Source organism: Phycodurus eques, chromosome 12 (assembly GCF_024500275.1).
Source record: "Phycodurus eques isolate BA_2022a chromosome 12, UOR_Pequ_1.1, whole genome shotgun sequence".
NCBI lineage: Eukaryota > Metazoa > Chordata > Actinopteri > Syngnathiformes > Syngnathidae > Phycodurus > Phycodurus eques.
The window spans coordinates 15,467,656-15,528,603 of NC_084536.1; the positions used below are offsets into that span (position 1 = coordinate 15,467,656).

At 39.2% G+C, this 60,948-nt stretch overlaps 1 protein-coding gene across 1 annotated transcript; it reads right to left on the minus strand.

Annotated features, from left to right (window-relative positions):
• Window positions 1–7,348: 7,348 nt before the first annotated feature.
• fign (fidgetin) lies at window positions 7,349–43,785 on the minus strand. Its single transcript, XM_061692819.1, has 3 exons — window positions 43,624–43,785; window positions 42,808–42,942; window positions 7,349–14,915 (listed from the first exon to the last, which is right to left on the minus strand). The coding sequence occupies exons 2-3, from the start codon at window positions 42,830–42,832 to the stop codon at window positions 12,670–12,672; spliced, it is 2,271 nt and encodes a 756-aa protein (XP_061548803.1). The 5' UTR covers window positions 42,833–42,942; window positions 43,624–43,785; the 3' UTR covers window positions 7,349–12,669.
• Between the last annotated feature and the right edge of the window lie 17,163 nt (window positions 43,786–60,948).

Below are 60,948 nucleotides of genomic sequence, written 5' to 3' on the forward strand. Positions count from 1 at the left end.
AAGCCAGTCCTCGTTGGGTTCATGATTTAGCTTGCCATTGATCAGTCTCTCATTATTTTGTTCTCAACACAATTACATCATGTAATCAGTAACGATTTTCAACTGGAAATTTAAAGTCACAGAGAACCCTGATGTGTGATTTTAGTCCCCGTCAATTTTTGGGAGAAGTGTTGTGTTTACATTTTGTTTCTCACTGGGTCAAACGTTCTTGTGGAAGTTAATGGCGGTGGAGCATGTTGGTGCGGGAATTTTAGTCATGATTTGTACAAAAACGCTTCATAAAATTTAACATAAAAGTTTTTGTTTTAGATACAAGCAGTCATCTGGCTGATTTTTTTGCTTTGACTTAAGAGCAAACATTTGAGACAAGCGCTACAGCATAGGTGTCAAACTCAAGGCCCGGGGGCCAGATGCGGCCCGCCACATCATTTTATGTGGCCCGCGAAAGCAAATCATGCTCGTCAACTTCCGTGATTTTTGCTCAAATCTGTACTCAAATTCCAAATTGTCATAATAATAAATAATAATGTTGAGATATTGCATTTTTCTGTTACCAAACCCTTCTTCGACAGTAACTTAAGCAATACTTGAACAACCTATTATCCTTGTCTTCTGATTTCAAAACTAGTTATCCCTCAATTTGTTGTGTAATGGTAATAATATGATTTGGTGATTAAACATTTATATGGTTTCACTGTTCTAACGGCCCTCTGAGGGGAAACATAACTACAATGCGGCCCAAGACAAAAATGAGTTTGACACCTCTGCGCTATATGTTGGCAGTGAAATTAACTCACTTCACAACAAACAGTAGTTTGGCATAGAGTGAACGAGTCTTCAAAAAACAGGATTTAAACTGTTTAATGCCACTCCGAGTGGAAGAGAATTACATGCTGTGTATTCTAAAAAAAAACAAAAAAAAACACAACTCTGCCTTCTGCTAGCTCAATGTTAATGCACAATACAAAATGCCATAGATGGGCTAACAAATAGCATTGATGTTGAGGTTTTAAAACACTATTAGCAATAGATATTTGAACACCAACAGTGCAGCAACACATTTGAAGACAATATAACAATACTCACAAGCATGTATTCTTTATCCTCTGTAAAAAAATAAAAATAAATAAAAAATAAAAAAAAAGAAGAAAAAAAGATTAATATTCCTGCAGGTTACTGAGTCACTTACATTAGTTGTGAAACTCTTTTGTGTCTTCATGACTATTACACTGCCCCCAAGTTGCACACACCAGATGGCGCCGCAATGATTTAATCATGATGCATAAACAGTTTGATTCTTTATATTCTATTTCATTATTTTATTACAATGTGTTTATTTAAAATACAATATCATATAGTGTTATTTTCCTTATTACATTTCTGTTGTGTTTAGGGAGAGGCTGTAATGGTATGCATTGTGTGTTAGCATTAGTCTAGCAAAAGGCAAAGCTGTGTGGTTGTTTTGAATACACAACATGTAATTCTCTTTTTTTGATGTTTAGTTTGAGAGTAACCTTCCACTCTGGGTGGCATTAAACAGCTTGAATCCTCTTTTTTGAAGAATTATTCACTTCTGCCAAAATGCTGTTTATTGTGAAGTGAGTTAAATTGAGGTTGCCACAATACAGCGCTTGTATCATTCATTTTTGCTAGCAAGTCAAAGCAAAAACAATCGGCCGAACGACTGCTCGTATCTCTACAAATGCGTAAGTTGGGTCACACGTATCACAAGGCACCATCAAATTAGGTAAAGTCGTGAAACGTAAAAGGAGGGTTAAACCTTAGCTAAATAATGTAAAATAATGCATTTTTAGTGCAAAATCTGTGTTGTGTTACAACAGGACTCGCAATTGTGTTGTTTTGGGTGTTGCGATGATGAAAATGCGCAGCGCTTAACATTCTCGCACGATTTCCTACTAAATTCTCCTGAGAACAGGTTGAACAGTGCATTAGGACGAGCCAGTCATGTATATTACAGGGTCACACTTAGAATATATGAAGGAGACAAGCAGATAATGAGATTTCTCGGATCTAATCAACCTTTTAAATACCTGAAGAGGCACAGCGATGTGTCGATGGCCTCAATAACAAGTCTCAATTTGTCCAAAACATCATTTGATCCAGTCTCGTCGGCTTCCCCCAACCCTCGCGCGTGCTGTGAACGAGCCTGTGTTTTTCCGCAATCGTACTCGTACACACACACACGCACGGAATTCCGCTTGTCTGTACGGTTTGTTAGCACTCGAGAGATAAAACTTTACATGTTGCTCCCAATTAGCACAGCAGTGACCATGCGCCGTCTCCCGTGCGCAGCTTTTTCTTCTGAAGAGGGCCAATTTATGTGAAGACTCATGAGAATGTGAGAAGGGAGGGAGATATGGACTTGAGAGATAGTGTGTGTGAGGCGAGAAGGGTGAGAGCGGGGGAGTGAACGGAGGCGATAGAGAGAGAGAGGCAGAATGGGAATGGCTTAAGCCTCCATTCTGAGTGGAGAGACAGGTCCTATTAACATTTAACAGCATTTGTGCAACTTGGTGCCGAGGTTATGATGCAAATGAGGAGAAATTAAAAGTGGCCAGAGGTTTGTCATTGATGGATTGCAGGCTGGCAGCGCTGGCACTTCCTAGTGTCCATCAGAAGAGATTACTGTGTAATTAAACCTTATTTCTGGACTCTCCGGCGCATAATTACTTTGTGAATGTAACCATCATCTAAAAGCGGCGAAAATGCTTTAGCATTTAGCGGAGCAGTTACTCGCGCGGCTTGTGTCAGATATAGCCATCAGACGGAGCAAAAGAACTGTCACTTTTAATAAGAAGAAAAACATTAAATGAAACAGTATGCTTATTATGGGGAAAAATTAGGCTTTAAAAGTCCTTTCTGCTATTTGCATAATTTATGCCCCCGCCACCCCGTCATTCACACACGAGCTGCGAGCTTTGGACAATTTCCCCCTCGCATTTAAATAGATTGCACATTTAAGGCTACTTAAGGAAAATTATCACTTTGCATATTTTAATTGTTACGAAGGAAGTGATTTGAGAGAGGTCTGTGGCTCATCCTCTTGAGCCATGCGGTTTGCGAAGCTGTCTGATTTGGCTGCTCGGCGCTGCAGCTCGCCAGATAACCTCCGAGTTCACGCGCATCCACTCCAGTTTCATCAGAATGCAAATGAAGCATAGACCGCTGTGCCGTGCGGATCTTTGATATTTACAAAATAGCCACTAATAACTCGAGTGTAATTTGTTTGACTCAACTTTACTTTTCTCTTATCGCTCCTGATTCCCTTTTCAAGTCCAATAGCTCTCGTTTAAAGGGCACGTTCGCTGCTAGCCTTTCAAGAGAAGCATGTGTACTGTCTGGATGCGCAGATATGCGGGATGTGGTCGATAAAAACAATTGGAGTCAACGAAGGACTGTTGAATTCCCATATTCAGCCAAGTTTTTTTGTTTTGTTTGTAAAGATGTCATTCTGAAAACATATTAGCAATAACACAAGCCTCGACATCAAAATTCAACAGTATTTGTTAGTATCTCTGTTCCGTGATGCTGGTGGTCTGGTTTGTTCAAAATCATTTTCCGTCGCAGGAAATAATGAAAGTGAAATACAGCGAACCCCCACTACAGCGCAATTCGTCATTTGTGCTAGTAATGTGCGGATCGATATTGAAAGAGTGATACTTCTGATACCCGATCTTTATGCTCTAAATCGATTTTCAAATGAAAATATTGATACTTGTAAAAACTTCATTCATGAACAGGAACTCAAAGTAAGATCTGGTCGAACTGATATGCAGTTGGAGGGAACTACTTTTTCTACCGCCTGAGTAAGTACATAATTCGTAAGCGGAAAGTCACTCTGCTCACTAAGTCAATCGCTCAGCAGACAATGGCAGAGCGTACACGGAGTCATGTGTGGAGCTATTTCAACTCTTTAGATTTACCAGACACATTTGATGTATTTGCATAAAGTATCGGTATCGCAACGATATCGCCGATACCAGCATGAATTTGACTCGGATGGGAAAGGAAATCAGTGGAAAACAAACAGCACTAATTTGTGCCCCAACTATATTGTGGATTGGTTTTATGGGTTTTTACAGTGCAGGCTAGTCTGAATTTAGAGTTGCACACCTTCAGTGGAGTACCAATACCGGGCAGTGCTGAGGTCTACTGGAAGAGATGGAGCGTAGTTAAGAGTAAGAAGAAGAGCCAGAGGAGGCCCCAAACCAGCCAACTGCCTGGGCCCTCAAATGTTTTCGGCTACTTAAAGCAATTATTATTGTTTTAGTCTGAATCTACGTGGATTATTTCCAGTGCTCCCCCCTCCCTTCTCATGCAACGGACTATTCTATCTTCTGACCGCGCGGAACATTTTTAAATTTTAACCTTTTTCACAGTGCCACCAAATGTGCGTAACTGACAGCGACACCACCAAGAGTCAGACGCACTTGCCACTAGTAGCAGCACAGTTGTCGTTGTCAGGAGAATGCAGTAGAGAGTGACACGAGTGACATCAGGAAGATGTGAGTATTAAAGTGGTGGAAATTATTAACTATATTAAATGTTGATTAGCGTTCCTATCAATTACAGTAAAAGCATTGAGATGAGTCACGTTTTAGATAATAATCCTCAACAAGAATTTTAAGGACTTAATCCAGACCAGGAATAAAGATAATCTTCTGAAATTCACAATTTTCAGTTGATGACAAACATTAACATTACAAATATTTGCATACATTAATGTGAAGATCCCAATGACTGGGTTTGCCTTGGGCCCCCAAACGACTTAATACGCCAGTCCAAAAAATTATCTCCAGTAATAGTCAAACCCTACCGAGCAGAGAGAATATATATATATATATATATATATATATATATCATAAACAGCATATATATATAAACATAACCACATAAACAGCATATATAGCATAAACAGCATATATATATATATATATATATATATATATATGCTTGTGAGTAATATCATATGTTCAGTTTGCATGCATTCATACTCTATGTGCATTAAGTAGCAGTTGGTTAAGGGTTTATAGTTACTGTAACCTCGACGATAATTTCCCTTAGCCTGTCTATGGCGTATCCATTACATGTTAGCATTAGGCTAGCGGACTTTCATTCAATGAATTTTTATGGCTTGGTTGAACATTTTGGTGTTTAAATATACAATGTTCACCATAAAACGTTAAACAACCACTACAAAGGCAATGCTTAAATCAACCTTTTAACAATCTTTAACTGTCTAACCATTGCATAATAAAACTATATGAAAAAGCAATAAATTGTGTACTTACCCTTAACTTTAACAGATGCAGAAGTCCAAGGATGAGTGTCTTAATTTTTCTCCTTTTACTATCGAGATTGACTTATTGTCCAGGTAGCCATATTGTACTGAGCAGCCAGGAAAGAGAGGCGTGGACCACTTTCCTACGTCGTAACAAATTCAGTTTCGGTTTGATGGTCATCATCACACTTTTCTGATACCTTTCTGTGGTGGGGTCACAAAAATAAAAATGCTGAAACAAACTTGTGGGGTGTATCATTTATGATCACTGAGTTAAATGCCATGAATGATGTCAGTCTAACATTTTTACTGAACATGTGGGCTGAACTCTTTTTTTAGAACCCCATAGTTTCCACTGTATTTCAAACTTTTATCGGAAAGTACAAACGTAAAAAAAAATATTTTTGGCTAAAAATATTATAAACTTCATATTAGGGGAGCTTTTCATGAGACAACAATGATTTCAATATTGTCATGGTTTTTGTTTTTATTATTGTACAGTAAGTAATTTTTTTATTTTTGTTTTAAATCTCAAGAACAATCAACTCACATACAGTATAAGGATTTTGTCGAGAAAAACGTAAGCACTACATAACATGAATGAGATTTATTTTATTTTTTTTGGGGGGGGGGAGCACCTCGCAGATATAAAATCTCCCAAAAAAAGAAAAAGTCCTGCCCCATACCCTCCAAAAGATTTTAGAGATGCTGTGTTGGGGGGGAAATGGCAAAGAAAAGCTATATGTTATCTATATTGAAACAAACTATTTCCACTTTCTTTTGTTTTTGCAAGATTATAATACATTTCTCATATGAGCTGGCTCCCTTTCAAGGAAGGTGATTTTTAGGGTTGCTTGCATAAAATATTTACCCAGATACTTCCCTCTTTGTTCAGTGTAAATGCCACCCTGTAGCATTGTGCATTAGATCAGTTAACACACAAAGAGAACAGAACCTCAACTCATTATTATGTCTTAATTAACATGACATAACATTTAAAGAGCCGCAACATTTTTATGTCTTAGACTGAAATATCATTATTGACTCGCCTCTTTCAGGCCATACTGACACTGTGTTTTTCATTGAAAGGATAAAGTCATAAAACCATAATTGGGAAATCTATTAAGTGGCTTTAAACAACATTTATGGGCGATGTGGTTATGGTGGTTAAAGTATAAAATTGCAATTAGTCTTCTACATTAGCTGCATTTATTCCATAGCCATACTTTATTTGGTAATAATAATACTAACAATAATGAGCAAGCTGTACATATATCACATTAGATTTTTTTTTTTAGATTTATAAAGTTACATCATGTGGGTTATTTGATGATACAATAACAAGGACAGTGGTGCTTTGAGATGAGAGTTTAATTCATTCCATGCTTAAAACTCAAAACAATTGTACCTCAAATCATCTTTTACGATTGAAATGAATGGAAATGTCATTAATCCATTACAACCCCCCCCCCCCAAAAAAAAACAAAAAACAAAAAATTGTAATGTGTTTTAATGATGAAAATCGTACTCCATGATTTTCTATGCAATAAACCAAAGTAATACCATATTTAAATGGAATGTAAGAATTAAACAATTGTGCATGATGATTCATTCTTTGCGACTTCTTCTGGTGTGTGTTACTTGCCACCAGGTGGCAGTATAATGCTGTCATGGAGACAAATTAAGAGGACTTTCACAACTCCTGGTAGTGACTCAGTAAACAATAATATGCTGTAGTGATGTTAGTTGTTTCACGCAGACGATAAAAAATATATGCCTGTGAGTATTGCTTTCAAACATCAATTTCTTGAAGGGTTATAATGCAGCGAATATCTATACTATTTATTTAACTGTCTATTTTTGCATGCAAGTCCAAGCCAAAAAGTCAGCTCACTCTTATGTCAAGGCCCCACTGTATAACTTATTTTTGAATGCAATGCAAAGTTGACTCCTTAATATTTTAATTATATTTAAAAAAAAAAAAAAAAAAACATCAGATGTTCAGGAAAAAATGAGACATTTTTATTTAGTATTTCAAAAGCCTCAATAAAATTAAAATACATTTAAAGTCACTGTACTATGGCAATACATACACACGTATAAACATGTATGTGGTGCTTTTTATGTACTGTATGCTGTAGGCTATAAGCAAATGTACAATAGGTACAGCTATGTGCAAGTTCACTGTCTGTACATGGATAAGTCCAAATGTGTCCCCACCCTTGTACACTTGGAAATTGGCACATCCATATACACTGACATGACAATAGTTCACATTGGATTGGATTTTCTCAGGTGGGGGGAATTCACATCTTGCAGTCCGTAACACTTTTTAGTGGGGAATGAATCCAATTATACTTTCTTTACCCCACCAACTTTCCCCCCCTGTGTGATTTGCAGTAGCCAGTGTAAATAAAGACAGTCTTTACGAGGTAGACTGTTCAGTTTCAAGGGCACATTTTTTATTCGTTTTTTTGTGTTGCTGACTTTCCATCTTTTTTATTCCACAAATGATTGACAATAATAATAAAAACAAAAGACATACAAACTACATCTACATTATGCAGTGATTATGAGGTAGAAATGCATACAAAGAAAGATTACCAGCTCAAACTACATACCGTAACGGATGGAAGCAAAAGTATGAAGTGAGCGAAAAAGACAAACAAACAAAAAGAAAACGTATCACCGTGAGGATTGATGTGCTTATCAAAGATTCTGCTCAAGTATCGTCGGTGACCACGGCCCTTCTCGGCGCGTCACCCTTAATAATGAATGACAAATTATAATTCTAACATTGACAGCAGGTGAAACACACACACCCCGTTTGAATAAATATGTGACTGATGTGACTGTCCTCATTTGAGATGTGATAACAATTAAACCCACACTAATGCGACTCCTTAGCCTTGTGCCATACTTAGGAATGATTTGCCTTTTCCAAAAACCTGTTTTGAGATCATCGCGATTTACATGTTCTCTTTGTAAGCGTACATCACTCTGTATGTTCTTGAACCTCTATATCGCTTAAACACATGAATTCTGTGCTTTCTAATGGCACTTAGGGCTTCTTGTCACCGTCTTGTCAAATAAAAGCTTGCAATAATATATTCAAATTGCCAGCCAATAATACAGCTTGGTAAAGCATGCTTTGAACAAGATTGGACTGTGTTTGTTCAATAATAAAAACAAAAAAAGAGTCAAGCCTGTTAAACTATTTCCCATACCATGACACAATACTAAACAATGCCAGATGAGAGTGTAAATATAATAAGTGTCAATTTCAAAATATCTACATGTACCACAGCTGTTTTGAGCTCTAACATAGTCAAAAGAAAGCTGTTTTACTTTGGCCTCAATCAAGAAAAGTGCAATTATTCATAACATTGTACTTTTTTCTTCGTTTTTTTTTTTTTTTAAACTAGTGGGTGACCCCCAATTACTTGTTTTCTACAAAGTAGGATTAAAGTCGCATTGAAAAGACAAAAAAATACATACTATGAGAATAATGAAGAAAAAGTCAAAATATTACAAGTGTGAACATGCAGTATGCCTGTGTTAAAATGACGACTGCTTAAGATGTTTTCAAATTCAACATGTCACACAACAGCAAATGTAATATTGTGACTTCTTGCAATTTTACCACTTTGTCAAAAGTCCTGCTTTAGCTTTTCAAACGTTTTTTTCTTTTCAATGCATCACTAACAACCCTTAGCGGTTACTACACTATGTCGCAGTAGTAGTACTCAGACACATTTTCTATTCATGATTGTAAGTGTGTTTATGAAAAATCTACACATATTTCGACATTACGCAAATGAACACCCAATCAGCTTTGGAAAGATTGTGGATTCGTGTTAAATTATCAATCATGAAGAAATAACAGCAGTGAAACACACATACTAATATACATTCTACTTAGGTGAATCAAAAATAAAAATACAATAATAATGAGCAATGCCCATGATTCCCAAGTTGATCTCACAGCGCATAAAAAAAATGAAATGGCATCTGGATTATTGTGTTTAGTTCATGAAAATGTATTTTAAGACCAGAATGCACAGTAAAACTACACATAGGCATCACAAGCTTTGTAGCTTCTTATGTTGTTATGTAGCCACACATACAATGAAATCCAATATATAGTCCTGTAAAAACCTCTCTAGGATTGAATGCAATTGTACACAAAAAACTCTAAATCTTTTTCCGACAGTCTCCATCAAACTAAATTCTTGGATTGAATCTCATTAGTGCATAATGACGCGACGTGAGTGGAGCTATATAATGATAATCATCTGCTAATTGTCAATAGTAAGAAAAAAACACAACAGGACCTCTTTGAAACCAAGTTTAGTGCAACAGAACAACAGTGCTATCTACTTCAGTGCCATTTTTTTTTTTTTTTTTTTTTTTTTTTTCAATCACTGTGCGAGTACTTCGTGTTGTTTCAGGCCAGAGGACATCATACATTCAAATGTGCCAAACTCACTTGTCAGACGTGCTCTTTCTTTTATCGCCAAAAACGTTGTTTGGATTATGTACCGCTTAATAACAACAAACAGGTATAAATAAATGTCTAAAAATAACACTTTGTCACATCTTGCCACTCGCCCTCAAGTCAAAGGAGTGCCACTCAACTCATGGATGTTACAATTATAGACTGAGACAGTGTCACAGCGTGTCTTCCATAAACATTCTGCTTTTTTGTTTCTTTCAAAGTAACTAAGCTGTTAAATGTGGAAATAGATCTACATTGTGTGATATCGTTGTGATAAGTGATCATATATTAGAGCAAACACCATCAGTGGTATTCCCCTTTTAGAGGATCATGTGTTATCAAATTGTAAAGCACATATAGAGTGGATATAAAAAGTCTTCACACCTATGGTCAAATGCTAGTTTTTTTGCGTGATATGAAATATGAGACCATGATAAATCATTGCAAAATGTTTCTTCCATTCTTCATAAAGGCATTAAACGTGCACACACAATTAAAAGAAAACAATCTTTTAGGGAGAGTGAAAAAAAATAATAAAATTGGGAAAAGCCTACGAGAAGATCTGAAATTGATTTGGGGTTAATCAAAACCACATCCAAAGAGGGTGTGCACAGTTGTGCAACCACATGATCCGAGTTTGTTTTTCCTTCCCACTTGAAAAGATTAAAATAAATTAGTTGACTTTTACAAGTTATAGGGCACATTAATGGTCCAAAAATGTTTTGAAATGATTCATCCTGGTCTAATTGTCTTATATCACAAAATAATGGCATATCAACAGGGGTGTGCAGACTTTTTAGATTGACTGTATTTTGCACTTACTGAAAAATAAAATAAAGTTAAATAATAATAATAATAATACTGGCATTCTTTTAAAACAGCTGCTGTCACATATTTGTCTTTCAGAGATAACTAACAAACTGAGGTAGAAAAGCAACTTAGGTGATACATAATCCTTCGGTTTCATTAATGATAAAACAGCAGCAGGATGGAATGAAATGGCTCCGGGCAGTTTTTCTCGCTCAACCCCAAGATGTTTGTCTGCACCTTTTTCAAATTCTACACGGCTCTCATTGCGAGATGTACAGCTGAGCCTCCAAACGGGGGAACTCAAAGACCAGAATCACTGTGTATGATTTTCTGTGTGATAGCGCCTTGAAAATAACTACAGAATCAGCCGCAGGCAACAATTCAAGATAAATAACAGTACCATTCTCTTCAAAGGCAAATCTCTAATCATAATACAATGTTCCATTTCAAGGAAACACCACAAAGCAGATTACTATTGGCCTCGGAAATAAATCAAAATTAAATATATACATTCATTGTAGAAACCATCTCATTTCTCACTTGCTGAGGTATTACAGCCGTATATGGTTGTTTGATACAATTTCAGATGTAAGTCTTCTTGTGGTGTGTAGTGTTGGAAATGTACAATTAAGCCCAAAATGATTCGTACCCTTGCAAAATGTGGTGTTAAACTGTTGAGTGGGTATCTTTTAGCTGGAAATTACACAAGAAATTTGTGAAAGATGAAGAATCTGGGTTAGAGATAATTATTTTACAGTTTATAAATGAACCATACCAGTGATCTGATCGACACACTTTAGAGGAAATGCAATCTTATGCACAATTCTAAAGAATTCGGTGACTTCTACTATAACCTACACTTCGACAGCATTCTAATCTACTAGATGTTTCTGTGAATTATAATATATAATAACTTAATGTCGCTTAACATCGTCTTTCTCAATGTCCTCGCATCATTTCCAGAGATCAGCATTTTTGTCCAGCGCTGAAACGATTAATCGAATAACTCGAATAACTCCATTAAGTCAAAGCCAAATCTCTGCCTCGAAGCCCGGCAGTAATGATTTTCCCACACGAACAAACGTTACTGCACTTGCACGCACCACTCTGTATAGAAACAAGTGACAGGGCTGAGCCAGGAGGAAAGTGCGTAAATGTCTGCGATCATTTCACACTTGAGAAGGAAGAGGAAATGCAAAAGGTGTGAATAATATTGGGCTTAGCTGTATTTGGTGACTCTACCTTAATCACTTTCCTGAGTTTTCAAAATAAAGAACATTGGATGGTCTCATTTTACATGTAGGTCAAACACTGAATTACTAACTAACAACGATTACATAGTAATTTATTGGTTAAAGTGAAACCACATTGTAAAATAATATTGACTCTATGTTGTATCTACATTGGAGGAGCGAAAAAATACCAACTTGCTCGACTCTTACTGGACCAAAGTGTGTATGCAAAGTATGAGTACGTAAATGTTTTTGTTTTTTTCCCCCGTAATTAAATCATTTATACATACAGTACAAAATATGCCAGAAGATGAAGCTGAAATTATGCCCATAAAATTTAATTTAGCTCAAAATAACTGTTCACAAAGAGCACACAACAGACACAGCTGTTCTAATGGAAAAGAGAAAGCAGGTTTTTTTGTCTCATTTTAAAGCTTTTTTTTGTTGTTGTTTTTTTTGTTTTTTAATTGCACTATTAGCACATGTCACCAATGAAGATAGTGAGGCAAAAAAAAAGAAAATTGAAACAGCACCACCTCAGGCACTTGATAGCAACTAAATCTCAAAATCCGCAGTATAGTATCGTCATATATATGTATGTATATACAAAAACAAGAAGTGGGGAGTGGGTATCCTTTACAAGTCTTTTAGTGAACAAGTAACTCCAGCCATGTACCAATTTATCAAATTACGGGTTGCTCATTTTACATCTAAAGCACTCAATGCCAAACCCTCGACCATATCAAGTGTGTTCATGTTAGTGATTCTTCCAGCCCAGTGCATGATAACCACCCAAAACTCTTTTATGAAATCACGGTAGAAGCATCTCATTGATTTCCTTGACTGCAACCAAACATTTTATTCCATTCAGTGTATGTGTCAAGTTCTTTTTGTGATATGCTAGGCTGGAATTTACAAAACACATTGTCGAAGTCTTGAAAAGAGACTGGTCTCATTTGTCTTGGGTGGATACTCGACAGGTCGGAACCAGGAACGCCGTGGAGAGTGCCCACCACGGCCTCTTGACAAAGCTGAACCACGTCCAGTCCTGAAAAACCTTCTGTCCTCTGAACCAGTAATGACATCTCTTTGTCACTAAGACAGTAGTTGGGTTGTGAGAGCACTTGGCTGATTATCTGGTGTCGTGCCGTCCCGTCGGGTAAGGGGATGAGCAATCGCTTGGTAAAGTACCTCCTTAGGGACTCCGGAATCTCTTCGGGTTTACTGGTGGAGCAGACCACAAGAACGTGGTCCTCAGCGGAGGACAAAATACTATCGAGCTGCATGAGGAGTTCAGCTTTCAGTCGACTCACTGGGCTGTCCTCGCTGAGCTGGGCCGACAGGAGGAGGTCCACTTCGCTGATGAAAACCACTGCCGGTTGGCGACACCGAGCCACCAGGAAAGAAGCCTGAATGACTTTGTCCCCCTCCACCAACCACTTGGTCACCAGTGTGGAGCTGCTAAGTCGCAAGAAGGCGGCCCCCAGCTGGCTGGCCATGCAGCGAGCCATCAGCGTTCTGCCCGTTCCCTGAGGTCCAAATAAAAGAAGGTTACGAGGTAATGCGTGAAGTCCATTGAACATATCTGGCCTTAAAATGGGCCATAGTATCTCCTCCTTAATGGCCGCTTTGGCCATTTCGAGTCCGGCGATGTCACTCCAATCAACCTGAGGGCACTGCTGAAGGATTTCTGCCGTCACCATGTCCACCAGGTTGGGATCGCTGTTCTTCAGTTGTTCCTCTGCAGCAAGGATGGACGAGGTAGGCGTACCGACATCGGGCCCCGATAGTGAGTGAGGCAGGTGTTGTCTGTGCTCTTCGCTTTGTTCGCTCAATATCGGGGATCCAAACTTGCTGTAGGGCTCGCCAGCTCGGAGGTCATCCACAGAGCTTTTAGACGATCCGAAGGATGGAGGAGTCAGAGCCCTGCTAGAGTGTATACTAAATTTTCTTTGCTGATCAGAAGATATTGTCTGTTTGGTTGTCTTGAATGCCAAAGAGGAGGCCTCAGCATTTCTGTCAAAGCCATTGCCCCGGTTGGAGTCTGAGACACTGCTGTCCGCTAGTCTATACATGGGACTCTGAGAAGAGCGCTGTTGGTTGTAGTTGAAGTCACCATAGCTAGAGTCCACTTCTCCATGTCCACTCATGTAGAAAGCCTTTCTTTTTAATGAGTTGGATGTGCTGCCATTTAGAGGTGCCGGGGCAATCGGCGTATGATTGTGGGACTGGTAGGTGTAGCCAGGCAGAGTGGAGGAAGGAATCGGCGTGGGCGCCGCGATGCCGGATGGCAGATAAGCAGAAGGAGGGGGCACTCCCCCGGGGCTATAACCGGGGCCGACAGCCGTTTGAGAGGGATACCCTGTTGGCGGATAATTGTAGTTGGGAAGGTTTGGAGACGCGCCATTGTAGCTCGGTACTAAGGTGGGGGGAGGAGGCGGCGGCGGGGGCTGTAAGAGCCCGGCGCTGTGCAAAGGAGAGGGATGTGGAGAAGGGAGGGCCGGGGTTGTCTGGCCACTGTAGCTAGAATGCAGGTAGGGGCCGTTGTAGCCGGCGCTGTATTCCTGAGAGGAAAGGCTCGAGTGGAGAGTCGTGGCCGTGTGGCTCCCGCAGTTACTGCTGGAATAGCTCGGCTCAGACAAGCTGCTCGCCACCCCCGGGGAGCTGCCTATGCTAGCTGACGCATCTGTAGGGGGTAGGGCAGCTGTCATTCCAGCTTTGCTCACAGATATAACATCTGGAGCACAGTTCATCGGGTAAATCCCCTCCTGCCAGGGCTCATTCTCCGACTTTCGTCCATTCAAGAGTCCAGTGGTGCCGTCAGAGTAGGAACAGAGAAGAGCTCTTTCATTCGGGCCTTCGAGGATCCCAGAGTACTTCTCTGCGTACTTCTTAAGCAGGTTGGAGGCAGTCAGTGCGGAGATATCATCGTTTGCCCACGCATACTGGTACGTTCGCTGTAAGTGTCCCCGGTAGGCCTCTACCTTGTGCGCTGGAGAGCGGGTAGTGGATGAGATGTCAAAGTGTTGTTCTGCCCATTGTGTGTGCTCTGGGGTCCACTGCATCTTTAGACCTGGGTGTCATGCATAAGGGAAACAGATGTCAAAATAAGCATTCACTATGATAAGTGATCAGCTGTGAAAAGAATGGTGTAGTTTTAAATTTTACACGACTTGAAAATGTTCAACATATCCAACTACTGTATGCTCGAGCCAGTGCGTTCGCGCAACATGTTTTAACACATTAGAGGGCATCTATTGAAATATAAAATTTGTAAATTCATGTTTTTCAATTATTTCTTGTTCTTGTTGTTTTGTCTGAGAGAGTTATGCTTTCTTTTTTTTTTTTTTTTTTTTTGATAAATAGAAACAAATTGAGAGTTTTTCATTGAACAGCAACTGTAATCATAAGTTTTTCAATGTTACAATTGTTTTCGAGTACAATTTGCTCTAAGAAATCAGGGGGTTTCACTGCCCAATTTAAGTTACAAATACGGTTCCTTGCCCACTAAAGGGTTAAATACTGGCAGCGCGGCATTCACACGTGTCCCATGCGGCCAACAAACAACACAGCAGTCACGTAACATGCATTGATGAGGATGTGAAACACAGCGCTGTGCTGTAATCCACCCAACACGGAGCAGAATGACACAGACGGACAACGTGGGTCAGTCCATAATCCAACTCTCATCTGAAGCATTCTGAGACAGTTTCAAATCTGCTTGGAGGAGCGCAGCAAAGCAATCTTCCTTGGCAGCGCTCCGTTGCTTTCATCACACAAACCCCTCAGCCCAGCAGGAATTACATCCACATCAAGTCTGCCCACTGCTTCCCATCCCGAACGAGAGGGGGGTGGGGGCGGTGGGGGGTAACACATGCTTGACTGCGAGCGTCTCTCGGCCTATTCAGCCTTGAGATGTGAATGACATCAAGGATCAAGTTAAACCCCGACGTCAATGCGCAAATAAATGTTTTCATGCATGTGGTAATTTTTTATATTGTCGGGGAGTGGGGGGATTATCTGATGATTTACACCCTCAAAGAATGTTTAATAGACAGCTGCTCAAAACAGGCTCACATATCATGTGGAGGACGCATCCAAGCACATGTTTTATTTCCAAATGCAATTATTGCGCCTTGGCCCAGCAGGTATTGCAGTGCTGGATTCCAGTATTGCAGTATTTGCAGCTCGTCCTTTCACGCGATTTAAGAAGCACCAGGCAGCTGCGGCTCGAGGCGCATGACAAGCGCAGTTATTGTCTGGAAAGAATAACGGATGATTCCCTTCCTCGTCTGACTCCATCTCCATCATTGGCCCACCCACCACACCAGGAGCTAATTAGCAGGATTACGCTGCACTAATTGTGTTAATTTACAAGGTTTTAGTCAAAGAGATCCATGCTATGCCTTACATGCTTGTCAACCATCCAAGCTAATGATGAAAGGAGGGAAAGCTCAAGGCAAAAAAACAAACAAAACAAAAAAAAAAAACTGGCAGACAAATATAAGCACAAGCTACTGAGGAGGACAAATGTTCAAATATATATAATACAAAAGAATATAGAAACAAATGTGGGTGATGTAAATAGCTCTAATACAAAATAATGTAGTTTGGATAAGTGAGATAACACAATTGATAAAAAAAAAAAAAAAAACAAGCCGTGTGTGTGTCGATTTTTGCAGAAAATATCAGGTTAAAAAAATTACCATATGCAGGAAATGGAATAAAAATCATTGACTGATAGAGATTTTTATAAACACAATATAATGAAATAAAATCGGTACAGGACACTTCAAAAAACATTCAAATTCGAAAAATCAGATACAAATATTTTTTCCTGATTACTGTTTACTAACTGATTATTGTTTCTTATTTAGAATTGTTTAATGAGTGATAAGAGGGAATGATGAACTCGCCAACCTTTTTTTTTTTAAAAACTTGCGAAGGGATACTAGTTTGATATAAACTTCTGAAGTTGCTTCTGTTTCCACTACATGTCAATTACCGGTTATTCATACCATGGCCGAAAATAAAGATTGTTTTTTTTTGGGGGGGGGGGGGGGGGGGGTAATTAATTAAACTGACTAATTATTTTAGCCATGAATTGATTATGGTTCAGTTCATGGTTTGTCCCGTAACGTGTCAGAGAATAGGCAACAATTTTATCGGTTTTCAAAGTAAAAGCAGATGTTTGCAAATGTCTTATTTAAATTCAAGACAAAGATAATCCATCCATCCATTGAGAGAATATTTACAGTAGAGAGGCTGCAATCTGAGGATTAGGACAATTTTAAATTAAACAATGGGATCATTGATCATCAAAAAAGTTATTTAAATAATTTGATAATCGAGTAACTGTTGGACCTCTAAACAAGGTCATAAATTAAACAAAGTCCCTGAATGGTTAATCTATTACCAAAATTGTTGTTGATTAATTTCATAATCGATTATTTGTCAATTAATTGTTGCACCGCTACTGAAAATGATATACTTTGCCAAAATGTTATATTCTTCCACAATTTCTTTCTGGTAATGGCTTGTTATATTTGACTTTGTTCTTAAAATAAGACATGTTCACGCACCTAAAGTCAAAGTCTGTTGGAAATATAACAAAAAAGTTCTATTACATTCTTCTATCTCAAATTACAATTATTTCAAATAGCAGAAACAAGTAATTTCATCTATAAGTATTGTTGATTACAAAACCCTCCAGTTTTGAACATTTCTGCCATCATCCACTCAAAGTAAATGTCTGTCTCAATGGAACCAAGCACATGCATCTGCATTGGTGTGAATATTATGCTCTCCGCTGTCTTGACAGGTTTTGAGTGTTTATCTCAACACAGGTTGTCACAGCGTTAACTCCTGCCAACACTAGAACACGTCAAAGCAATTATGGCATTATTTCTGATATGTTCAAATATTCTCCCACCGATGAATCTGGCCCGTGGCATGCGGCACTCGGTGAACCGAGAGTATCAGCAACGGACTTGGTCAAAATCGTTCATTAACACTCAAGCAACATTTCGTCAATAGCAAAATTGCACGGGGGCTTATTGAGTGCGTTTCCTCTGTTATTGTTAATGGCCTCTGAACAATGTGCCACTTAAGGCAATCAAAGAAGTGCTACTTGCAAAGTGTACTTGTCCTCCATGAGCATCCAGTTTTTCACGTAATGAACCATCCATGATGATTACCTGAAGCCATCACGCTGCTAACACTTTCCGTGTAGGACATAAGCACAACACAAAGGATTTTGATTTGTGGAGCAAGATTAGATTTTAGATTGAATGAAATGAAGGTAGATTTAATGTCTGGGTGCGATGGGTGAAATGACTTAATTAACTAATTTCCTGTTATTCATCAAGTCTACTATTTTAAAGACAATGCGAATAACTTCTCTTTCCTAGAAGTCTCTGGATAGCAGATATATACAGTATGCGTACTTAAAATACAGTATAACTATGCACACATGCCTGTGCAGACGCTTCCATTTTTATGTCAATGGTTCTCTCAAATTCAACAGCCACAGGTTCCTTTGTTTTATGTGAGGAGCTATAATTAGATTCAACTTGTGGAATTATTACACAGGGTTGAAGATCACATTCCACTGATCAGCCTGCATCAAATACAGGCTTTGTTAGCCCATCCTGCTTGACAATTTTGAGTTTTAAAATTAAATGTTTTCAAGAATGTGTGAAATCCAAAACTGTATATACTGATTTAAATGCATTTTGCCTCATCTCAGAACTAAAACTTAACCACCTTTATTGCAAAAAAAAAAAAAAAAAAAGGTGAAGGTATTTCATACCAAAACACAAACCGGTGGGTCAAAACACGCATTTGACACTGTGATGACACGGTGATATGCGACGCTACGGTGTTTAATTTCAGGTTCAGTGATCAGCATCGATGAAACAGAAATGTTGACCTTTTTGGGAACTATTAATCTGGTAGCCAGGACCGTTTTTTAAGCAAACAAGAGTGGGCCTCCACTCTGTCCATCCAATTTCCCAGTGTGTAAATTGGACCGCCGCTTGGACAATTCTCTATTCATTACAGTGCGGCTGAAAGGAAGCACCGAGGTGGCAGAGCTGTTTTCTTTTCCTTTTTCTGTGTGTGTGTGTGTGTGTGCGCGTGTGTATGGCGCATGTGTGTGTGTGCGTAAGGGAGGGGGAGAGAGAGAGAGAGAGAGAGAGAGAGAGAGAGAGAGAGAGGGAGAGAGAGAGAGAGAGAGAGAGAGAGAGAGAGCGAGAGAGAGACCGAGCATAAAGAGCTGGACTTTCCTTCCTCTGTTTTTGGCTTGGGGGAAGGGAGCATTGAGGGAGATGGGGGAGGGAAAGCTGTCATAATTGAAACGTGGCCTAATCAGAGTCATTACCATTTTTACCAATTTGCACCACCCAAGATGCTTATTAGGTAACTGTGTTTAATAAGTGCTTCTTTAGAAAACTAACTGTAATGAGCTCTTTAAAGTCAGACTGGAGCATGATTATGCACTGGAAGCCAAAGCAGACACGGCTGTGCAAAAAAAAAAAAAAAAAAAAAAAAAACTGGGGGGGGGGAAAAAAAAAAAAGGCCACATTTAGTGGCGCACAATGTCATTATTAAGCTTCACAAACTCTGGACTTCACAGCACACAATAGCCCCCACTGAGGCGGCAGACGTGCTGAGAAGTATTTATAATTACTGATCATTACAATCCTTGGATATTCATCTCTGGATGTAAACATAATTACAAGAGCTTTTGCTTTTATTCCACACACACGGGCCACTCTTGACAGGCGTGCAAATATTGCCGACAGACACTAATTACATCTATGGTTAAAAACAAGCTCCTATTCAAATTTACTGGAGCTATTCTAAGAAAGGGTGGGGCCAAACATTCTGATACAGTGTGAAACGCTATAATCAGTATCTCATTCATGCCACATATTAAGTTAAGACTACTTAAACTCAACAGATAGCTCCATGAGGCACTAATTCCAATCTTTAGATAGCAGCGTGCCATTTAACCCCTCATTTGGAAAAGAGATTTTTTCATTCCTAGTATTTGCACGCCTACTGTCCATAAATTTCACAGTCTGACCACCATGCTGATTAATGACTGCACGTCAGCACACTATCAAGCACATTGATCCTAAAGGGCTGTCCATACCAGGATACCGACGATAACAATAATGACTATGACCACATCAGCTTAAAAATCACTCTCCGGGCAAAATGGGCAATGGAATGGCTGGATTCATTAGTTTCAGAACAATATGATCACAGAATAAATGATATATGTTACGGCAAGATTCATTCAAATTTAAAAACACAATTCATACATATTATTTGCAGTCATATGAAAATATGAATGTTTAAAAAAAATTTTTTTTAAAGTGTGTTCAGTTAATGTCGACATACTGTCATATCAATTTGTATTGTACAATTTTAATTTACAGTAATTAATAAGGGCCATCATGAATATCAATTTGTAATGGATAATTCTATTTACATTAAAACAGTAAAACTTTCTAGGGTGTATGTTATAGTCATATCTACAGTATTTATTATCATGTTGTAATGTTTACACTTATTTGTACACAGTATGTATAGTAATTACTGTTCTTCACTGTTTACATTTCTAAGTCTAATCATATATGCTCAGCAGGTCTGTGGACGTATTGACATTAGGGGAGGGCATTTTGAAGAAATTTACTTGATGGGTAAAATGAATGCTCAATTACTAAAGTACTAGAAAATAAATGGATCAGACATAAACAAAAGCAAGTGTGAAAATATTGGAACTTTTAGTTGTATTAGCCTGACTCTTGTGATAAATGTGTGCATCGTGTTTGTTTTTTGTTTTCTGTTTTTTCTTTTTATTAATTTCATTTTGCTCCATAAAGATGACCTGAAGGTTTTCTTGCTGATGTATGTTTTTTTTTTTTTTTTTAAAAGAAGAAAAAGACAGACGTTGGTATAATAAGCTGGTGCTTCACCCTATTTAGGTTAGATTTATCCTTGTTGTGTTTTTGAAATGACTCATTGATTGAACGCTAATCGAACAAACACCTACCGACCTACCAAAAAATGTATTGTTATTTTAAAATATTTATTAATGAGATCCCACAATGTTATAAAATCCTGTTTCGATGTTAAGTGTTGAACCACTAACGAGCTGAGTCACCAGCATATCTGCTGGTTGCACCCAAATAGTGCACTCCATTTTGCCTTAATTGCCTCAAGAATTGATTAATTAACAATCAATTCCACACAATTGGCTGAATTCCTCGCAACCGATGAATCGATTACTCTGCCCATCCATAATTGACATCATTTGCCCTTTTGGACCTAAACCTACAAAACTACAGTCCTACAGACTGTATATATGTGTATATATATATACACACATACATATATATATATATTAGTAGTAGTAGTAGTTGTAGTTGTAGCAGTAGTAATAGTAATACTAATAGTAGTATTACTACTTGCATTGCAGCAACGCATGATACTATTTTGCTTTCTAAAAAGGAATATCGTCAACTACAGGAAGTTGACGATGCTACAGCCACGTTGACCACAGCTCTGACACTACATAAGGGCAACATTATTCTAGTTAAGACAATATTGGCATAAAAAAACATATCCAGAACAGCCAGGGAGATTTTTCCAAGCCATTAAAATAACATTCATCGATTAAAATTCATTGCTCATTTCCCCAATTGTCTCACCTCATCAAGGAAATGTAGTCATATGCCCATTTCTCGTTTCAAGTCATAACATTACACAGCAATACATTTCTTAATTTCACACACCAATATATCATTGATATAACAGAGAGACGCAGTAAAATGTTACAATAAAATTGGCCTAAAGAATTTCACGTTTTGGTTGAATCAACAGACTATATTAGAGCTTATTAACAATGTGGGGAATTTTCTCTCATTCATGTGCCCAATTAGTGAAAACAATTTTTTTTTCTCTCTCTCTCCTATAACTGGTTCATATTCAAGCACATACGTACGTTGTCATTACTTTAACACCATTGCCATATCGTAACTGCAGCTAACAAGTCTAGATCTCGTGTGTCTCTTTGAGCACGGCCCCTGAAAAGCCGTTGGACATGTCTGATGTAACCTTGCTTACGGCACTCGCATTTCATCAGTGGTAATTATCATCTGAAGCCCAAAGCTGTAGATTCACCTAAGTAACCACACTGGTAGCTGAGCTTATAAAGACACTTGTTATATGATCTCCCTAGCAGTAGAGGAAATAACAGTCAGTACTAGTATTGAGATCTTGTGTAGATTTACTTACAAATTCTGTCTCTCAATCAAAATTTATTACAATTAGAGCACATGAAATTAAACTGAAAGTAACAATAAGGAATATTTTCAGCTCCCTTACTGTTGTGGAATGATATTTGCTTTTCAGCCAACAAAACTAAAGTCAGTGAATGCATGTCTAACACCAACATTTCTGATCATTAGCTTGCAGCAAAGTATGTACAAGTCTTAAAAGTAACATTGGCATGGAGGCCACCATTAACACAACATGACAGGAGTCCTGGCTGGTTCACAGCTAAAATAAGTCATTCATAATCACCATAGCAACGGTAAATCCATCCATCTATCCATCCATTTTCTTTTACTGCTTATCCTCACTAGGGTCGCGGGCTGCTGGAGCCTTTCCCAGCTATCTTCGGGCAGGAGGCGGGGTACACCCTGAACCGGTCGCCAGCCAATTGCAGGGCACATAGAAACAAACAACCATTTACACCTACGGGCAATTTAGAGTCTTCAATCACCCTACCACGCATGTTTTTGGGAAGTGGGAGGAAACCGGAGTACCTGGAGAAAACCCCCCCAGGCACGGGAGAACATGCAAACTCCACACAGGCGGGGATTTGAACCCCGGTCCCCAGAACTGTGAGGCAGATGTGCTAACCAGTCGTCCACAACGGGAAATCTATTTATTTATTTATTTTGTTATTTTTTTACTCATCACTACCCTTTGACATGATATTGAAGCTTTTCATTTAGAGTAAAATCAACACATTGACATCGATGGCCACTGCCCATTACTCAGCAGGAAAGTTCGTTGGTAAGCTTGCGTAAACAATTAATTGTAGTTATGTTTTACGATGAACAGCATCTTATTAAAGCTGACTGTTACAAATGTAACTGTACATGTACTGTAACGTTGTCTGTACAGTAAGTAAAGGATTTATGATATGTGGTAATATATTTCCATTCCATTATTTTCATTGGGAAAAATACATTCTGTAAAACAGCAAATTGTAGGTCGACCTGTGTCCCGAAACAGATGTCATCCCAGCTGTGTCAAGATTCTAGCAAAATGTATGTTTAGTGGTGCCTTGACTTGCAGGTTCAATTCCATGACCACACCCGTAACTCAAAACACTCAAATCATCTTTCCCCATTGAAATGAATGGAAATCCAATGAATTAGTTGCAATTTCCCCCCAAAAACACTAACATACATTATTGTAATGGAGCACTCTACAATATTTTACTCTATAAAAACATACAGTAAAAATGTCATGAAATAGAATGTAAATAATTAAACAGTTTGTGGATCATAATTCATTGGGCATTGTGCTGCTCATTCTGGTGTGTGCACTTTGGCCACCAGCGGCATTATTATACATACAGACATAGTAAATGTAGATTTGATGAAAATACACAGAGGAAGACGGTCGCATCGAAGCAGCAATAATATTTTCGCAGATGATAAAGAACACATGTCTGTGAGTATTGTTGTATGCTCTGTCTGCATGTGTTGCTACTGCCTTGTTAAAAAACAAACAAGGTTTATCATTACCACATCAATGCAAGTTTCGTTAGCTTGTCTACGCCGATTTGCATTGTGTGTGAGCAATAAGCTAGCGTACTTAATGGTCTGGTTAAATACACAATGTGTAATTCTCTTTGTTTGAGGTTTATTTTTAAAGTAAACTTCAACTGGGAGATTAATAAACAGCTTCAAGCAAGCACTTAGCCTCACTTTAAATAATTGTTCGCTACCTGCCACACTGCTGCTTGTTGTAAGTCCGCTGCCACCATAGCTCACGCATGTAAACAAAAATGTTTGCTCGCAACTCAAGACAAAACATCAGCCGAGGGACGGATAATATCTTAAAAAACTCACAAGTCGAGGTACCACTGTAAACTAAACCTCCCACTCGACGTTGAAAATGTGCTGGCCAAAATATTGTTATGACTGTATTCATAAAGTATGTTACTATTATTTATATATTTCTTTAAATTCTACTGCATGTATTTATGGACAATGACTGTCCACATTTTATAAAGTCGAAATGACGATTTAAAAAAGATCGCTAGTAATGTCAACATGTCTTGTCAAGTAAAGGACATGTGACACAAGCAGGAAAACTCCGAAAGGCTCAACCCAGCCATTTAACAAGGGATGATGCAATTTTCAGAAGAAGTCTCCTCTGTAGAATGCAAACACTCGGTCCTGGGGAATGTGCATTAAGGCATTACTTTGAAGGTTCCATTCTACAGTGTTTTTATCAGTCATGACAATTTTCTTAACACATTTTGTTTGCTCTCAAATTCTTTGCCTTTGTTTCAAATAACCTGTCCTGTGCCCTGACTGACTGGCGACCAGTTGGTGGCATAGTCCACTTTTCGCCCGAAGTCAGCTGGAGTAGGGTCCAGCTCCCCGTAACACTGAATAGGATTAGCGGCATTGAGAATGGATGAACCTCTTGTCCTTCCAAGCACCACAATACTTTGTGGTACATAGTTAGTTGTGATTGATTTTTATTGTACATAAAAACACAGGTACCTTTTTAATTGTTTTGTTTACCATATATAAATCTGAATTCTTGGTAGAATCCCCTGGATATTGTCACACTCCCGTGAGGTTTCTTGGTTGGAGGTAATAGCTAAGTCTAATGGCTAGAGGGGAACATGTATTTCTCAATTTTTCCTTTAATACAGTAAATCAGGAGGTTGAGAGAGTCGGTGAGCTGTCATTTCTCAGTTTCAGTGATGCTCATTAAACCATGACTCTCCGGGCCAAGAGGCCCCTGAGGCTACGTCTCCCATTACAACCCTCAGTGTGGCTAAATCCACACAAATGCTCAAAGAACAGCCTTTGACACACAAGTTCACCAAATGCAACTATGACACAATTGGAAGAGGCAGGGCTCATGACGTTCTGTAGTGCAAGTTACGGACAACAACGCAAATGTCTTGTCGGTTCAGACAAAACAGCCGTTGAAGTCAGGTAGCCGGGGTTTAATGGTGGAAAATCCAGTAGAAGCAATGATTTTTTTGTAGACCTCTGTGGTTAATCTGCCTCTCAAGGGGTTACATACTCACACAAGGGGTTACTACACACTCCAAGAGTAGAGAGGTGCATTGTGACCTTGCTACATGAAGCCTTATTGACCAAATGCTACCCACTAACATCTTTATTCCCAAACGTCCTGTTATCCCTCAAAAGAAAAAACCCTAATCAAAGATGCCCATGCTAAATGTAAACAGCGGGGGGGGGGGGGGGGGGGGGGGGGAAAGAGCATTTTATGGGATTTTCCAGAGTTCTATTCTATTTAGTAAGTGCTGACGTTTACTGTAATGAAGCAGTTTAATGGCGTCAGGAGGCAGTCGTCTGGTGTACAAACCAAACAGGGGCAAGCCTCATTGGAAATGAACAAGTTATCTTGTTCACTGATCCCATTCCCAACCATTACTTTTTATAGCCGCGGTAACCTGGTTAGGATAGCGGGATATCGCGTTGTAAAGGAAGCTCATCCTTCACGGTGTGATCACGGGACGCGCGTCAGCCTGATATAAAAGAAAGTGTTTTCACAGCCTCTCCTATTACCTCAACCTTCATGTTTTTAACGGGGACTTTATAGGCATTGAAGGATTGTATGGGTTGTACAGTATAGCTTTGACCACAGTATGAATTAACATTTGATGTCTGCGACTGCATTCATACACCCGCGAGCAAATATGAAATAAATATAGCACGACACTACCGAAAAGTTAAGTTATAAAAGAGGAACTGCTCCCAGCTTTTGTGCAAAAAGGGATATGTTAACATTCCGCGTCTCAAAGAAGGTCGCTTGTCCAACACAGGCGGGACAAAAGGTGAAATGAGACAACTGAGGCAATCTTAGATCAATATGAGATGGGCATCTCTCAGCTACATTTGTCAAAAAGTTACTGATGGCATGTAGGGAAACCAGAAATATGAACTTCTATGTGGAAAAGACAGTATAGGTGAGTGCTTCAAAATAATGATGGTAGCTTCATCACTTAAATAATAACAAGATACACTTTCACATTTAATTTACTACTAATTTGATATTGAAGCTGTATAAAACACTAAAACAATATTTGAAATAATCTGAAAGACATCTTTTTGTTCCAGTCACTTAAACTGATATGTTTTAAGTCTACCCATAGCCCATTTTCATGACTGACAGAAAGGCTTTGAAAGAGAGCTCAAAGTGCTAATTAGAATTATCTGTAAAACAACGTGAACAAAGGATGGTGGGCGCGAATCTTCAAAGAGTGCAATTGAAATGAGAAAAGGAAGGGCGGGTGCGAGGAAAATGATGCCCGAGCATTTCTTAAAGGCTATGAATAGAGGGAAATGTTAACCTGTGTCAAACATGAAATTGTGTGGGAGGTAAAACACCAAGTCTTGCAACATTAAATGTTGTTTTAGCAGTTCTATTATGATCATAACTACGATTCATTCTGCAGAGGATAGAGCTCTGCCAAGGCCAAAATGTTAATAAAAGTGAAAATATGAGTGGAACACTCGAGATTCTTTTTGTATTTCATGGTTGTCTGTGATTAGTACGGCTGCAACGATTCACCAAAGTTAAGATTCGATTAGTATCTCGATTTCTGACTCACAGTTTGATTTATAATGAATAAATTAATATAATAAATACATTTGTCAGAATAGAATGTGCCTGTGTTTTCTTTCGCGCCCGGCAAATAGTCTGGGTCTTGTCAACTACAAAGATTTCCATCTTAGTTCTCAAACGAGTAACAGAAATGCTACCTAGACTAAATAAGATTGGAGGGTCCATAATTTCAGGGTCATTAGTCATACTAATCATGTTTCTTCTTCTCCTCCGGTCCGCTCTCCCCACGTAGTTGAACAGAACTCGCATTAACATTAGAGGTAGCCACAGTTTTGCCCTTGCTGACGAAATGTATCTTCAATCTAAGCTGACGTTTTTGGAAATTAAATTAAGGCGCTAATAATACTGCTAATTATAACTTAGTTGTGTAGCACTGCAAACTCATATGGCTGTATCTAGATTGGAGGCACACATTCTGGGAGTTTTGACCCTGTCTGTCTTCTGTAAGCAGGCAGACAAACATAAATTCTGTCATTTGGTATCAGGTTTAAAAACATGATTATTTTCTTTTAATGATATAGTTTTTATTTACTTTACATTTGTAAGTCATATTGATCTTCTACCGTGGAATTAAAAGCTGGTATGTGTTGCGATATTAACTCTTTAGGAATCGTTCCAAATAAAGATCCATCCATCCATTTTCTATGCCCCTTATCCTCACTAGCGTCTGGGATGAGCTGGAGCCTAGCCGAGCTGAATTCAGGCAAGAGGCGGGGTACACCCTGGACTGGTTGCCAGCCAATCGCAGACCACATAGAGACAAAAATAAATAAAAATAATTATTCAAACTCACATTCACACCGAAGGACACATTAGAGTACTACTAGTTAACTTAACATGCGTGTTTTGGTCATGTGGGAAAAAGCCAGAGTATTGGGAGACTATGTAAACTCCACACGGGAAGGCTGGAGCCTGGATTCAAAGCCCGAACCTCAGAACTGTGAGGCCGATCTGCTCACCACTTGAGCACCACATAAAGATTTAAAAAGCAAATTCATTAATAATACTACAATGTTTATGTGAGTCACCATTGTCTGTTTCCACTCTATTATCCAGCGCAACAACGTGTGGAAAAGGTCCTCGTTGGCAGACCGTTTACAATAATCTTCCTGTGGCTGATGTGAGCTTCCTTGATGAAGTGTGAAAAGCTTGCCAATGAAGAATCTAAATGTACCAGTCCACTTTGTACGGGGCAATTTGTACAGTCTTGCTCATTTGGGTATGCATGTAATAACAATATTCTACAGGGTGCATTGTGAGTTTCAATCATTCGGGGTCAACTACACAAGCAGATTCCATACGAGCTGCCCTGTGGCCATGGAGGTCTGGAATCTACCTCCCTCCTGGCCGGGTGACGTTGCATGTTCTATTTACAGACCGAGGGTTGAAGTAAGGCTGCGGGGAGTGTAACACTGACCCACATGACCTGTGGCCTAGAAAAGCTGCCTGAAGCGCTGCACAACTCCTTGCCCATTTGCGGCAGCCTTTTCAAAGCCAAACAAAAAAGCTCTTGCGCAGTGTATGTCTTGTCTTGCCAAATGATTTGCATCCGTTTTTTTATTCACGCCTTTGACTTGTTGTCAATGTATTCACGGCTGCCGCTGCCTAGTCTCAAGTGGGTATGAAATGGGAAGGCGGGCGGGCGAAAAGTGCTTTACTTTCAGGCCTTGTGTCTGCAGGCCACACGTCTGCAGTCATCTGTCACTAGTTTACATACGTGCTATGACACTTTCTCTCTCTGTGGGAACCCATTGTCACCACTTGGCCGCCAGCAGAGGCTGACTGGGTGCTAGATGGGTCTCCCCCAGGTACCTCTAGGGAGCCACATTAGGCCTAACTGACAGCCTGACAGCACCGCACACACTCACACAGACACTCACATGCACTCCATGCCTGGCCCGGGCGCCAGCTCCTCTAACAGCACATCAACTGGCAGGGTCCCAAGGCATGGCACGCTTTGCATAAAGCAGTGTCTTTGCCATGCACCGCCACTTTTTTTCTTTTATTATTATTATTTTTCACCCCTCCAGCCTCTTTGTGCTCTGTGTACGTTTTGAAATGAATAATGGAAACAACAGAGCTGATGACTCATGGGATCCATTTCAAGATGTGGGAGAGGTAGACAATGTAGAAACAACAGCTAAATGGATTTACTATTGGTCTCAATAATAGAGATATTTTGCTATAAAATGCTAATTTCTGATGACGTGAGGCCACAAATAAATGAGAAGCGACAACTTTTTGAAACTGCCAGGACATTTTGGGCAGTTCAGAAATCAAACTGGCATCATGAATCTCTTGTGAGACTTCAGCTCAGTAAGCATCTGAAGCAGGAGTTTTTTTTTTTTCTCAGAGGGTCATTATGCCTGAAAACCATACAAAGGTAAAAAGTTAACTGTCATTTTTTTTTTTTAATGAAGCAAAGTATCCTGCAAAGTGATCTGATTGCATATTTAATAAATACTAATTCATAAAATTAGACTTTACCATAAAATATGATTATTTAAATCCTTTACAAATATGTTGTTTTTTTTTTTTTTACAGATTATGCTTATACCAACTATACGTTTATTTTCTTTAAAAAAAATGTTTTAAAAGTTTAAATCCGGATTTAAGTCATGTTTTCACTCAGTCTGGTTACCCACTTTGAAACATTTTGAATTTATTCCAAAAGCCACATGGTAACACAGTAAACTGCATCATTCCAATCCTCTGCAGGCCACGGGAAGGCCAAAAGAAAGTCCACTCATTAATATTTCTGTATTGTTGATGCTATTTCAACTATGACTCAGAGGATTTTAAGAAATCACCCCAGTCCTGTGGCTGCGGGGGGTGGGGGGGTTATGGTCATATGCGCCACGTCTCAACATGCCATTAGCATAAATGTCATGTGGCTATATTTCATGCATTTCCTAATTCTGTGATGAAAATCAAATTCAATAATTGGTTCAACTAGTTTTACAAATTATTTAGTAAAAAAAAATAACAAAGGGGCAAACAATAAAGGGCAATTCTCAATTTTACTACAGATTTTACCAAGACATGAAATAGAGGCACATGATTTGCTTAGGCGGGCTACATAAATGATGTGACAGGCCCGATGTGGCCTGGGCCTTGAGTGACACCTGTGATCTAAACGATTAATTAGACATGTATTTTGCTTTTTGTGTGTGTGTTTTTTTTTTTTTTTTTTTTTTTTGTAGAATAGGATTTGATGATGACCATAGAGGAAAATGCAACAACACCCAAAAGTCGTGAACGGTGTGCTCAATACAATCTGGCAAAAGCGACAATAAATTGACATCAATAGAAAATTACGAATAAAAAGAAAAAAGTCAGCTATATTTAGTGAAAATGGGTGGAAAATGGCCTTCCAGACACAGTGGCCTTCTGCAACCCCCTCTCTACACTTTGGTACACGCTATGCATCTGTCACTTTCATAAAAGGGTGTGTAATTCTATTTTACTTAGTTTCATCGTTCAGTTGGTTAAGTTTTTAAAAACATTTTGAGGACACTCTCCACCTTGTTAAATGCTACAGATCTTTTTAGTTTTACATGTTTAGGACAGTTAAGGATGTAAAATTGTTACATACTGTATGTCTATAATTAATAAAGGTTTTATGATGGAAACACGTTGACACTAGGATGGCTTATCTACCGTTCAATTTTTTTTTTTTAAAGGGAAAGCTGAACAAATATGACATTGATCACCCAAGTGGAACGACTGCATTCACTTTAAAGGTTGTACTGTAGATAATATATAGGCCAATGGCTGTTTTCCAACTGTGTTTGGCTTTTCTCAGCAAAATCTTAGCCTGGCATATCAGCCCCTCATCAGATGATTCTCTGTGTGGAAGTGAGCGAGCAGGCAATAGGGCCATGTAACTGCAACAGCTATTTCAGACCGTGCCAAGTCAACATAACTCCCGAAGGTGATTTCCTGTTAATGAACACAAAAGGAGCTTCGGCCCTTTTAAAGCTCGGACAGTAGATGATACTGAACTCTTGAGTGCTCATTTCTTATATGTTTTCTCTTCTTGTTAAATTCATTGAATTCCCGGTGGAGCTTAAGAGGCACAGTCAAATGCAAGACTAATAATAGTAATAATAATAATAATAATAATAATACAGTTGTGCCTTAAAAGGCGAGTGACCTGACTTGCAAGTTTTTCAAGATACGAGCCGTCATTTGTACAATTCTTTTGTTTTGATTTGGGAGCAAAAATCTTTGAAATATGGTGGCAGTGAACTTCATTCTCTTCATAGGAAGCAGCAATTTGGCAGATAGTGACAATTTTGTTTCTTAAAAGAGGCGTGCAGCTGTTTATTGCTATTCCCAGTTTAAGTTTACTGTCAAACTAATTATGAAAAAGAGAATTAGGCTTGCAATTTGTATATTTAAAGCAACCACATAGCTTCAGCTTCAGCTTCGGCTAACAAGTCCATATAGCTTAATGCTAACGCCTGAGACAGGCTAATAAATAGCATCCTGGTTGCTGTCCTTTAAGCAACGGACATTTGAACACAAACGGTTGAGGAACACACTGACAGATAAAATAACAACATTCACAGGCATATATTATTTATCCTTTGCGGAGAACAATTAATTGTACTGCGGCTTATTGAGTTGTGACCGTCTCCCTGTACACTACCACGTCTGTATTATACTCACCATAGGCGGCCAAGACATGCACAACAGAAGGAGCAGCACATTGTTCATAGAATTGAAGCAAAAAATGTGGCGAAAACTTAATTTTTTAGATTGTATTAAATTATGGCATCACTGTATGTTTTAATAAACTAAGATATCACAGAGCGCTGTTTTTCTTATTAAAAACAAAAATTTTTGTTTTTTGGGGGGCTGGAATGGATTAATGACATTTCCAGTCATTTCAATGGGGAGTGTTTTGTGTTAAATTAAACGTGTATCTCAGGGAATCACTGTAATACCTAACTTACAGAAAATATTTGTGATTATAGCAGTTGACTAACACAGCTGCTTCCAGCCTGATAAGCTGGTCAGCGGTAGAGCAGATCGACACAGCGCTGGCTGCTGTAGTCATGTCACAGTGTCACTGCAGATACCCGCTGCCTGGCTGCAGTCGAACGCCTTAAAACTACACGACAGCAAATAGGAGCCTCGCCGTCCTCCTCCCCCTCCTTCGCTCCTCCGCTCATCACATTCCTCGTCTCCTCTCCACTCCGTCAGGCAGAATACAACCCCTACACCCCCTCCTGCCCTTCCCATCCTTGGCACCGGAGCCTCCCCCCCACCCGCCAGCGTCTGGCATTCTGCCGACCCGGCGTCAGGTGATCTGCTCTGCGCACGATGAATGAATTGTTAAGGACCTCCATTGCTGCCATCCTGACCACTCCAACTACATGCATACAAGGAGTGTAAATTCAACTGAAATCCGTCATCTAATAGTTATACATGAATCTGGATGAATAACAAATAACCCCATATCGCCAAATGTTTTAGCATATGTGCATTTACAGCAGTAGAGTGCATATTTGTCGATGCATATCTATATGAGTCTATATACAGTATGTCAATATATTGATGATTTAATGGTTTACTGTACCAACACCTGAAAATGGAAATATGAGTTTTCGAGGTGCAACATTTTATGGATCAAAATAACTGACAACTATTTCGAAAATGTATTAATCATTTACAGACCTTTTAAAACTTAAAATTGTGCACATCCTTGGAATTTTAGCCTTAATAGGAAATGTTCTCCCATTTCTGCATTCCCCCACAACTGCACAAAGATTATCTTTGTGTTTCATCAGAATTTGATATTTGCCAAAAACTGCTTTTACTTTGGAAAACAATGATCAACATTTTTGCCTATTTTCTGACATGTTGGAACCAAACCGGTAACTGAATGATAATCAATTTATGTTTGTGCATTTTCTGCACTGTCAATTTGAACAAATGTCTTGTTTTTAAATAAAGGGATGGAAATTTAAAAAAGGTTGTTGTATCTGATTCATCAATTAATTGACAAAAATAATTGACAGATTTATTGATTATTGCAGCAATCAATAAATGCAGCCCGAACAAATTTTGAAAAGTGCTTTTTGAACCTGGAATAGTAAACCTGTTATCAGACAATGTATGCTATATGTTTATATGAATCTATTTATATGTATGTAATATATACGACATCATAAGGGAGCAAATGTTATTTATTAATAATAATGAAAAGGATGAAAATATATTTAAAAAGATGGTGAACATGCTAAGATGGAAATGCTATTATTTGACATAAAAGCTCAGTTTCTAATCAGTAATGGTAAGGGAGGGTACATATTTCTATGACTTATTTTGAATTAAATGAAATAGGCTGTAATATATATATATATATATATATATATATATATATATATATATATATATATATATATATATATATATATATATATACTGGCGACCAGTTCAGGGTGTTGTCTGCCTGCCAGCGCCCCGCGACCCTAACCAGGATAAGCGGTGTTGAAAATGGATGGATGGATGGATGGATATATATATATATATATATATATATATATATATACACTACATTAATTACTAATACTAATACTATTACTACTATATTACTAATTACATTCATTCCTTTTTCCATGAAATTCTTGTGAGAGCAATTTCTGCAACATAGATGCTCATATATGCTTATGTCAAAAGAGACTAAATAATTAACGTTCCTTTCAATTTGACAAATATCGAAGAAACATGAGGCCAGTGATCGTCGCTTCAGTCCTTGCATGCATATGGTTGGACACACAAATATGAAAATGATTCTATAAACAAGTTAATACATGCATATATGTATAGTAATCACTGGGTCGCATATTTCAAGATGCAAACTATGACATATTGTGCTATGGCAAGATGAAATGAGTGACACTGATCCTACATTAAGTCCACTGCACCCTTCGTCTGCAAAAATTAATTCAAACTGAATTTCTAACTAAAGTTACACTTTCGAGCTTATATTCAATTTGTTGACGTAAAGCCAGAGGTATCGCTCTCAGGGTTTGCGCTTGTTGAAAAGAGTTCCAAACACACGCTACCAGGACTTGCATATAATGAAGTTGACAAGTGTGGTGAAATAGTGATGTAATAGCCTCTGCTGCTGCTGCATGGCCTTTTCAGTCCGGCAAGAAACGGCGGCCTCGATTGCCAGATTAGTCCGAAACCATATTGTGAAAACACAGGAGGAATTTCAATATGGCCAAATATTGAGTTTTCTCTTATCCACTTGTGAAAGGCTTACTGCATTCTCCCAATACAAAACTCCCCAACAGCATGCAATAATGAAACACCTTGAAAGAAGGACAGAGGAGGAGAAAAAAAAAAAAAAAAAAAAAAAAAAAGAAAGAAACGCCTCTCTTCACCAAGGTTACTCAATGATAAGCAACTCAGGCGCACAATGATGGCAAAAAGAGCTGGCTATTATCAAAAGTCATAGAAGTACAGATTCGGAGAGTGACTGTAAATAATTTGGACAAATACCTGAACAATAATGTTTGTCTTTATAATGTGTTCAAACATTCGGCAATCAGTGCAAATAAACATTAAAATGTCACAAAATATTATTGTATATACCATTTTAAGGGCAGGTTCAAACAGCAACAATCTCAGCCTCATGTGAGAGCACCCGCACAGTGATGTTGGTCACGAACGCACCGTGCTGTGTAAATAATGAACAAAAGCATACTGAGGTGATGAAAAAGATGATTTAGGAAGGGGAGGATACAAATAAAGTCTCGCGCGCTTGCACCGGGGATATGATAATTACAGAGGCACCTTTAAGAATGCACATGAATCTCCTCCAGATCCAGATTAGAAGCCACAACGCTAAACCTAGTTTGGTCCACCTAGGGATTGTCTATTCTGGCCAATCCCCAGTAGGCATTCAGCTACCTTGACTCCTTTTGAGATGAAGAAACATATCAAGTAAAGGAAACGAGATGAAGCGTCAATGTGGCGACAACAAAGCAGCCCTACAATGTGAACTACAAGCATGTTGCTCTAATGCGTAAGCCGACCATGTGTAAGCACGCTACACATCACGGCAGAGATGGCAATAACATCATGGAACGTGTGCTGCAAAGATTAGCCGCTCATAAAAACAAATACAAGGAGACAGAAAGGGAACAAGACATTCTGTGCACCCTCAAGGTGGTTCTACGGGGGAGTGGTCGGTGGTGGGGGGTTGGTGACAAGCACAAAGAGAAACAGACGCACACACGCTCATAAAGTGCATGAAAACACATTATCAATGACAGGCTAATGTGCAATTAAAATAGAATAAAAAGAGAAATACCGTGGAATATCCCTTAAGTCATTCAGTATGGGGACATTTAAAAAAAATAAATCAATAAAAAATAAAAATCTGGTGGTGGCCAAACTGTCATTTTGTATGAGTAAGTTCTTACAAAAATGTTGCATAAATCTATATAGCAACATATTCCAGCGTGTCTTTCGGAGAAAAAAAACGCCTCTAAAGTTGCACCCAAAAAAAAAAAAAAGATGCACAAATAAAACTAGGACCACCAATCATGCATGATGTCACTCTAGACCAGTGATTTACAACCAAGGGTCACCTTAGTGTGCTGTTAAGAGATCATCAGGGGTGCCGCGGAAAATTATCCAATTCCACTTCATTGGTCCCAAAACTATTAGCTATTAACTACAAATATATCTTTGCTCATCTATCTATGCCAGCGACGTATAGTGACAGGCAAACAAATTAAATGCTCTTCCATTAGCTATCCACCTGTTGGCATTCATATAACAGAATAAGTCATGGCTTCCTGTGAATATATTCAGCTTTCTATTAATAGGACAAACAAGCCAAATTAAACAGCATTTCACATTGAATAAGTCAATTTGTGAGGAAATTAAAATGAGAATATACTGTATGTATTTCAGTTTTGATGCTTTATGTGACTTCTTTTTTTTGAGGGGGGGGGGTTGATTCTTCTCATGTAAAATTGTCTCAATAAAGGTTGGGAATCACTGCAACAGACCAAAGCAAATTTTACATTTCTTCGGATCAGAGAGAATCCAAAAGATTGAGGCCACAATTTGCTTTGGATGTTGGCAAAGTGGGAAATTTCATGATTACCATTGAACCACAAATGGAACTTATTGCAACATCGGGAAGCGGTATACACATCTCTGTCCTCGCTGCTCAGTACAATATGAGCAACACAATTACAACCCCAATTCCAATGAAGTTAGGACATTGTGTTAAACATAAATAAAAACAGAATACAATGATTTCCAAATCATGTTCAACCTATATTTTATATAATACACTACACTGACAAGATATTTAATGTTAAAACTGATCAACTTTATTGTTTTTAGCAAATAATCCTTAACTTGGAATTTTATGGCTGCAACACATTCCAAAAAAGATGGGACAGGATCATGTTTACCACTGTGTTACATCATCTTTTCTTTTAACAACATTCAATAAACGTTTGGGAACTCAGGACACTAATTGTTGAAGCTTTGTCGGTGGAATTCTTTTTCATTCTTGATTGATGTAGAGCTTCAGCTGTTCAACACTCCGGGGTCTCCGTTGTCGTATTTTACGCTTCATAATGCGCCCCACATTTTTTAATGCGCCCCACATGCGCCCCACATTTTCAATGGCAGTCCAGACAGGTCTGGACTGCAGGCAGGCCAGTCTAGTACCCACACTCTTTTACTACGAAGCCACGCTGTTATAACACGTGCAGTATGCGGTTTGGCATTGTCTTGCTGAAATAAGCAGGGGCGTCCATGAAAAAGACGTTGCTTGGATGGCAGCATATGTTTCTCCTAAACCTGTATGTACCTTTCAGCATTAATGGTGCCTTCACAGATGTGTAAGTTACCCATGGCCATTGGCACTAACACAGCCTCATACCATCACAGATGCTGGCTTTTGAACTTTGCATCCATATCAGTCCAGGCGGTTCTTTTCCTCTTTGGCCCGGACGACACGACGTCCACAATTTCCGAAAACAATTTGAAATGTGGACTCGTCGGACCACAGAACACTTTTCCACTTTGCATCAGTCCATCTTAGATGAGCTTGGGCCCAGAGAAGCCGGCAGCGTTTCTGGGTGTTGTTGATAAATGGGTTTTGCTTTGGATAGTAGAGTTTCAAGTTGCACTTACGGATGACGCGCAGAACTGTAGTTACTTACATTGGTTTTCTGAAGTGTTCCTGAGCCCATGTGGTGATATCCTTTACACATTGATGTCGGTTTTTGATGCAGTGCCGCCTGAGGGATCGGAGGTCACGGGCATTCAATGTTGGTTTTCGACCTTGCCGCTTACATGCAGTGATTTCTCCAGATTCTCTGAACCTTTTTGATGATATTATGGACCGTAAATGATGAAATCCCTAAATTCCGTGCAATTGTACGTTGAGGAACATTGTCCTTAAACTGTTTTTCACGCACTTGTTCACAAAGAGGTGAACCTCGGCCCATCTTTGCTTGTGAATGAGCAATTCAGGGAAGCTGCTTTTATACCCAATCATGGCACCCACCTGTTCCCAATTAGCCTGTTCACCTGTGGGATTTTCCAAACAGGTGTTTGATGAGCATTCCTCAACTTTCTCAGTCTTTTTTGCCACCAATCCCAGCTTTTTTGGAACGTGTTGCAGCCATAAAATGTTAAAAGTTCATAATTATTTGCTAAAAACAATAAAGTTTATCAGTTTGAACATTAAATATCTTGTCTTTGTAGTGTATTCAATTAAATATAGGTTGAACATGATTTGCAAATCATTGTATTCTGTTTATATTTGTGTTTAACACAACGTCCCGACTTCATTGGAATTGGGGTTGGAGTTGGCATTTTAACATGCGGATGAGAACTACATACAGTATGATGTAGCCGGAAAGCATACTGGCTAATGACTAGCACTAAAATGATCAGGGATTACCAACAACATTGACTAACAACTTCTTCAACGGTGCATACCTAGGGGTGCGCAGTATATACGGAATATGCAGTATACTGTATAAATTTGGAGTCTACTGGCAAAACGGGATAATGCTTGTTGATAACATCAATAGCTGCCCAAGTTTAAATGTGACGGACGATAAAAGATCAATTTAAAACTAGGTGAACTTCAGGGAAGTATTTATTTATTAAAATTATTTTGTTAACTTTAGAAGAGATGCCGCTGACAACAGCTACAGTGAGCACACACGACAACCCGAAAAACCGGAAATGAATGAGTCCATTACCGCGTACGTCAACCAGGAGGAGGGGCCTATACGGTCAAAATTATATTTATACATTAATTATTCATAATAATAAAAAATTTATTTGTGTTTGTTTTGACTTCTGCACAATAAATGTCCTCAAAATAACTATCTTAGTTTTTTAAATGTTCATCTATTTTCAGCTTTTCTAAAGGACTATACCACCCATTCAGAAATATCTTGATTATAATTTTTATAATTAAATTCATATTGGTGATATATACCCTTAATGTGACGCAATTAAATTCATACTGTTGTAAGAATTTTAGGCCATTATCACCCAGCCCAATGCATACTGACAGCATAAATAGTGCCGGTGACAGACAGACACGCACAAATCATTCTAGGAATAGCTATAAAACTGACTCCTGCTAAGGTAACAGTATCGATCTGCAAAGGATTGTGTAGTTTTAATATACCTACAAAAAATATGACTTGAATAGTTAATAAAGGATTTCTGATGGTTTGAATCCGAAACACATGAATTCAACTTGCATCGTTTCCTAAGCGTCCCAGAATGGAGTGTGTAGTATAACAATGCATCAACAAAACTATGCAGCGAGAATGACTAATTAGGCAACCTGGTTTGCTTTGTCTGCCTAAATCTAAATCAAATGTGTTTCTTCTGAGAGAGACTACAACATTGAGACATATGCACGGTTAAAAAAAAAAAAGAGAAAAAAAGGATGCATTTTAGACTCTGTGCTGTCACTCAGAAAACAAATAAAAGAGGAAAAAGGTCTGAGCGGACAGTTGGATGTGTCTAAATGAGATGGTGGGAGGATGAGGGAGGAGGAGAGGGGTTAGAAAGAGAGGATGTCAAGGATTCACGGTCCTTCATCTTCGCAGTAGAGCAAACACATCCCTCAGTGTAGCAACAGACAGCTGCCTCCACTTTCTAACACGGCCCAACTTTAGATCACTGCAGGAATTGTCAGGGTGCACAGAGATAACATGGAGAGCGGCCACCGGGGGAAACAACCGCCACGTAGAAACAAGGTGGAATAGAGAGGAGGAAACAACGAAGAGGAGTCAGGGAGGAATACATTGATGCCCGTTCTGTGGAGTGGCACGCTCCCACTGGGGACTTTCTCTGCTTTTTGTATGAAAATGAGGAGAGCTGGCGTTTAACATCTTGTGCTTAAAAATGACAATCCTGCACTGATCCCACACGATGTAGTCAAAGGGCTTCATGTCAAAAAGATCCATCTCCAAAGATGAACACTGTATTGATTTACAACAGCAACACCGAGATCCCAGGGGCTGTGTTTTTTTTTTGTTTTTTTTTAACTCCACAAGGTAATCACGAGCCGGCTTTCCTTGTCACCATTAGTGCACATACATGGAGTGTCAGTGTTGATGTTTACTGCTCCCTTATAGCGACGCTGTGGGCCCGCGCTGTCAATTTACACCATCACTAATGGTGTTACACACTCCCCATTATGGGCTGATCGTTTAGAGAGGGCTCACACACTGCACTGAAACACGCGTGCCAATCAAGTCATAGGGGAATCAAATGCGCATATAATACAGTAACTCATCTATGATCGCATATTTGAACAATAAAAGCACCACACGCTCACACAATAAGTACACAAAAGCTACTAAAAAAAAAAAAGGTCTTTACAAAGATAATGCTCAGTATTGATTGACATTATCAGAGAGGTAAATCAATTGACAATACGCTCATTTTTTAGATGGTTGCATAATGCCAGTGCCAAACTGCGGTAATAAATAGTCATGAAAAATATAGATATATATTAGACAACCCTGGTTTCTTCAGTTTCTTTCTCCATTTTAATGCCTGGTTCAATTAAATATACATTTGTTTGGACAAATATAATGATGACAATAAAAATAGCTCATAAGAGTTTCATTTAAAATCTAATATCCATCCATTTTCCACCGTTTTCTTGATCGTAACCGAAATCTTACATCGATTGCTATGGCATTCTACTACCAAGAACAGTGCTTTTAGGCATTCCGTGTTTTCTTTTCATTGTATTCTTCAGGTAATATACCTTTAGTGGAACCAGGCATTAAAAGGAATAAGAAATTTAAGAAAGAAAGGGTCGGCTAATAATATTGTGTACGGCTGCATATGACATTATTACCAATACATTTGGATCCAGCTCTTGTGTTGGATATTAGCTTTACATACCAAAAAATGCCGCTGGTGTGTGCATTTTGTTAATCATATTTTCGACACTATTGCAAAAACTGCACCAATAGTCATGAAAATATAATTCAATTAACACCTTTTTTCTTTTATATAGCTGCTGTATTGAATCCCAGGTGCACCGACCATTGTGGCCATTGGGTACATTTTCTATATAACATGCTTTAAATCTGACATATTTTCTCGTAGTGCTTTTATAATATTTGGTTATTTAGCTACACGAGAGGGGCAAAATATAAGAAACACTTCTCAACAAGATGCAGCACAGTTCTACAGCTATGAACAATGATTGACGACCTTTACATGTGGTCACCACTGTGAGGTGAAGCAATACACATTGTGCTCATTAAAAGCATTTCCGGGAATTTAAAATTGTTGCACTTTGCAGGTTTGTACATAAATAATAAATAAGTTAATAAAGCTGCATTTTCTCCCAGATAGGAAGGGGGTGGAGGTGGGGGGTGGGGGAATCACATTTCTTCTTCTCTGACTATATAAACAAGACTGGTAAAGCACCAAATGTGTAATAGGTATACTCAAAGTCGTTCCTATCCGCTTCTTGTTCTCGTTCAGCTGCACTGTTTGAAAGTGTGAATGTGTGTGTGACATTCAGCAGAGTGGGAGATGAAAACAAGGGGCGAGCGGTCTGTCATCACATTACGCTGCCGAGCTTCATATCAAGCAACAACTTGGATTAATATCTTAATTTCAGATGTGCCACAGCTGTCATGCACACTGGAGGTGCCTGAGCGAGGTTAAGTAAGGACCTGTCACCTATAAACACTACAGGGACCCTCATAAAACCACCCCAGTACTTGTGTGCTCACTAGACACTTCATAGGTACACATGGGCAGTCTAATTGCACCCAACATAATAACTGAATTGAAAATGATGCCTATATAAAAAAAAACAAGAATTTATTCACAAATGATACTCTGGCTGTAGTTTGTAGTGGTGTGGAACTGCACTACATAAATAAATAAAGGTATACAATACAAAAAGTCATGTCCAACACAGTCATGTCATGTTCTGCACCACTGCAATAATGAATATATTGTTTGACAGTGTCAATCTACTCGTAAATTGAGCATTATCCTCTTTACAAAAATGGAATTAGATAATGTGCTTCATTAATATTGTAGCTGCTGTGTGTGTTGTGAAGTAATCAATAATTGGGATAACAAAAATATATATATTTATTTTTGGCATACACTGCACTAACTTGACGTTATTGGGTTAATCCTTGATCTCAAATTGTATATTTAACATTCTAGAAATACGTCCAATTACTAAATGCAAAATGCTGGTCAAAATTAGTGTAGAAAAAAATGTGGATACTGTAATGACATTTTTGAAGTACAAATAATCACCTGCACAGTCTCAATATGGAAGTCATGGGGAAACAAATTCTGAACAACAAATTTAAAACCCACTTTATGACAACACATTAGAACTAAACACTCCAACATAATGGATGTACTTTTTTTTCCACGTCCCCACTGAATGACGGGTGCTGGAATGCTGTTATTTTTCTTTTTTTTTTTTCAAGAGGAATGAAAACATACTTCAGCTCATTGCTGATGATGCTAATTTACTCTGCAGAAGCAGGCGGAAACATGCAAATGAAATGTTTGAATACAATTAAGTGGTTTGGTCTATGGAGGTGGACACGGTTCACTTAGGACAGACTGTTTGCTAAAGTACACAACTTATGCTCACTTTGTGTGTGTGTGTGTGTGTGTGTGTGTGTCTTTGTATTTTTCCCATTTACTGGTTTCTCAGAAACACTGCACAGTCAAATCAGCAAAATAGGGTTGTGCCTTTTTAATTATGTATCTTTGCAAAACTGCATGCCAAAAACTATACAATGCATGTATATGTATGAACGTGTAATGTATGTATCACAGTGTCAAAAATAATACATGTGAGTAGATACACTTTTTCTGTCGTGACTAAATTTTCCAGTCAGCGTTCTGTTCTGCTTTGTTTTTTGTTTGTTTTAATTAGCAAACACATATGCTTTAATGCAACAATTGGGATAAATTAAACGATTTTTTCCCCCACAAACTTGAGCCTTTGTTTAAATGTTAAAGGCAAATACACCATGCACTTCACTTTTCACAATTAAAGCACATTTCATGAAAATATTGTGCTTTGACAAACACCCCACGGTTGCATTAAAATGTCTTCTATACATGAATGTACATTAATTATATCTGAATAAGTGAGACACATGACAATGGTGTGTTTTCCAGCAAAAATGAGAAAGGAAAAGTTGAATTGCAGCAGTAGCAGAAATATAATTAAACGTGGTTCTAGTCCTTTAGTCTTCCTAATGGGCTGTACGTGGAACCTAATTGATAGTGTCACATCTATTGATTATAAATGGAACATGACTTTCCGCAAAGGTCTCAACTGTCACATACTGTACATTTGAAAAAAAATAAATTGGGGGTGGGGGGACTTTGCATGCACACATACACAAATGCAATCCTCTTGTATGGCGATAAAAGGCACAACATGAAATAGAACAGCAGAGATAACAGATATTAATTTGAAAAGAGGAACATACCATAAAAGCTGGTGCTAGTAAGCATGTCTTCACGCCTGGAAACGAGAGAAGGAAGATAGCAGATTCACAATGTTCACCAGGTGGAATTCCAATGGGTTGCTTCTCATTGCAGCCACACTAGATCTCCTTTCACAACTTTCACACATACACACACACACACACACAAAACGATTACGATTAAAAATAAAAAAAAAAAAAAACCGCAGGGCTCCCTGTTGAGTCCACGCAAATCAACGTGCATGCATGCAAAGGAGAATGACGCTGTATTTAAAAAAAGAGAGCGAGAGAGAGAGAAGAAGGCTGCACAGGAGTGTGACACTTCTTGCAAGAGCTGGATGAGACATACTGAGGATGACATGAGACACACACGTTCCTCATGGCGCCCATTCGAGGAAGAGCCTAATAGCCCCCAACCCACCCTCACCCCTCTTCCTCCTCCTCCTCCTGTTTTACTTTTGGCAATAGATTACTTGCAAACAGTTGATCAACGGAGTCTTAGCATCCCGACGCTTTTTAACGCGGCACGTTTTGCGTCCGCTTTCCCCCTCGGTTTTAAAATCAACGTGCACAAACTTGTTCAAACTTATTTAAATGCAGACGTGCGTCATCATTCTGCAGCGCGTCGGCTTGTCATGCAATGCTTTTTTTTTTTTTTTTTTTTTTAAGCTGCATATACACGCACAGCAATCGAATAGATAACAACAGAGATGGAGAATCGCGTGGGGAGAAAAAAAATAAAAATAAAAAAATAATATATATATATATATATATATATATATATATATATATATATGACGGAGGGAGGATGAGGCTTACCTGTGTAGGTGACAGGGCGGCTGCGGGCTTTTACGCGAGCATCGATCCGAGTGCGGCGGTCTGGTGCTGGTCGCGGGGCGTTAGAGGCTGCCGGAGCCGCGGCTCGACATCGGAGAGCATTCCAAGTTGCTGCGAGCGAGACTGACCAGTGCCTCTGCCATGTTGGAATTCCAAGCCCTTGGACAGCTGGCTCGCTCGGCCGACTGGAGGGGAGGCAGGCACTCTGCACACTGCGCATGATCCCTGCAGGAGAGAGCCAAATTCAAAGAAGAGCCGCTAATGAGCTGCGCTTTCACAAGGAGCCTCGATCATGACAACACTTCGCCTGAAAGGCTTTTTCACATTTTAATATTTGCATTACAACCGTGTGCATACACTGTACTGGACGCAGGACTTCAACTGGCTCTGCATCATGGGGACATGAAAACATTTATGGCTCTCAGAACAAAGTAAAGCCTGTAATAAATCTGTTCTATTGTTACAATCCATAATCACCCATCTTGGAACTGAGACTTTAGTCAAGATGGAGGAAATTATGAACAAATACCAGTTCGTATTGGCACAAAACCTTCAGGCTTCTGCTAGAAGGCAAAAAACAAACAAACAAACAAAAAATATATATATATATAGACATAAAAATATAAAAAGCCAGGAAAAGCCTACTAGAACAGCTTAACTTTGTTTGGGGTTAATCAGAGGCACTTTTGGCAGCAGGTGTGTGCTGGCTCCCATTTAACAGGAATTCGAATGTGATTGGAAATCATGTTTGACTTATGTTCAATTCTGAACAAAGCCACAGCCCCCATTTTAAGAGGGTGTGCACACTTGTGCAATCATTTTATCTAAGTTGTTTAATTTTACTTCACCTCTGTTTTTCCCAATTGAGTTGCACAGGTTATACCTCACGTTGACAGTAATTTATTTCACACCAAAAAAACAGCATTTGAACAAGGGGCGTAGACTTTTTAATTAATATCCACTGTATGCCTGTGAGTCATGTTGTATGCTTTGTTTGTGTGTTGCTGCTCCCCTCGCTATATAGCAGTTCATCGCTCGTGCCCCTGTATAGCGCAGATGTTTAAGCAATTGTTTTTTATTTTTACAGTATAGAGGCAAGACCTAATTTTGAGTTGCACACCTTAACAGTGCCTTACCATGTTGTGTCGCAACATGCCGACTAACACCGAGGTGTACTGCAAAGATGCGGTGCAATTTACAGAAAGAAGAAGTGGCAGGGAAGGTTCCCAACCGATCTGCAGTAATCGTCGTCGTTCCCACAGAGCAGAGACAACATACGCCTGTGAGTATTGTTGTATGCTGTTTGTATGTATTGCTGCTCCGTGTGTGTTAAAGTAGCAGTTGTTTGAAGGTTTATAATTAACGTCACATCTACGCTCATTTCCATTCACGCCCTCTATTTGGGATCTTAGTAAAAGATCGCAAAACTCGTATATATGTTGAAATGAACACACAATTTAGTGTCCGGTATTTGGGATCTTTATAAAATTAGGCCCAAAGTCTCTAACACAAAGCTATTTTGTGTCTTATTTACAAACTACATGAAACTAAGGGTAGTATCATTGAAACAAATATTGTGCGTCTGCACTATTGTATTTCTATGAGCATGATAAAATGAGAAAATAGATTTTCTTGTTTACACATGGTTGCTGGATGCAGAACACACATATTTGCAGTACAGGTACTGAAATGAAAATTGTGCTGAAATATATTTTTAATACTCTCCGACAGAAAGGTGGCCACAATTTTACATATGACTAAATGTTACTGTGTTATTATTCAATATTTATTTCATTGTCACATTAGAGTGGGCCATTGCAGTGCCTCCACCTCTTCATTACGTGTCGGCGGCCTTGACAGAGGGAGGTAATCTCTTCTCCTTTGGGGCAGCAATGCAGGGAGACCCTGGTTAGACACATGATATGAGCATCGGCACCAAAAGTCCCATTATGCCTTCTCATATCCATAGCCAAGGCCCTAAGAGTGATGCATTGATTCAACCTCCACCACTCCCCTGGCTGCACCATGCTAATTCAAACTCGATGAGGTCTTCAGAGAAATCCGACCCATGAGGCGGGACACCACTCATGCGGCTACTCCAGACAAAGAGCCGCTCCGTGTGCATGTTAGTCGTAGATTCTATTTTATTAAAAGGTTGGATTTAATTCCGTATACATCACTTGAGCGTTCAGTATTTTGGATGTCGGTCAGTACAGCAGCAGATTGTAAAAAAATGAATAATTACATTGCGCCTCTGTACATTAATTCACAGTGCAATGACGGCCGAAGCAAACGTCCGCACGTACAAGAGCAGCCTGTGGAAATCTCGGCCGGGCTTAGAGGTCACGGTGAAAAACAACAGCAGTGCATTTCCAGGTGTAGCCACAGCCATTGTCTGCTTCCTCATATGGGCATGTTGAGACGGTGCCTTTGTCCTTGTGTCAGCAGGCAGGACATTCTAAATTATTTTGCTCAGCTGCCTCCCTGAACCCTTGCTACGGCACGTCAACGCACACATCACGCCGACACCCGCACATACGGCTTCGGAGATCACAGTTCATGTCCATCACAAGCTGGAATCCTGCTCGGGAACACGTCAAAAGCTTGACGATTTGAAGAGGATATTTGTAATTGGTGTTTTGCGAACTTCAATTATGCTTCCGCACAACCTGACGAATGTCACATTTGATCACTTAAGTGAGTAACATTCAGCGTTTTGTAACATTGAATTAAAAAAATATATATATATATATAATAAAGGATGGGCATAATAATCGATTAGTTGATTAAGTGACCGTTAAGAATTCTGCTAATTGTGTGGAAGTGATCGCATCTTGAAGCAATTGAGGCAAAAAGGGAGAGCACTACTTCTCAGCAACCACCCGAGGCACTGATGATTTGACGCAGGCATCGAAACTGCAGTTCTGTACAGAGAGATATTCTCCAAAAACAAATCATAGATAAAACATAATGAATCGATACTCAATTGTAATTTCCCCCCATTGTTGAACATGGAAATCCTACCACAAATGTAGTATGTAGTAAATGCCGACAATAATGCTCTTCTAGCTGTGTCACAAAAGCAGGCTTCCATTGTTATTAGAGGTTTGCGTGATCTCTCATTCATCTTGTGAATAAGTCAGTATGACTCGTTTTCAAAATCAGAGTTCATCATTCAAGATCAGATTTTTTTTAATTCACTATTAGCAACTACTAATCTAAATCTGATTGTTTTTTTTCTCCCCTTCAACTATTGCCATAATGAGCACAGATACATTGCATCCACTCAAGAGAAGACATCTTTAAGGAGGAGCTGTAGACATTTTTTTATTTCTTAACAATGTTCTTTGAACATTTATGTATAAATCCTTAATGTGTATATTTTGTTAAGTATAGTGTTTGATGCTATAATTGCTATAATAGTATAGTATAGTGAAACCAACTGCCGGGTACAAATTCCTTCTCTGTTTTTTCATACGAGGCAAACAACAATGTTCCTAATTCTGAATAAGACAAAAGACACTATGATTTTGTCTTTAAATAGTAATTTCTGACATTTATTTAAAGATGTGTATCCAAGTGTGCCCATCTACCAGGACTTGAAATCTTAATAGGGCCAAGCTTTGCAGTGAATAGAGCCCACAGAGGATAAGCTACTAAATCTTGCAATAAAAGCAATGTGATTTACAGTAAATTCCACAAGGCTGACAGTGCCACAGCTGAGGGCATAAACATTCCTTTCAATGCTGTGCCTCAATTCCGTCCGCTGTGAACTACAATCACGCAGGCACGCCGCTCGGCGCCACTGACTTTGATAAATTGCCAGGAAGTCTTACTGTTGGCACAAAACTACAACTTGTTCACTCGCATTTCTGCATTTGTCCCCCCCTTTTTTTTAGTGCACGTGCAAGTGCAGTCATCTGTCATTGATTGATTAGGTGAGAGCAAATCTCATTTTGACTCACATTTCAGACGAGACTGTTTTATTTATAGGAGCTCTATATCTAGGAATAGGGTCATTTTTAGTAAATGTGTTTCCCTATTTACCTGCAACACAGGTACTAAAGTCCACTCCATTACTTGACTAGACCAGCAGTAAAAGAGATTAGAAGTGGCAAGCTTTAGTGGGATTTCACTTCCTTAAAGCAACAAAATGTAACAATTTTACCCTAAAATAGCAGCTTCAAAGTCACTTTGGTGTACACTGTGTGACAAATAGGACCACTGTCACTTCCATTAAATGTCACTCACTTTAGGTATCTATAATTATAGTATAGTTTATAGTATAAACCAGGAAGGATACGTTTTGTGTTAGCATCAGTGTGGCTGTCGGGTCAGTGTAATGATTTTCTCATGCACATTTTTTTTAAATTTCAAAATAGGGGCTTAACTGACGAGCTCACGTGTCGACTTTACCACTCCGCAATGACGGTGATAGCTTGAGGTCGATGAATCGTCAATCAAGAGTTTTGACAACAGCACAGACACCTTACTGAAATCAACATGTGGTGGGTTCCCGCAGCAAACTAGCAGCGGTGCCCCAAGTGCGCGGCAATATTTTACTAAAAACGAGGCTGACGTGAGGATTTCTGGCCGCTCGTCGTCAGATGGATTCACATAGCATTTCTGCTTTTCTTATCTTTGAGGATAGACTTGCCTTCTGCATATTCACCAAATGCCATCCTGTTAACAGTGTAAAGACAGATAATATACTGTACTGTAGCATTTGCTAAGACGATGATAGGAAGACAACTGTTAGTTGATCAATATCCTCTTTATTGTAAAAAGAAACGATTAATGACATCAAAGTTACGTTTCTCTAAACTGTCAGAATTAAGGGCTCATCCCAAGCCTCTTGATAACAACAACGTTCCTAGCTCCTCACTCCTCAAAATATTGAAAGCGAGCCAGAAGTTATTCTCACACCGCCATAATAAGGAGCGCCTCAAGTGTCATAATCCAGCGTCGAGGTCTTAAATCGAGGGACGTCTGATGTATCCTCTGGGGAAGTCTCATAGCTTCTCGATGGTGACGTATGAAAATGGGTGTGCACCAGCTGGATTGTGAACAGAGCAGGACTTCAAATTAATCTTCTGTTTTCGACATTGATTATTTTAGTTTGACTCTACATATTTTGCGGTGGCACGGTGGGCGACTGGTTAAAGCGTCTGCCTCACAGTTCTGAGGAACGGGGTTCAATCCCCGGCCCCGCCTGTGTGGAGTTTGCATGTTCTCCCCGTGCTTGCGTGGGTTTTCTCCGGGCACTCCGGTTTCCTCCCACATCCCAAAAACATGCATGGTAGGTTGATTGATTGATTGATTGATTGATTGATTGATTGAATGGATGGATGGATGGATGGATATACATATTTTGCTGAGGGCCTGTTCTATTTGGGGCAGTATTTGATACCAAAATGACTTCATTACACTGGCTCATGGTTACTACACTTAACCGAGCACTTGTTTTCTAAGGTTTGTAGTAAACACATCAAGAAAATAGAAATGTTCTGTTGGTTGTACACTGTTTTTGCATTCAACAAAATACATGGGGGTGGAGACGGTCTCGGGACAGACCAATCACAATCGTCTTTGCATCTGCAAAGTTGTGAAGAGTAACCGTGTTGATTACACAGTATTTGACTTTCATGCAATCCCATTTGAAATATAAAGCATAAAGTGGACATTTGTGGTGATAGTAACAATTCAGGCTTGCAGACGGTTCATTTGTGACACGCTTCAATGACATCATCTTTATCATTAGTAAATGATTCACAATTGGAGAAAAAGGAAAAGCTGTTCAACCCTTGCCAGCTTGAGACATGACCTCTATATCTATGTACTGCTAAAGCACTGCTAAAATACTGTGCCATGTACTGTACTCCCCCCCCCTTTCATCACTATGTGGTTTTGGTGTCATGTTAGTGCTTTGGCGCAATTTCACGCTGTCGTGTCTTCAAGTACTAGAAGAGATTCGATGTGCTTGTGTCACCTATAACGACTTGTTGTCAATATGTTTGCAGGTTACCGTTTTGCTGTGTTTGTCTGACTTTTTATAACCAAACAGTTGAATTATGGTTACCTCTTGTCTGTCTTTTTTTCTGTTACTTTGTTCTCCGCTAATTTCTCCACGTCCATCATGTTTTCGAAATTCCTGCTCCTCTAGTAGTGCCGTAAATGAGTATTTGTGGAGTAAAAATGCTACCGCAAAGTCGTAACGTTGGTAGATACACTATAACCCTCACTCATTGTTCATACAATGTTAGTGTAGGGCGTTTAAGATCAGACAAAAAACCCAAAACTCGTACTCTCTTGGACGGCATGCACACTGCACAGACCCTGTTTATTGAACTCTACTCACATGTGACCAGCGTCACATAATCGTCACCTCTTTAGCACGTCAACCAACGCTTAATCCAACCGTTCCATTCGTGTAACATTTGGATTGAGCGTGGGTTAACTGGTCACGGCTGGAGAGCGAGGCGCACGGATGACGTAATAGAAAAGCGACTGTTGTGTTACTGTCTCAGATGCTACAGTAGCGACAAAGCTAACCCAATCTCCCACACATCAAAATAATTATAGAAACAATAGAGGGTTATATCGTACAGAACGACATATATTGTTTTATCCTTACCATGCTTTAATTGAGGATTTCAAGTAATATTTGAATACCTTGTACTTTGGAATACAGTAGAACCTCTTAAGTTGCACAATTAAGAATTTGACCTAAATTGACGTCAGCAATATCGTACAAGACCTCAGTTTAAAACATCAAAGAATTACCTCTGAGCATGTAGCTTTTTCTTTAACTTTTTTTTGTGACACGTGTTCACTGGAAAAGACTCCCATTCAAAGCAGTAGGTCTGCAGGGTCACCATTACGTCGTTACTAAGTTAACATGAACTGCGTTGTTTTTATACAAATCATCATTGCATTACACCTGTGTCTTTTACAATGAAGCAGAGTGTTTTATTCTGTATATCTTTTACCAGTAGTAGTGGTTAACCTCTTTTTGCACTTGTGGGACTTATTTTTACTGTTTTTTTTTTTTACTTTACTGACAACATTGCCTGTGTCGTCAATACGGTTTTTATCATTGTGGAGGGAAAGGGATTATTTCTAATTAAATTCTTTCCTATTGGGAAAATGTGTTGAAATTGGCAAAAAAATCAGATGTCGCTCTGTGTTCAGAAATGAATGTTTGCAATCATTAAAACATATCTATTTTGAATGTGATAGAACTGGTTTACAAATCAATATGGAAAAAGTGTTTTGTATTGATTAGTCTTTTCAGTAGATCCATTTTAATTAAAATGTAAGAGAGTGCACAGCACTGATAGCAACAGTTCTTTTTTTTTACTTCTGTTTTAAAAAGGAAAAGGCATGGATGAGAAATGCTTGCATCAAATAACATGAAGAATGGAATTAAAGCTTGGCTAAATATGATGCATTTTGTATTTCAATAATAATAATAATTTGGTTACATGTTTCAAAAAAATTGTGTGAATATGAACAACCGTGCATGCATTTTAATCGAGACACTTAAATGGTAATTATTCCACTCAGGCTCAAACGTAGGTAACAAATGGAATTCAATCAGTGTCCGTGCATAATGATGGTCATTAGGAGAAGGAAAATAATAATGACATCCTCTCTGCATTAAACCTGGAGACACTTTACACAATGATTCTGCCGCCATTATTGATCTCCATGGAGATCAGCGATTGTCACTTCTCAGCAATATGCTTGAATGTTAAATACAGCTCATTTTGTTTTCCTGCTCACCGTTTCAGCCAGCACTAAATGTTTCATTTAATATACTTCCCTACTTGAAATCCTTGCTCTCATTTGACATGATTTTAATTTGGTACATTGTTGAAGCTGCCTCTCCAGTTCTCACTTTTTCTCCCAGTTTTGTAAAAATAAATAAATAAATAAAAGATTTCTGCTTTAGTGATACTACAATGGAACAGTTGAGAAATTAAGTGAATTTAGTCGTGACTCTTGCCGCCCCCTCGTCAACACCTTCACTATAGCATAAACATAAAACTTAGCAAGGATAAGCCAAATAGTTGAATCAAGACTCATTTGCTAATTAAGGCTCAAGGCTGTTTTCCTGTGCATGATTTTTAATGCAAAACCCAAACACATTTTTAACAGCACGTATGACTTCAATTCCAGTCTTTGGAACGCTCATGTTTAGTTGATTATCCCAACAGTTGCTTCCACTTATCATACACAAGACGGTATGAATTGAAGCTCTCCAAGACAGCCACTTGGTCGAATAATTAAATAAGATCTCCAATCAAATGATCCATGATTTGCATGCCGTCTGTTGCCAACGAGCTCCATCTGTTTGGCTCCGAGAGCTCTGACACTCTTGCTCTTGTGAGTGAGACAGCAATAACGTAATTGTGGATGTGACAGCTACACCAGATGATGCAGGGACTGTTCAAAAGTCTGGTCCAAGACATACTGTACAAGCACTGTGTCATATGGTTGGCAAGCATGACAAAAAAATAACAATAATAAAAGAAATGGCACCCTAACAACAAAGAGCTTCTCTCGTGATACATTGTCTCTTTTTGCACATGCATGCAACATAAACTGGAACTCAAGTACCGTTGCAATACAAAGTTACTGTAAATAACTGAATAGCAGGAAACCGAGCATGGGACGGGAGGTGGGAGTGAAGGACAATAGTACTTGTGCCAGTTTGGCCGGGCGCCAGTGGGCAACGCAGTGCTGGTCTCAGCTCTCAGAGGCAGGCGCAATTCAAGGCTGAGTCAGTCAAGACAGGCGTCCCCGCTTTGATGGGTCTGTCATAGCAGGCGGGGTCTGCCTTCAGCGAGGGTTCAGGTGTTCTCCATCAATACATGCTGCTATCCCATGTCAGGGTGAACCTAAATGAGATCCAGTACAAGTGCTGCATCAAAGATAATAATAGAGAGAACCCCCACTATATGCGGGGTATAGGGAATGAGCCCAGCCACAAAGAGTGAATTTCCGAGAATAACTGCAGTGATTGGAGAAGCAATGTGAAAAGATATCCAAAAAATGACAGTCTGTCTGGTTGGAATGGCCACTTCAATCCTGATTACAACACACCAAGAATTTTGAAAATTGGATGATGGCTTCCGGAGATATTTAGTTTCTAGTAGTTGTTGGGGTTTTTTTGGAAAAAAAATTGCCCTTTTTGGGCAACGTTTTTGTTTTCTATCGCCTATAGAAGATCTGGTCAAATACGCCTTCAAATTAGAGTATACAGTATAATTTCATTATTTCTCAACACACCTATTGGATCCTTTCATTTTTTTTCTGCTACTCGGGGAACCCTTCTCAGATTGGCTGACAATGTTCTGTTAAAAATATCCTTCAATAAGGTCGTATGGACCGAAATTCTGAAGGATTCCCCAAGTGGACCCGTCAAAATTAACGTAACGTTTCAAACAGCATCACTTTGCCTAAAAACGCAACTTAAATAGCACAAATGGAAAATTATTCATGAGAAGTGTGGGCAGTCGAATAGGTCATGGACTTTAGTAATCAATTGCTTTTTTCCCCCCTGAATTTATTTGCCATGGAGGATTTTAGAGGTGTTTGAGGTGCTCATTCCACGTTCATTCATTCATTCATTCATTATCCGTATCACTTATCCTCACTTGGGTCGTGGGTGTGCTGGAGCCTATCCTAGCTGACACTGGGCGAGAGGCGGGATACACCCTGAACTGGTCACCAGCCAATCGCAGGGCACATATAAACAAAGAACCATTTGCACTTATGGGCAATTTAGAGTCTTCAATTAACCTACCATGGATGTTTTTTGGGATGTGAGAGGAATCAGAATACCCGGAGAAAGCCCGCGCAGGCACGGGGAGATCATACAAACTCCACACAGGCGAGGCCGGATTTGAACCCAGGTCCTCAGAACTGTGAGGCAGATGTGCTTAGCAGTCGAGCACCGTACCGCCTCATTCCATGGTTATTTTTTATAAAATTGCACAAAGATGGCAGTTATGTGTCACATTGCTAATTAGCTGCCTATATTGATCGAGTTTTCCTGATTTGATTACGTGATCGGAAATGGGGGCCGATTACCAAATTTTCAGACTGAACAGTATAGTTTTAATGGTAAAAATAATCCTCAGGTACAAAGATATGCCAAATGGAACAGCATTATCTTAGTTTTATATTACGTTATATTGATGTAACGTTTCAGGTTCATGTGGTGGTGTGAAAAGGACAAGAGGCAGAAAATTATGCTGGGATTCAACAAAACTGCTTGTCGTTTATTGAAGCTGCTGTCTTTTGAGAGCGGTTGTACAGCACTTCTTTTTTCATACATGAACCAAAAACGGGAGACCGCACATTACATAGCATTATGCGGTGATTTGATTGACAAAAGAAAATAGGAGTTATTGTATATGAAATGCGTCCATCTATTAGGAGGGATGCACATCAAGCGGAACAACACAAAGGTACTGCCCAATTTCGTTGCGTCTAGGTGACACACAGTAAGAGAACTACATTACCCAAACAACTGTTTTATTGGTATTCATTGTTTGACGTGGAGTTGTTTGACATGCTCTAAATTTTACTTCTACAATCTTTCACTGTGTGAAATTGAGTCATTGGCCATTTAAGATCTTTATGTTGTTACTGCACTATGTGGAATTTCAGATTTTCTTTTTGATTTTACTTTGTTTATTTAAGACGGGATATTTAAATGCATTTTGTTTGTATCATTATTTTGTGCTGAACCACAGATATGCTATAATAAGATTTTATTTGCTTATTTGGTTTGAACCACTGCTGCACTAAACTTAAAGCCATATAAAAAGGTATCATGTTGGGCTTTCTTCCTGTGAATAATAAAAAGTCAAGTTAAGATGATTTGGATGTGCTCTCTTTTTTTTTTTTTTTTCTTTTCTTAATGCATTGTTGAGGTATCGGATTAGGACTCGATATCAGCAGATGCTCTAAATCAATTGACTTGGAAAATGTGATCTGGACATCCTTATCTTCAAACATTGAGATCATTTATCTACAGTATCTGCCTACCCATCTACTACAGTGTCAAACAATCCATCCATCTCTCTACCCTGTCATGTCTAACGAGATGGACCAAAATTGCATTTTAGCATTTTACGACACACACCGCGGCACGGTGGACGACTGGTTAGAGCGTCAGCCTCACAGTTCTGAGGACCCGGGTTCAATCCCTGGCCCCGCCTTGTGTGGAGTTTGCATGTTCTCCCCGTGCCTGCGTGGGTTTCCTCCCACATCCCAAAAACATGCATGAATTGGAGACTCTAAATTACCCGTAGGTGTGACTGTGAGTGCGAATGGTTGTTTGTTTGTTTGTGCCCTGCGATTGGCTGGCAACCAGTTGAGGGTGTACCCCGCCTCCTGCCCGATGACAGCTGGGATAGGCTCCAGCACGCCCGCGACCCTCGTGAGGAGAAGCGGCTCAGAAAATGGATGGATGGATGGACAACACGCACCTCCGCTATTGCTTTGGGTAATTTAATTCAAACCTAAAGCAGAAGTGGTGTAACATATTACAATTCAGAGACACTTACGTAATATGGTGAGTTACTTTCAAATGAAAGTGAATAGCAATAAATAATATGCATACATTTTGGAAGTAACTTGCCACATACCGATCATTTTATACCAGGTAGAGTATCTAGTCAAGAGTCAGAGGGATTATAATCAGTGATTATAATCCAATACACATCATGTTGAATTTGATGAATATTTTATTTATATTTCAGTTCGATGTGGATGCACGGACAACATAATCCAGTTTTCATTTCCAGTTGTGGCTGCGTAACGCAATTGGAACGACGACACCAACAACGTAGGGTCTCTTCCTAAAGCACTCTCACTCTTTCGGGATCTCGCCAGAACAACACCGTGATGTGAATTAAACGTGAATAACATCGCAGATGCTCCCATGCCAGCCCTGTGTAAAAAATTCCACTCATTATAGAAAACTTCCGATTCTCTGTTTGTGTGCGTCTATTTTAGTCCTCATGAACATGGTCACTCTCACCAACACTGAGCCCCAAGGGATTTTCTTATATAAATAGCAATACCTGTACATTACAATTAGTATTTCATTGGCATATCTTTTTTGGAAACATGGAAAGGGGACATAGGGACAAGATGGGAAATATACTTCCACGCATACATGTTGACACACTGCATTGAGAAACAAACACTGATATAACAAAAGTCGATATACACACCCGTACGCCACATGCGCACTCTGTTGTACGGTGAGGAAGACATTGCCATTGAATTACTTAACCAACATATGCGAAAGAATTACTTCAGGAGAAGAAAAAAAAAAAGTTTATAGAAATTGGCTACTGGCCAACCTGGTTTTCTGACCTCACTACACAACTAAAATAATATTTCAAACAACTTTTTGGGTGTAATTTCTGAACTAGCAGAGCGAGAATTGTATGTAGCTCAACTTCGTCGCATACTTTGAATATGTTGTTTGTTGCTCATTTCTAAAGCAGCAGGAGAACATATGTAGACAAACCCACACAAGTTGCAACTGGCCTCGCGCAAGTACCTCTTGCATCAGTAGTGGTACAATGGTAATGACCAATGTTATGTTTGTAAAAATCTTTTGGGATGTGACATGATGACTGTATATCAAAAGGTGTAACACCAAAACTGAATTTGTATATGGTGGTGCAGTGTTTTATCTGAACTTTTGGACGAATGTGGACTGAACGTAATGTATTTCTGACTGATGAACATTTTCGAGTACACGCTCATGCTGGCATCGATGAATGGTTTTTCTTCATTTTCATTCCATAAAGTGCCATTTTCCTTCGACTCTAACCGGCGCAGAATTACAGGCCTTGCAGGAGTGAGGTAACGTACAAACCAATTACGTGTGAGTTAAGCTATCCCAGCTGACCTACTCAGCCAATCAAGGCCATGCCCCTTAAAGCCACACATCCTATGACCATCTGATTTTTGAAATTATTTTTGTATTGCTTTATTAACTGTTTATACAATAAAATGCTATTTTTCTGATGTAAAAACACGTAGCAAATATCTGCAGTATTGTTGGAGGGGCTGGAATGGATTAGTAGCATTCAATTAATTTTAATGAGGAAAATTGATTTGATATACGATGTAGCGGACATGCACGCCACAACTTTGAGGCGTCACAGAGACTAGCGACCACCTGAGAACCCCCACTCCTCCACGCTGCCCTGCTGTGAGACGGCGACTAGGACAGGGCCTGGTGCACGTCAAGTGGACCTTAACCTAATTAGCAGCTTCCCGTCAAATCTTGATTCTTGTCTTCAAAAGATCCCTTCCCGGACCAAATGGTTGGGGAAGACTATGTGGTTAATGTCCCCAGATGCGCGTGACGCTCCACACACTCGCGTTGAGAGGAACTGCAAACACCAGAACTTGTGGACGTGCCTCTGATGTTTGTTAACAGAAGATAAAATGTTTGTTTTTATATCTTGCAAACTCTGTCGAAATATTCCAAATGTATGCCTTGGTGTCTGTGTCCCCATTCTCACTTTGACAGGTCCTCTGCATTTGACAGGTCCTCTGCATTTTGAAAGCTGTTCATGATTTGAAATCAAACAGTACAAAATGTTGTATTGAACAATAAGCAACCCATCTGCCACGACCAAAGTTTAAAGTTTAAGTTTGGGCAGCCGTGGCCCAATGGTTAAGATTCATTGCCTACCACCGTGGGGGACCCAGGTTCAAGACCCCAACTGGACCATCCGCCAACATCCCCGGACTCACGGCTGTGGTGTCCTTGAGCAAGACACTGATACCCCGAAATGCTCCCCGGGCGCTTCAGCTGCCCCCTGCTCCAGTGTGTTCCACTAACATGTGTATGTGTTCACTATGGGGCGTTAAATGCAGAGAACAAATTTCACGTGCATGCATGCATGTTCATGACAGTAAAAGGTGATTCTTCTTCTTTTTAAATAATGATTCTATGCGTGAGAGTACAAAGTTAGATATTCAAATAATAATCTCTAACACTCCTATTTACTCAAATTTGTTGACAAGATTCAGGCTGGTGGGCGTGGTCTTCTCCAAGTCGGCACTCCCTCTTCCTACGCCCCGCCCCTGGGGTATTTAACTCTAAACTCACACCTTTCTCAGAGAGTTGAGAGTCACATCCTAACGACATCAGCCAAGGCAGATCTCCTTTGTACAAAAATTACCTTGTTGAATCTGCCTCAAAGCAGCCGTGCCTCCACTCAAAATGGAAAGAAAGAATCCTGAAAGAATCTAAATCTTTGTCAAAATTCTTCCCATGTGCCCTGGCACCTCCTGCTAGACTGGAGTGGAACGGTATTAAGGTCAAATTGCATATGTTTTACTGGAATCACAGTTGTGACCATATACACACTTCGGAAAAATACAGCTATCACTGTTGCATTTAAATCTAGCCATTAATTTAGCAACAACGCTACTTTGAATTTATTTTGCTTACTTGACGAAACATCCGGAATATAGTCTTCTTGTTCCCTTCTCATGTTCTTCATCTCTTTACACCCCTTGTGTAAGAACGTCAGAATCTCTTCCAAATATTTTCATCATCTTCCAAAATATTTTCATCTACTATAGCACGTTCTTTGATGCCAGTGTTTTTTAAAGTATAATTACTGTAATACCCTCACATGTGGGAAAGGAGAGGCGCAGCAAACTTTTATTATCCAAATGAAACACTGATTGCAGGAATCCTTAACATGTGTCCTAAGATCCATTCACAGCCGGCTGACATAAGGAAATCAGACGCCACCACAATTGAAGTTGCATTCATTTTGCCAGGCTTTCGCCTTTCCAAACAGCGCCAAGCCTTCCTGATCGGGTGTAATCCGCAGCTTTCACACACACACACGAGTCATTGAGAGCGATGAAGTCCCTTCTGTTTACTCACTCCAAACCGAATGATCTTTCACAAGTAGAACACTTCAGTTGTGAAATGGAATTTGCCAGGGTGTTCTATTCCAAGTCTATTTCTCCCTTGGCTTTACCAATTCCCAAACAGGGTTCAGTCGCTCACATATAATGTCTGTGAGGATTGAGCCGGGCTCCTCTGCTGTTTTTTTTAATGCCCCAAGGGAAAAGATATTTGACAGAAGTGTGGACCCAAAAAAAAAAAAAAAAAAAAATAGTCCAGCACTTACACACAATCCCATTTTTATTTAGTCAACATAAATGATTAGACTGTAAGTCTTTTACCTCAGCATGCTATTCATTTCACATAATTTTGCTAATACGATAATATAAAATGTATAGCAGATAGTTTATAGTGGATGGTTTGATTCTAAAAGCATACTGTATACAGTAATTTACTTCAATAAACAGCAATTTACTCACTCACATGTTGGATTTACAAGGGAATAAACTGGCTGATGGCTTTATCTCCTTAGTGGGTGACAGTGTTACTGCTTAGCTTCGTAGTTATGATAAATGGTTGTTGTAGGAGGGCTGCATTTACTTTGTAGAGTCATTATGAGAATAATATGTATGAGAAAACAACCATTAATATTCATTATAATTGGAAACCATCGGCGGAATGCTGATGCGCTCAGATACCGACACAGGATGACTTTTTTCCCGGCCTGTAGTCCTTGTTGCATCAATACTGCGGCATAAAAGCCATGGCGATATAATCAGATTTTTACCTTGACTATTGAGGAGTCATTTACTCCACAGCGATATCCGTATGTTTGCGTATTTGGCCCACTTTTGCCGAGTCTGCTTCATAAACTGCACTTTATTCTCTGAAGGATAAACTGTTCTTATTCCAGTACATAAGAGCCCCGATTTTGTTGGTGTCCGGTAATTGGAGCCATTGTGAAGGAAGGATCACTGATACATTTCCCAGTCCACGTGTGAATGAGGCTGTAAAGGTCAGAGCCTGTTCTAGCCTCCATCCCCCAAGGGCCCTCAGCAGTAGGGGCCAGAGAACACCACAAACAATTAAACGTGTTGCTCCTCGGAGTAGAGCAGCCGGACTCTTGTCGGCTGGTGAAGTTTTTATTTATTTATTTTACCTCCGCGGGCTGCTGTTGGTCACTCTTCACAGCAATAATCTGGAAGTCTGAGCAATCAATACGAGCGCGACAGCCTCAGCCTCCATTAGCGCGGACATCCCTGGAGTCCATGATGTATTCAAGCTCATGCACAGATTCACACGGGAGGGCACCAAAACGTGGAAGGTGAATAAATCGACACATTAAATACTCGAAATGTACTCACAAAACACATTGTGATTAAAAGGAACAGTATGTAGCAATTGTGGCTAAAAAAAATCAATATGGAAAATAAAACTGCCCATTTACAATCACCTAATTTAGCGCTTTGTAAAAGTGTAGATAGCCCATACACTCTTGTGTTAGCATCAGCGCTAATGTTGTTAAGAAGTGCTGAGCCCTTTATAGAGCAATGAACCCTATTTGGTAAGGTGAACTTATTTCAAAACGGACACCAAATACCTCACGATAAGACCATAATTAAAAAAGATAAAGAGAATGTTGGAATTAATTAAACATAATTCAATACTGTCATAACATATTGGAATTGAATTATTACAATATGATGATTTATTTTTCGTTTGACATTATTTAAATGAAAACAATTACAGTGGTACCTTGGTATACGAGTGATGAGGTACGAGCGGTCATTCGGACAATTTTTTTACTTTCGAGCTCACGCAAACTTGCAAGTCATAACACAATATGCAGAAGTTTGGCAGATAGAGCCACAACAATTCCTTAAAAATGAGGCTTCAAATGTTCAATGCCACACCCAGTTGAAGTTTATTGTCAAACTAAACAAACAAAAATAATTACATGTTGTGTATTTAAAACAACCAAACAACTTTCCCTTAAAGGGTCACTGTGTAGCATTTTTAGTTGTTTACTGGTCAAAATCAATGTCTGCGTTTAGATATGTATTATGACCTCTGCTAATAATCTCGTGAGCAAAGAATTCTATATTTATTGATACATAAGAGTGGTGACCCAGTCGGGGAGCGCCATGACAGTCTGTCATCTTGAAAATACAGCCACTGTATGGGACAAGCATCACCAAACGCGGAATAACTAGGCCGTTAGATTGAGACGCTACGCTACGGTAATACACACACACACACACACATATATAAATTGTGTGCACGTATATATACATACACATATATATATATATATATATATATACACATATACATATTATATATATATATATATATATATATATATATACACACACACACACACACACACACAC

What these genes read in the sequence shown, in the direction of transcription:
- fign (XM_061692819.1), bottom strand. Translation starts at nt 42,832, where the DNA reads ATGCTTACTAGCACCAGCTTTTATG. An exon ending in TACTAGCACCAGCTTTTATG is followed by an intron (nt 14,916 to 42,807) that starts GTATGTTCCTCT and finishes CATGACACCCAG; the next exon opens with GTCTAAAGATGCAGTGGACC.